The sequence below is a fragment of the Myxine glutinosa genome, unplaced genomic scaffold (genome assembly GCF_964187855.1).
Source record: "Myxine glutinosa unplaced genomic scaffold, kmMyxGlut1.1 SCAFFOLD_1034, whole genome shotgun sequence".
Classification (NCBI taxonomy): domain Eukaryota; kingdom Metazoa; phylum Chordata; class Myxini; order Myxiniformes; family Myxinidae; genus Myxine; species Myxine glutinosa.
The window spans coordinates 1-72089 of NW_027617129.1; the positions used below are offsets into that span (position 1 = coordinate 1).

Here is a 72089-nt window from a genome sequence, read left to right on the forward strand (position 1 = left end):
TATTTTCGGTGTTCGGGGTATTTTCGGTGTTTGGGGTATTTTCAGAGTTCGGGGTATTTTCGATGTTCGATGTCTTTTCGGTGTTCGGGGTCTTTTCGGTGTTCGGGTCTTTTCGGTGTTTGGGGTATTTTGGGTCTTCTGGGTCTTTTTGTGTTTGGGGCATTTTTGGTGTTTGGGATATTCACGGTCTTTTCAGTCTTTTGGGGTATTTTGTGTCTTCAGAGTCATTGGGGTCTTCTGGGTCCTTCTGGGTCCTCTTTGTCATTTGGGTCCTTGGGGTTGTTTGGGTGTTTTGGTTCCTCGGGGTTTTTGGATCCTCGAGGTCTTTTGGATCCTCCGGGTCTTTTGAATCCCCGGGTCTTTTGGATCCTCAGGGTCTTTTGGATCCTTGGGGTCTTTTGGGTCTTTTGGGTCCATTGTGTCTTCAGTGTCTTTTCAGTCTTTTGGGTGTTTAACAGCCTCTCGGGTATTTTGGGTCTTCAGGTATTTTGGGTCTTCAGGTATTTTGGGTGTTTGGGTCATTTTGGTCTTCCCAAAATTTTGGGTCTTAGGGTATTTGGGGTCTTTGGGGTCCATTGGCTCTTTAGGGTCTTTTCAGTCTTTTGGGTCTTTGGGGTATTTTGGATCTTCAGAGGCCTTGGGGGGTCTTCTGAGTCCTTGGGGGTATTTTGGGTCCTCTTTGTCATTTGGGTCCTTGGGGTTGTTTGGGTATTGGAGTCCTTGGGGTCTTTTGGGTCTTCATGATCCTTTGTGTCTTTAACAGACTACAGGGTATTTTGGGTATTTTGGGTCTTCTGGGTCCTTGGGGTCTTTTGGGTTCTCAGTCTTTTAGTTATTTTAACCGGTTGACACAGTCGTGTTTAAAGATTTCCCATTTAACCCCCCCCCCCCCCCCGGCGCCCTTCAAAGCCCTCCAAAAGCACTAATCAAAGCCTTTAAAGCCGACCCTTATGAAGGGACACACACACACACACACACACACACACACACACACACACACACACACACACACACACACACACACACACATACACACATACACATTGTGTTTTACATGGTAGCTTATCATATTGAAGAGCAACGAGTTTCCAAAGTTCCAGACAACCACGGGCGGCTGGGTTCGAATCCCGAACCGGGTGTAAACTGCCGTCCAGGTGCTTCGCAGGCACGTGATTCATCAATGTGTTCTCCTTCGTCCCTCGGATGGACGTAAAGCCGGACGTCCTGTGTGCTAGCATTAGTTGGTGAACGTTAAAGATCCCACGGTGTCCTTAACGAAGAGTCGGCAAGCTATCGCCGGCATCCTGAACAAATTACACATCCCTGCTGAAACCCACGAGGCACTCCTGTAAATAAGGTAAAGGTACGACGAGCATTTGTTAGATTAATGGGAACACGTGACACCAGGACAGTTCTGCCGATGGATTACGTCAGCGTACACAAACCAACATGATAAAACGTTTAATAATAAACGAAGGATGAAGATGTGATTGAAAACCCGATCCACACCAGGTAATCCGGCTTATAACGCGTGTCCCATCATTTCTGAGTCGATTCCTCGAGCGAAGTGAATCACGTTCAAAGACCATTGTTGGATAAACGTGTACACCGGTTTTAACGTGTATACCGGACAATGGCTGAAGTGTACCTGGAGTCCCGATTCCCTGTCCTTGTACAACTCCATGTTCGATCGAACCAACTCGATAACAATCGGTAAACGTGATCTTGTCTCCCAGGAGGAATGTCTTGGGGGTTGTCGGTGGAATTTTTAACTCATTACAATTTACCTGGACCTTGATACAGTATTCGCTCGTTTATAAAGAACAACCGTTCGATTTGAACACCTGGAAGTACCTTTACAGGTAAGAAAGGGGATTGGTGTGAGGGAGAGCAATGGGAATGTCATGTACTTCACCTGGACATTTACCCTCATGGCTAAAATGATCCTTCTTCACCGACGATCTTGAACATGTCCGGGTTCGAATCCTGACCCAGGTATAAACTGCCGTCCAGGTGTTTCACGGTGTGGGAATAATTTATGTTCTCCTAAAATGAATTGCGAATAATTGCGAAACAGGTAAACAAAACCGAATACCTGCATCGATTATTATGAATGTTTAATTGTCCTGGAGAGATGATTTTACCTTCAAGTGAAATTACCTTTAGTACAAGAACTCCATGTTTTTAATAACCAAAAATACCTGTTCAGAGATTGCACTAAAGAAGGTATTTTATCCCTCCTGAGGGAATGTGCTCATTCTGGGTTATGATTACCTGGACTCCGCTTGGACCATTAATCGAATTCCTTATCCTAAAAATCTGAAATTGTATCTGAAATTGTATACACATGATCTATGACCCATTTGTATTGAAATATTACATTTACGACATCATAGGTCACATGGTTTGGCAGCCATATTGGATTGAAGGAAAATATTAAATAATTATATCTTTGAAACTACTTACCCCATCAATGCGAAATTTTACAAACATCCAACACCAATGTTGCATATAGTTTGAAAATGATAACATTGTAGGTCATGTGGTTTGACGGCCATACTGGATAGAAAAATGAACCTTGTCCGATCAACACAAAACTTCACAAACGTGAGCCCCGACCCATACATATACAGGTTGTACATTTTTCTGGTGATATGTCATGTGGTGCAGCAGCCATATTAGCTTGAAAGCGATATTTAAAATAAAAAAAATTGATTTTAATTAAAATTAAATTTATTAAAAAATTAAATTATAAATTTAATCCTAAAAATTTTTCTGGTGGGGGGTGGGGGGAGATGCTAGACATCGCCTTACCCTCCTCTTGGGGTGAGGGAGATACTAGATATCGCCTTATCCTCCTCTTGGGTGGGAGATGCTCGAGGTCGCCTTACCCTCCTCTTAGGGTGGGGGTAGGGGATGCTAGAGATTGCCTTACCCTTCTCTTGGGGTGGGGGAGATGCTAGAGTTCGCCTTACCCTCCTCTTGGGGTGGGGGAGATGCTAGATATCGCCTTACCCTTCTCGTCGGGTGGGGGGAGGGAGGGTGTGGGAGATGCTAGAGTTCGCCTTACCCTCCTAGTGGGGTGGGGGGGGGAGGGTGGGGGAGATGCTAGAGATTGCCTTACACTCCTCTTAGGGCGTGGGGGGGGGGGGAGGGGAAGGGTAGGAAGATGCCAGATATTGCCTTGCACTCCTCTTAGGGAGGGTGGGGGAGATGCTAGAGATCGCCTTCCCCTACTCTTGGGGTGGGGGAGGGAGGGGTGGGGGTGGGGGGGGGGGGGATGCTAGAGATCGCCTTTCCCTACTCTTGGGGTGGGGGATAGGAGGGGGTGGGGGGAAGGGGAGGGGATGCTAGAGATCTCCTTCCCCTACTTGTGGGGTCGGGGGGAGGTAGATGATGGTGACCACCTTGCGCTCCTCTTAGTGTAGTGGGGGTTAGGGGTAATTATAAAGATGTCTTTGTCCTTTTGGGCAGAGGGGGAGGGGGAGGGACATGCTGATGTTACAATGGTCTCTATTGAACATGCGATGTTGTACAAATTGCTGTCCTCACCTGTAATCCTTCCCAGGGAAACTCTCATTTCCAGCACTGCATTAATGTATTATTTATTGCAAATAATCCATCGGACATAATCCATAACTGTATTTATTGTAATCCTCTGTGTTGTTTATTTTTGTGCACCCGTCATTTTGACAGACTTTCCCCCTAACTGGTGTCGTAAAGGAGAAAAAAAAAAAAAAGTGCTGTTAGTGTCATGTCGTAGATCTACCAGGATTTCGATTTCGGTGTTTCCAAGAACAGTCAGATCGAGGATTACAATTGAGGAGGAGCGGGACGGGATGGGACGGGGCGGGGCGGGACGGGACGGGACGAGACTGGGCGGGGCGGGTCGTGGAAGGGGAGGGGCGGGACGGCGTGAGAGGCGAGTGGCACTCCGAAGGGCGCGGGATCCTGGAAAAGGTTCTGATTTTCTCTCGTTCTCTATGAGGTCAATATAAGGGGTTCTGTGTAACTCCAAACTTCGTGCCAAGTCGACGATTGGAAAACAACTGAACTTAAAGTAATTTTTCTCATGCGCCATGAACGGGAGTGGTAAAATGGCCGATCTGTGGCTTCATTTCTTTATCTGATGCCTATTGGCCAATGAGCCATCAACGACCACATGGTGGAGATTCGTGCTTTCGAGGAGGAAGAAGAATGAATTGCGTCCACAGGAAGGATTCAATAACGACGAAAATTTCCGGGTGATCTTGTAAACCTTGAACTGCAACTGTGACGAAGATCCCCGTGATCGCATCGATCCGTGTCCTTTTTGGTTTCGTGTCTGCGTCCTTTTGTCCTCCGTGCTCCGCTCCGTATCCTTTTGTCCTCCATGCTCCGCTCCGTATCCTTTTGTCCTCCGTGCTCCGCTCCGTGTCCTTTTGTCCTGCGTGCTCCGCTCCGTGTCCTTTTGTCCTGCGTGCTCCGCTCCATGTCCTTTTGTCCTGCGTGCTCCGCTCCGTGTCCTTTTGTCCTGCGTGCTCCGCTCCGTGTCCTTTTGTCCTGCGTGCTCCGCTCCGTGTCCTTTTCCACAAGCGGCTGAAATGGTGATCGGGTCAGATCTTCTGAGGAAAAGGTTTGTTCCGAGTTTCTAATTTTATTATTAATACTGAGAAAGATATTCTGTAAAACGATCATTTGAAGTGATTCTTCGTAATATTAATAGAGAGATCGGGCGAACATTATGATTATCGGCCTACATAGCACAATATGACAGAGTTGTGGATGGATTATGACGAAACTGGGGGATGAGATGGTTTTTTGAGAAGAAGAGGCTGATTCGATTTAGGTTCAGGTCCGAATCCAGATCCGGTCTATCAGTGGATACAAAACGTAACCTGTTTATCCTGGTGGAGGTTTGTGCGATCCGAGTGTTGTTCTACTTCGTTACCTGTGAAACTAATCCTGGTGTTGGCTTCATGGTTAATGTGGCTTGTTTAAGATGTTAGGGTCACGCCGTTAAAATAACACCAGGTGGGTTGCCTCAGCTTGTCGTCCTTTTGAAGTCGGCAAAATGAGTACCAGGCTTCCGGAAACGGGGGGCACTGCATCAGCGGCGCGTGAAACTCGAAGTGGGTTGTTTTTGAGGGGAGTAGGTCTTGGGTCACGTGACATAAATCATTAATTTATATATATATTGGGGAAAATGCCAGGGGCATAGAAAAGGCTCCTTTATTTGGTATGTGCATATGAGATCGAGGGAGGGGGGGGGGGGGGTTGGGATGTCAATAACTTCCAAGTTCCAAGATTAAGAACCAAGTTCCATCGGAGGAACCAAGTAATGCTCCAGAAAGGTTCATATTGTTGTGGATATGAGAATGGTTTTTTTTTTTGTTGTTTTCGTGTAAATTGTTGTAAAGATCACCCTTTGTAAATGTCATGATCCTTGTAAATACCTCCGTTGTGTAAAGATAAAAAGGGCGTCTCGGTAGTTATTCCATAAACACCACATTGCAGGACCCGATAAAACCCTTGTTCAGTAGCTTATATCTTATTATGTGTCTTAGGGTAAGTCTGTGTCTCCCATTAATTTAAATACTCCATTGCACCAAGTGAAATAAGAGTAGATCCCCTTTCATTTAATTTCAATGGCCAACTGCATTTTGGGCGGTTTTCTTCAACCACCATTGGCCACGAGGCAGGGTTGGGGAAGAAAGGCGGGTCCCCACCTCGTCAGAGAGGGGAGGAGTGGCCCGGCCCCGAACAACCAACCAAGCACGAGGGGTTTGGTTTGAGAGGGCAGAGGAAGAGCGATCGGGGAGGTTCGCAAAGGTTCAAGGGTGGGGCTATATATAACCCATGAGAGACGCCCCCACGAGAGATGAGACAAGAGAGAGGAGTCCAAGAGATGAGCTGGAAGGCTGAGAGGAGCGCGTAGAGAGGTCCATGACAAGAGCTGAGTTGGTCGTCAGGGGTGGTCAGTGGTTGCGTTGAGTGGTTGCATTGGAGAAAGAGTGGTTGGACAAAAGAAAGAGAGAGGAGAGAACCCGTCATGCCAGACCCCCCACCAGCGCGTCGGCTCCACCAAGCAGCTCCGACCCGTGATCCCGCGCACACGACAGGCTCGGTGGCATCAGCGGCCGTCGAGGTCCAGCCCGACGTCCCGTGCGGGATCAAGCTCCAGCCAGCTCCGTGCCGTCCTCCCCCTCCAGCCACACACCTCCTTCCAGCCAATCCACTCAGCAATTCCCCGCGTGAGTCTGTGTCTTCGTTTGTTCTGTCCTGGGTAGTAATTAAGCCTGTTAGGTAAGCTAGTATTTTCCCTGTGTCTCTAAAAGCTTCTGTATATTATTTTATTATCTTTCCTTCTCCTTGGTTACTTTGAGCCTGTAAATAGTAATAAATAGTAATCGTATTTCAAACCTTTCTTTGCCTTCGTCTTCCTTTTCTTGCATTCGTCGTCTTAGTCTTTTCCCGATTGAATAGCGGTGGCGCGATACGGCCAACGTTTGGGTAAATCGGGTTTAGTCGGGGAACAACTGTTCGGCCGCGGTTATACCTCCGCTGGGTAAAAATAACATCCTAATCCGCGGACCGTAACAATATAAAGGGGCGCCCTCCATCTGGCAAATAAAATACATTTACTTCTTCATGCAGCTATATGAATCAAATTGGCATTTTTCCCAAGAAAGTTCCTTGTTTTCTCTAGCTTGCCACATGGCACATACCATATAAAGGGGCCTTTTCTATAGTTTGCCACATGGCACATACCATATAAAGGGGCCTTTTCTATAGTTTGTCACATGGCACATACCATATAAAGTGGGCGTTTCTATAGTTTGCCACATGGCACATACCATATAAAGGGGGCTTTTCTATAGTTGGCCACATGGCACATACCATATAAAGGGGCTTTTCTATAGTTTGCCACATGGCACGTACCATATAAAGGGGCCTTTTCTATACTTTGCCACATGGCACATACCATATAAAGGGGCCTTTTCTATAGTTTGCCACATGGCACATACCATATAAAGGGGCCTTTTCTATAGTTTGCCACATGGCACATACCATATAAAGGGGGCTTTTCCATGCCCCCTGGCATTTTCCCCAAGAATGAATGCCAACAGACTGGACAGCCAGCTTAACGTGCATCCGTGGGCCCAGACTAGAAAGCTTAAAGGTGAGTGTGCATACCTGTAGACAATACAACAAGCCCTTCCCACATTGGACTAAATAAATAAATAAATAAACTTCTCTCGTTCTTAAAATACACAGTTTTGTAGAAAAAAATGCAAAAGTGTGACTTTTTAAGAAAAAGGGGATTTTGGTGTGTGTGTGGGTGTGTGTGTGTGTGTGTGTGTGTGTGTGTGTGTGTGTGTGTGTTTGTGTGTGTGTGTGTGTGTCTATGTCTGTGTGTGTGTGCTGTCATCATCTATGCTTTTCCATTCCACATTGTCTGAATGCCTTTCTTGGACATCAATATTCCTAAAAAGCTATTTTATGGTACGGATGCAGGTGAAATAATTAGGACTGTGAGAGCAACCACATACAGCTCTGAGCTCATCAATAGATTACAACAACTACTATTCAGACGTATGTTAGCACAGGGAGCTATAGTTGGTAGATTATAAACAAGTTTTCTTTAATATCAAAAAACGACACCAAATCGAATTAGTAAAATACAATACGAATAGTAAAAATATTATTCATGAGATCTTTATGTAAATACAGCACAATATAAGAATTAAATATACTACAAATCAATGTTGCTAGGAATCAGTGGTTGCAAGGATACAGCAGCATGCCAAAAACCGTTATAGGTGACAGTTTCAACATTCGAAATACAGTTTGATCCAGAGGTAGGTGGTGTGCTCGTGCTGGTTGGTAGATATGGTGTATTTAAGGTAAGATGTGCATGATTTTATGATATCATATTATGGAGTGTGTAAGGAAAGTTATAAATATATTGTTGCAGTTTTGAGATTTGTACAGTAACTCAATAAATGCTAAAGGTTTGCCCCTCATAGTCACACGAGCAACATATAGGCCCATTTGTAGTATAGTTATGTCATAGTATGTGTAAGAATAGGCCATTTCCTCTCTTAGTACCTGCGTTGTGTAAAGACAGGAGAATAGGCCCTACAATCATTTTCCTCCGACCTCCATTCTACCTCTGTGGGCACAATCCATCCCGCGTCCCATTTGGTTGTTCATTAGTCAAATTAACACGAGGTAGGCTGAGAAGGAGGGGAGCGGCATCAGAGTGAGCGATGTCAGGAGCTGACGGTAAGAATGAACCAGCCAATCAGAGCTCGAGCGGCATGGCGTGAGAGGGCGTGGTGAAGAGAGTCTGGTGAAGAGAGTCTGGTGAGTTCCAGAGGGTTCGAGGGGTGTGGCAGATATAACCCGATGCAAAAAGCCCTCGATAGGACTTGCACCAGTGGCGCGATAGGACTTGCGATAGGACTTACAACCAGGAATTGCACCAGAGGCACTTGAAAGGACTGGCAGAGAAGCCCCCACGAGAGTGATTGGAGAAAGGTGCGCTGGAGTGAGTTCTGAGTACGGAGAAAGGAGACGCGCTTGAAGAGGATCACTTGCACTGTATGAACTGGGTTATGAGAAATATGTGGGCGCAGCCAGGGCGTTGATAACTTATGCGGTTCAGCCAAAGCGAGTGAACGTGCTGAATAACCGCCAGCCACGCTAAGTCCGCCCTCTACCGTTCGGCCCGAGATAACCTGTTGATTCGAGCGACACGATACGAGGTCCTGCCTTCGCCGAACACCATCTTCACGGGACGTGCCGGGGATCGTGGAGAGCCGGACGGGGACGATCCTGGATGACCAAGCTGGCGCGTTTGGCCGGAACATCATCCTGCCCATCTACAATCCCCGTGTGAGTGTGTCAGACCGGCCCGTTGTCTTTGGGTATTAAGTATAAGACTGTCTAAGCTGCTCTGTGTCCCTTCGTCCTGAACTGTACATACGTGCAATAATCATTAAATCTATTTGTTCTTTCTTTCTTCCTAATTCGATCGCTCCCGTGATTTCTCCATTGACTAAGCGTGGCACGAATAAGATCGCTCCAATCGGGTTCCACTATCTATAACGGCGTGGATCACGTGTACGCAAACCGCTCGGCGTATCATCATCACACGTGGTTCGTGCAAGGCTTATTTCCTCGCTTCCAGGGCAGCGCTAGTACTTAGGTAGGAGCGAATCTGGTCCCGAAACCCTATTTGGCGCTGTCCGGAAGGGACGTTATAGGTCTTGGGTCACGCCAGGTCAGTACAGACAAGGGGACTAATCCCCCCTTGGTAGTGGGGAAGAAGGCCGGCGACAGATCCGCAACAATATGATAATACATTAAATTCTATTGCGAGTGAAGTTGGAATAAATGATGTTTCATTAATGAGTTGACTGACTGCCTGGACGAAACTGAGGTTGTGGATCTACTGATGTAGCATCTATTGATGTGGATCCATGATTGAGGTTGTGGATCTTCTGATGTACCATCTATTGATGTGGATCCATGATCGAGGTTGTGCATCTACTGTTGTGGATCCATGATCGAGGTTGTGGAACTACTGATGTACCATCTATTGATGTGGATCCATCATAGAGGTTGTGGATCCGTTGTTTGGAGAGGTCCTGGACTGAAAGGATTGAAACCTCGAGGAAGAACGGTGCCCAGCTGATGATCTGTGCAGTCGGGAAACTAGTCAATTTCTTACAGGTTAAGATTCATGGTTTAGGTAAGGGAACTATGTTTTGAGGTTTAGAATTTAAATAAAGTTGAATATGGGATGTTGTGAAATTAACATCATTTACAGCAATTCTTTAAATTATTTATATTTAAGTTTAGGAACAACCAATACTGTACAATTAATTAAATGCATTTTTAAATAAGAATTGGATAACAGAAATAAGAATTGAAAATCATAAGAGATAGAATTGTGAGAAACAAAAATAAAAAACAAGGTGTGTGTGTGTGTGTGTGTGTGTGTGTGTGTGTGTGTGTGTGTGTGTGTGTGTGTGTGTGTGTGTGTGTGTGTGTGTGTGTGTGTGTGTGTGTGTGTATGTGTGTGTGTGTGTGTGTGTTTGTTAAAATTGGCATATCATTTATTTATCATGATAAAAGGTACATATTTGATTTTATCGCTCATTTTGGGAACAAATGGTTAGTGTCATGTTCAAATTTGATGTGATGGCAGATAAGATCTGGTGATGATGTCACGACCAACACATTTTTGCGTGCCTCCGGTACCTCAAAATTTGGCACAATACTACTGTGGACATTACTCGTAATGATGCTGAAAATCAGGTTTAAGAATGAATACGTTTTAAATACGAACAAATTGCATTTTGTTGATCGTGCAAGACTTTATTCACGACCATATAAAAGATTTGAAAAGAAAGAATAAAAAAATTATTCAACCCAGATGGGACTTGAACCCACAATCCCCAGCTTGGAAGTCTGATGCCTCATCCATGAGGCCAATGAAGGGGCGCCATTAAATTCTCCACCACATATTTCCATAGAAGATGTCACCAAAAAGATTCTGCCATGGCCTGCTTCCATGTGAAATCCCCATTCACATTTAAATTACCAAACACATCACAATAATAACTCAATCACAGTTCATTTCCAACCTCATGACCACACAAAACACAATACCTTTACACAAAAAGTATTAATGTATTTTATTTGGCCGATGTAGGGCACCCCTTTATATGAACTTTTATAGAGCATTCCTTGGTTCCACCTAAGAACACTAGGGTAGTCCAGCATGTACACTCATTTTTTGGAATGTCCCTTATTTTCTGTTTGGCATTTTCTACATGCTATGGAATGTCCCTTCTTTTTCTATACTTTGCCACATGGCACATACCATATATAGGGGCCTTTTCTATGCCGATGGCATTTTCCCCAAGAATGCCCCTTCTTGTAACATGCATTAGAAAGGAGGCGGTTATGATTGGATATGATAGATGTTTAAGATAATAATGCCTAAAGACAAAAGTGCAGAATAATTATTCATTAGAGATAGTCACAGGACCCGGGGCCGTAGCCTAGTAAAGAAAATAAGAGTTAATGCGATGGTGAGGTAATATACAGGCAGCTCAGCAAATGGATGTGGATGTTCTGGACAAAAGCGCTAAATTTTCCCCACGTGCTACTCCTAGCTTTAGCTTTCCAATTTGGTAGGAACCACTTCCTCTGAATACATAAAAAAAATTTGTAGTATTTTCAGTGACTATGGCACATTAACAGTATTCCGTTTTAATTTTTTTTTCAAGTTTGATGTTCAGTTTCTTTTTTGTGTTATTAAAAATCGTCTGTTGCTTTTCTAAATGGTATAGTTGTATTCCTTGGCTCAGAAAATGAATGTTTAGACATCAAGATTGTGATCCGAAGTGGTTTAGAAGCTGAGATATTGGTAGATATAGGTTTTTACCTGTCAGCTATCTTGGAAATCCAAGATGGCCTCCATATTGTATTCGGAGGAAGTGGTTCCTATCAAAAATGGAAAGCTAAGATAACTGGTAACAAGTGGGAAAAATTGGCGCTTTTGTCCGGAACGTCCATTTCCATCTCAAATCCGGTCCGAATCTGCCTGACTATAAGGCTCTTTCACTCATAGAGTAGTTGATGCATGGTATGGTCTCCGAGAAAGGCAGTGACAACAGAATCAATAGATAAGTTTAAATTAGGATTACATAAATACCTGGAAGCTTTCGAGATAGAAGAGTATCGGGATATTGGCAAGACGTTTGTGACTTGAGTATGGATTTGGTGATTGTGTGCATCTGAGTGAAGTGGATTGTTGTTTCTGCAGGGGTTCTCGTCAAGGGGTAGTGTGTGGTTGATGCTGTGTGTTTGTCATCCAAGAACTGCCATCGCCCAAACGTATCCCCTCACCCACCACACCCACCTCATAAAAATAACACAAAAGATTGCTTTTTTCTCATTTTTAAATTTTAACAATTAAAATAATTGTGCGTCCCCATTTGTATTTGACGCACTTGGGATATCCCTGGTTGTGCCACATTGTCTCATCCACAATTCCTCCCCTCATTCCCCAAATGAAATTGTATCGTTATGGCGGATAAACTTTGTCTGGTGTTGATGTGGCGGAGCATAATGGGCCAAATGGTCTCCTCGAGTTTACTCTGGGTTTATTTTTGTCTCTGTATGTAATAACTCACATTCATTAGATGCTGATTGATAAGCAAACTTACAAAATGGGACACAGCGGTGAACAAACTGGATGCAAAAGCCCGCATTTATTGGATAATAATTTATTGGATTGTCAATGGAAATAACTCACAAAAATTGCAAACAGAGTAAACAAAATAACATGTATAACTTTTCTGTGATTAACATAAGCATTGTATCCACAGGTCATCAGTGAAATGGAGAGCTTCTTGGAATGGCTCAAGTTCCAAGGCCTGAGAGCAGAAACAGCCCAAGCAGTGATTGATAAGCTCGGAATTGAGAATCAGAAGGTTATTCGAGCTTGCACTGATTCGGATCCATTGCGGACCAAGCTCCTCTCTCTCTCCAAAGAGAAATTACAATTTGCAATGTATGCTGACTACTGTAAATTTATGAATTCTTTTTCAAAGCCGCAAGATGTCCAGATTGCGGATTCTTCTCTTTTGGGAAGTATTTTCGTCAACTTGGAGAATGTTATTCGAGAACTTTCCAGTTTCTGTGAAAAGATTTTCAGATCCCAAAATGTGCAGCTGGAAAATGTTCCTAGTTTCTCTGGAATCAGGTTCAGTGATGTCTGCAGCCTCCGCTCTCAGGATGATGGATCAAGACCCACATATGGTATGTGACTTTTTTTAACACAACATCGCATGTCAACAAATATCTTTATCTTTTGCCATTGTTTTTTTTTTTGTATTCTGTTAACTTGGATAATCTCTTTTGGTGCAGTTTTGTATTGTCTAATATGAATGGGTTTTTGATGTGGTGTACAAGGTAAATCTCAGCTCACCTGGAACATATTTCTGGGGAGCTTATAGGATTGTGCTCGTCAGTCCGTCCGAAGACACTTGCAACTTCTTCTCCAAAACTGCTAATGCGATTGTGACCAAACTTGGCTAAGATTATATTTTGTTTGTTTGAACTCAAATTTGTTCACTGCAATAATAAACATCGAGGTCTCAGGGGGCCCACCAGGGGTCAAAATGGGTCTGGGTTTGACCCACTCCAGCCCTCCAAATTAAAAATACACAAACGATTTCGATTAATTTGGAAATTGCATTGAATTTATAGGTGTTCCCTGTTAATCGGAGCATTTAAGTTATCTGCATGCAGGAAGTAGTTTATTACCTCTCTTTACCCACGGACAGGCTTAACATTATTATTGATCTTGTTGTATAGACCTGGATAGTTCTCTTGAACAAGCCCGCTGCACGGAGTCAGCCGATCAAGCTCCCACAGGAGTGACCCAGAGATCCCCCACATCCAATATGATGTACCCCCACCTTCTCTTATCCTTGTTTAAACAGTGATTTCATATTAAACAGTAATTAAACATCGTATAATTCTTTATATCTTGTTAATATTTGGTTGAACAATGTGAACATAAACCCCGCCCACCCCCCCCCCCCCCCCAAAAAAAACTTTCCTTCCAAAACAAACTCCAACCCTCTGGTCGATAAAACAAACCAAATGTGGAAATTGCTTTTTTCCATCAACAATTTGGTCTTTCTTCTAAAGTAAAGAATTATTTAATTCTGACTTGTTTATTTAAACCTAAATCAAGGTTTGAGTTGTAATCTATCTATAATTCCAGTAATCTCTGTGTGATGTGTGTGTGTATGTGTGTGTGTATGTGTGTATGTATGTGTGTATGTGTGTCTGTAACCGCTGTTTCTCGACAACCACGGGTCCGATATACTTGAAACTTGCCAGGTATATTGCTGGGGACCTGAGGATGTACCTTTTCAAGGTTTCATATTAATCGGACAAGTAGTTACCGAGCTATGGCGATTTAGCCGTTCGCCGTTCGCTTTGGCTTTGCGAATGGACCAAACCATTTCATGTAAATAGAGGGGGGGGGGGGGGGGGTTCTGTGGTCGTTGCGAATGGACCAAACCATTTCATGTAAATAGAGGGGGGGGATTGTCACCGTACTCGCAAGCCGTTCGCTTTGGCTTTGCGAATGGACCAAACCATTTCATGTAAATAGAGGGGGGGATATAATTTTAGATATATATATAGTACGGGCATGCCCTAGTTAACTAAATTTCATTAACTGCAGTTTGGACATCGACCAGTTTCATTAACTGCAGTTTGGACATTAAATAAATTTCATTAACTGCAGTACAGTATTGGGTAAAATCTGTTATCTTCTCTTATCCACCATCTCTTATCTTCCCTTATCCATCATCTCTTAACTTCTCTTAGCCATCATCTCTTGTCTTTTCTTATACACCATCTCTTGTCTTATCTTATCCACCATCTCTTATCTTCTCTTCTCCACCATCTCTTGTCTTATCTTATCCACCATCTCTTATCTTCTCTTATCCACCATCTCTTATCTTCTCTTATCCACCATCTCTTATCTTCTCTTATCCACCATCTCTCATCCTCTCTTATCCACCATCTCTTATCCTCTCTTATCCACCATCTCTTATCTTTTCTTATCCACCATCTCTTATCTTCTCTTATCCACCATCTCTTATCCACCATCTCTTATCTTCTCTTATCCACCATCTCTTATCTTCTCTTATCCACCATCTCTTATATTCTCTTATCCCCCATCTCTTATCTTCTCTTATCCCCAATCTCTTATCTTCTCTTATCCACCATCTCTTATCTTCTCTTATCCACAATCTCTCATCTTCTCTTATCCACAACCTCTTATCTTCTCTTATCCACCATCTCTTATCTTCTCTTATCCACAATCTCTTATCTTCTCTTATCCACCATCTCTTGTCTTCTCTTATCCAACATCTCTTATCTTCCCCCATGCAAAACCATGATCTTTTCTACCACCGTTAATACAACCCAAATCCACCTTTTTCAAATTACATTTTTCTTTCCTGAAAGTCCAAGTAGTGTCCATTTGTTTTATACTGTTTCCCACCCCTCTCCCTTCCGCAGATCTACTACTGTACTTCTTCTCTACTGTTGTTGTGTTTCCCTCTCGCCCCCCTCTTTTCTCCCACTCCCTTTATTGCATGTTTTACTTGTTTTCCGTTTGTCTTAATGTGTTGCTCTTACTCGTAAGAAGTAGCCTCCTCCTACGTTTTGGAGATAGTTGTCCATTTAGCAATGTCTTGTTTTGATACATGTGCTGGGAGGAGGTTGCAGTAAAGACATGGACCAAATGTCCTGTAACGGTGCAGTGTTCTGTTGATATTTAGATAATCCTTTGCCTCGACTGAATAAATGTCTTATTGACCCGATTTATATTTGGAAGATTTAAACTTTGTGTCCTGCAAAAGACTGACACTGAATTGTTTGCAGGTGATGTCTGTCCTGTGAAAGTGGAATGCACACAAAACAACAACGATTCTTCTGTTTCAGAAGCTTTGAGATATGCATCTGTAAAGGAAGAGTCAGATGTTCCTTTGACAAACGGCAGTGCTGCCTGTTCTACAACTGGTGAGTAGAAACCTACAAAATTACCATTCAGTACAGGGCTGAATTTCCGAACGGCACTTGGTGAGCATTTTGTTAACACACGCGTAAACCTTAAATGTTGTCAAAAATATTGTTGTGTGCGCACAGCTAATCCACCTTTCCAGATCGCAATTTGTGAAAGGATATAAACAGCCAATTAGTTGTACGTGTTGAAACATCTGATTAGCCTGTGATATCTCGAACATATAATTTAAATGATACACTTGCACAGAATTGCAGCGTCACAGACAATTGTTGAAGGGGACTCAGCACATGGATCCTCATCGTAGGTTGATCCAGGTGATCTTACACAAGATTAAGCAGCGATCAAAATGATTCCTTTGAGAGTCTAACTCTGGACAAATTAAATATTGCCATATTTCTTCAGAGGATTGCATCTATCCTCGAAGATTCTCAATGCACGTCAGTGAACTGCTCTATTACTATCCTCTCTTCCTCCTCTTGAGCTAATTCAAGCACTCCTAATGCATCTATATGCTATTCACCATCCCATGTTAACTCCCAATTACAAGTCCTGCAATGCTCTCTTCAAGGCCTTAAACGCACTCGATCGTTGCACATGAACGTTTCTACACGCGTCTAATTCTTTAACACCTTTCGGAAATTCAACCCATAATCTTTTGAATTCAGAATACCGTATATTCTAGCGTACATGTCGAGGTGGATTGCAAGTCAAATTGGATAGTTTCCCCATTTTTCTTTCCTTCATTCATAGACACATCGATTAGGAGTATAAGATGAAGCAAGATGAACCACAGTTGTTACCAAAACTGTCAGTCAATCAGAACCATACAGGTGCTAATTCCTCCGTGACACTGTCACAACTCCTTTGTCACAATTCTTCAACCCATCACTACCTAGCCTATTGTTCTTCTTCTCCTCATCCTGCCCTCCCTCCTTGCTCTTATGCAATCTGACACACTGTCAACGGCTCCCCCTACCTCCCCCTCTCTTGTACCTATTGTTCCCTCTTCTTTAATGGTATGGACCTCAAACATCTGCGGCATTTGCTCAGACTTGAATGATTTCTCCATACAGGTTGCTTCTAACAAACCAAACTTGATCTGCTTAACAGAAACCTTCCTCCTTCAAGATGTCTCTGACTCCTTAGTATCTCTCCCTGATTACTCCCTCCTCTGGTATGATAGACCTGAGCCTTGTCCTGGTGGCAGAGTTGCTCTCTATATGAGAACTCTATTCCTCGCTCTTCCTGCACAAACCCTCTCTACGCCACACCCCAGGAGTTTCCCCCTCCTCCAAATCCTTGTGGCGTCTGGTCAAATCCGTTTCCGGAGATTGTTCTCCTTCCATCCCTTCCCTTACCTCAAACGGCCACACACCTGACGCTGCACGAGAAAAAGCTGAATGCCTCAACTCTGTGCTGCCTCAAAATATTGTGTCCCAAACCCATCTCTCTTTCTGTACCCACCTTACCCAGTCATACCAGGTTGCTCCTGGACTCTGTATCCTTCTCTCACTACAAGGTGAAGATTCTGTCAAGCCATGACTCTGTTTCTGCAAATGGACAAGACGGCATCAGCCCACGGGTCCTAAAATCCTGCTTTACTGTGCTATCATGCCCTCTCTCTGTTCTCTTCACCCTCTCTTTTGCTCAAGGTCATCTGCCATCAGCTTGGAAATCAGCCAACATTACCACTTTACACAAAAAGGTGCAAAAACAGATCCTTGCAACTGCAGACCAACCAGCCTGCTCCAAATGATCAGCAAGATAATGGAATCCATCATTGCATCTGATATTAAATCCTTCCACTTCTGCAATGGCTTGATCTCTGATAATCAATTTGGATCCAGACCAGGCCACTCCACAATGGACATGCTGCTTCTGCTGTCTCAACAATAGGTGGAGGTTCTCAATGCCAAATACGAAATCAGCGCCGTCTCCCTTGACATATCTCCTGATTTTGACATGGTTTGGCACCCCGCCCTACTCACCAAACTCTCTTCTTATGGTATTGATGGAAATCTCCATGCATGGCTTGCGGACTTCCTCTCCTGTCGTCGTCAATATGTAGTCCTCAATGGAATTCTCTCATCTCCTTTTCCTGTCCAGGCTGAAGTTCCTCAGGGCAGTGTTCCGAGCCCTGTGATTTTCTCTTCTTCGTCAATGATCTCTCTGACTCTCTTGAAAATCCTCTTTATGTCTTTGCTGATGACTTCACTGTCTGCCGCTCCATATCTCATCCCTCAGATCGGCAGGCAGAAGCGTCTTCACTCTTTGCATACCTGCACAAAATCGCCAACTGGTCAAACAAGTTGGACATGTCATTCAATCCTGGAAAAACTCACACTCTCACCTTGTCTCTCTGAAAAGACAGTCTGGAAAACCCTCTGTCACTCAAGCTTTTTGGCCTCATTATCCTTCTTGGGGGAAAAAAACATTTCCAACTTGTCTCCAAACGCAGTCGCTGACTGGGAATCTCCATCATGAGAAGTCCTTTCTTGGCATGACTGAGCCTCTCACCACATACAAAGTTTTCATCCACAGCTGGATGTAGCACTTTTTTTTTTCTTTTTTCTTTTGTAGATGTAGTACTTGGATGTAGCACTGGGATGGCTTGCCTTCTTTTCTTGCCGATGTTCACTGGAACTCAATCCTTTGTCACAACCCATCTGAAGCTGCTCTCCCCTCTGGGCTGGTGCTTCTGACTTACACCCAGCTCAGCTTCATCCTGGAGAAAACAAAACTTTTAGATTCATTGGTATCTCCCACTATGAAGCTGATCCTTTCACACTCACCACAGGCAGGTTGGTGGTCTTTCTTTCTTCTACCGACTCCTCTCCAGCAGAGCTCCCGCTGCTCTGTCTGTGCTCTGTCCCCCATATATTCCATCAGGACAGAGAAGATCTGCCATGAACCCTCTTCTGGTGAAACTGCCTAAATCAAGACTCTCTTCTCACCTTCACTCTTTTATTCCTCTTTTCTCTTGCCTTTGGAACAAACTCCCACACTCTCTTCAATCCCACTCCTCCCTCCAGATCTTTAAAACGGCTGTTCACCACCATCTCTTATCTTCCCCCATCCAAAACCTTGCTTTAAACAGCTTTAAAACAGCTGTCCATTTATCTCTGCTCACCTGCACTCCTTCATTCCTCTCTTCTCCCGCCTCTGGAACAAACTCCCTCACTCTCTTCAATCCCACTCCACCCTCGAGGTCTTTAAAACTGCTGTTCACCACCATCTCTTATCTTCCCTCATCCAAAACCTTGATCTTTTCTATCCCCACGAATTTCACCCCAATTCCACTTTTTTTAAATACCAACTTCTGTCCTGGAAGTCCTTGGTGTCCTTGTGTTTTATACTTCTGCCTCCACCCCCCCCCCCCTTCCCACTCCTCCTCCCCCCAAGCCCTCTCCCTTCCACACATCTCCCTGCTTTCAAATGTTGTATTTGTGTGCTTCCCCTTCTATCCCCATCTTGTTTTCCACTCCCTCTTTTTGTGTGTTTTGTTTGTCTGGTTGATTTGTTTGTGAAGTAAATGTTAGCTCTTTCACGAGCCTCGATTCAGTATACAAAAAAATAAAAATAAAAAATTTTTAAAAAATCTCTGATCTTTTCCCATCCAAGACCTTGATATTTTCTATCCCCGTTAATTCACCCGAGATCTACCTTTTTAAAATTCCGACTTCTCTCCTGAAAGTCCAAATGGTGTCCATTTATTTTATGGCCCACCACCTCCCCCCCCCCCCCCCACCCATCCCCTCTCCTTTCCACAGATCTCCCTATATCCCTGCTCCTCTTTTACTTGTGTGCTTCCCTCTCTCCGCCCCCCTCTTGTCTCCAGCTCCCTTTATTATATGTTTTATGTGTCTCTGTTTATGTTTTTGTGCCTTATGTGTGGGCTTTTACATGAGCCTTGAATTTGTATACAATAAAATAAAATATTGTCCACCCTCTTGGAAATTCTGATCATGTCACCATTGAAGTTCAGGTTTCTTTTTCTTCACGATCAACTATTGTTCATCATGTTCATTGGACAGTCTTTCAATATAGCAAGGCTGACTGGGATGGCTTGCCTTCTTTTCTTGCCGATGTTCACTGGAACTCAATCCTTTGTCACAACCCATCTGAAGCTGCTTTGGAAGTTACTGAGTGGATCCGTGTTGGTCTGGACCTCTTTCTCCCTTATCGGACCGACCAAGTGAAACAACACTCTCAGCCATGGTTCACTTCAGCTTGTTCTGCTGCTATCACTCATCGCAATCGCCTTTTCAAACAGTATCACTGTGTTGGCTTGAGTGAGGCACATCGTTTGTTTCGCCTTGCGAGCAAACACTGTACACGAGTATTGGAGAATGCCAATCGATGATATGCAGAATCTATTTCTAATTCTATCTCAAGTAAACAGCTCGGTTCTCAAGATTTTTGGGGAATTGCTAATAGAGTTCTCAACCGTAATCAATGATCAATTCCTGCCCTCTTCAATTTCCCTGAAGTGCTTACTTCTCCAATTGATAAAATCAACCTCTTTGCTGAGCATATTGCTGCAAACTCCACACTTGAAGACCACGGACAAACGTTGCCTGTTTGTCCTTCTCGTCTTGACACCAAGCTTTCCACTATCATCGGCACACCCAGGAAAGTTGCTAAGATTATTCAAAGGCCTGACATTTGAAAATCTACTGCACCAAATATAATCCCCACAATTTCTTTGAAGATGTGTTCATTTGAACTGTCTTCTGTTCTCTCAAAACTGTATTGCTTGTGTATGTCATAGTCTGTGTTTCCACTTAGCTGGAAGCAGGTTTCTGTCGTCCCTGTCTTTAAAGGCTCCGTTCAGTTATCAGATCCTTCTAACTATCGGCCTGCTGGCTTCTACCTGTTATCAGCAAATGTTTGAATCCTTGATAGAACAACTCATGACTCATCTGGAAACCCACAACCTCCTAACTGATGTTCAGTATGGACATAGACAGTCATGCTCTGCTGGTGATGTTCTACCCGAATCATTGAACATGTGAATGGGGCTTTGGATCATCGTGGAGAAGCTAGGGTTGTTGGTTTCGACATCTCGAAGGCTGAAATAATCTGGCATTTCTGGAAAATTGCTTGATACAATCACTGACTTCCTTGCAAATCGTCAAATCTCTGTGGTACATGAGGGCCAGTAATCCCCTGTCCATAATGCGAATGTGAGTCCTCAGGGGTATGTCTGTGTTGGGTCCAATATTGTTCATGTTATATATCAATGATCTGCCTGATTGTATTCTTTCTCAATTAAGCATTGACGCAGATGACTCAACACGATATACTACCTACCCAGGAACCTTGTCTCCTCTTACCCGTGACCAGAGGCGTCAGGAGCCAGCACGGGCCCCAAGGCAAATAACCTCGGGGCCCCCACCCTCACCATTTCTCTCTTTTATAACTTTTTAAGGAACTTTCTTTGATGAAAACCAAAAAAACTTTTTAAAAACAAATGGTCACTTTTATTCAGCTTTTTGATCGAAAATATAGGAGAAAGCGAGACGTTTCGAGGCAATTCGCAGCCTCGACTAAAACCTTCGACTGTCAAACCTTGACTCGACTCGACTCGACTTCGACCTCGACTGTCAAACACTATTTCTCCCTAAGATTGAAAAAAAATACGTGAGAAGATGGTTCATAATTTTTTTTGGACAAAGAGGATACAAACCGATTTCTTTGTAATGCAAATTTCTGGTTTATAACTATTTTCTGCAAAGTTTGAAACTGTAGCATTAACAGCGGAAAATGTCTTGTTTCCGGCAAGAAAAAGCAAAATTATCTTCAGGGTTTAAATGTAATGATGAGAAAATGAGGATCAGCCGATGAGGGGTTTCACTGTACTGTTTAAAAAATAATTACAGGAGAAGCTCGGTCCCCAAGGCAGTGACCTCCCTCCTCCCCACCCCCTGAAACCCCCATCTTGACACCCCTACCTGTGACAATGTGAGTACCACTCTCTGTCAGGACTTGGAGAGTGTGATGTAATTGGGGAAAAAACTGGCTTGTTGCTTCAAACCAAAAAAGATCCACATGTTATCTGTTTCTAGTTCAAGATCACCTTGTTTTCCGACCGTGTCTATGGATTCTTCACCTTAGCAGGAACTCCCTGTTACCTGTCTGCTTGGATTGGATATCAGCTCAAACCTCAGCTGGGAAAAGTACATCTCTGGTAGAACTAAAAGCACATCACAGCACCTTCGCAGCTTATTTTGTGCTCGGCGATACCTTTCTCAAGCTGCTATTCTCCATCTACACAAGGCCACTGTATGTCCTGTCATGGAATTTCATTGCCATATTTTGGCTGGTGCTCTGGCCTGTCACTTTTCTCTTCTTGACAGAATCCAGCACTGTGCTGCCATTCTAGTGGGACAGGAGTTGGCATCATCCCTGGAACCTCTCTCAATCTGCTGCTTTGTTGCATTTCCAACAATTTCCAACAAAACAGATATTTCCATGGAATGTGCTCTGAGCGTCGATCAGGTTGTTCCACCTGAGCATTCTTTCAGTCGCTCAACACATGTGGTAGTTTCTTCCCATCCATACACTATATCTGTCCCAAGGAGTAAGACTATAATGTATTCTTCTGTTTATTTTTCCCCACAAGGCATTACTCTGGAACAACTTACCTTCATCCTGCTTTCCCCTCTATCTCAACCTGCCATGATTCAAGAGAAATGTCAATAGACTCCTCCTCTCTGTTTGATGTCTAATATCTATACTGTAGCGACCCATGGGTCCCCCAAAGCTCGAGACCAGCAACAGAATCTCCTTGCCCAAGCCGGTGACGTAACCGGTGGCCAAACCGCGGCGCCGAGGTTATAATCCTTTGCACCTGTCGGTCACTTGACCACCAAAGCGTGCCTCGCCTGAGAGGCGTGGCTTTGGTTCTGATGTATGCTTTTTGGTGGATTATATAAATGCGAACCCAATAAACGGGCTAGCAGAGTTCCCGAGATGATTATACAATAAACATCTTCTCGGACGAGTTTGTGTCTTGTCCGTCACTTCGTCCGTCTCAAGCAGGAGCGCTGCTCCTTCAATACTTGCCTTTGTGCAGGCCCCACCTCGTGTGGCCTTAAAGTCTTTATAGCAGGCGATATCTCAAATAAATAAATATGGATGTGCATTGAGAGTACGTACCCCAATTGGCCCCGCCAAACCGTTTTGGCATCCAAAAGGAAACTCGTTTTAAAAGAGTGAAAACCCTGCGTCTGGAACAATTGACGTCAGGAGTGAGAATGGAATCTGTGGCAATGTCAGCGGCACCCCAAAAATTGTAAGGAGTGTAGGGTGAAATTGTACTTAAAATAATTATGTAGCAACGTAAAGCCAAGGTGAGCAGGACCTGTTGGAATAAATTTGCAAGGATATGGAGGAGCTAATGACCCAGGAAGCTCTATATGAATATAACATTGTGGGGGAAGGACCAGGAGGGGCAGTAGTTGAGGTGCCGATGGCGACCAAGGACCCAACTCCCTCCTCACCCCCTTCTTTCTCTAACCTCCCACCCTCCCATCCTGGAAAAGGCAGCACTGATGGCACGGAATAGTGGGTTGCCGTTGCAATCGCTGTCCGGCAGTGACCAGGCGATGACGTTGGTTTGGTCAACTAATGGCACGCACATAATGACGATGACGATGACGATGATGACGATGAAAATGAAAATGGAGGAGGGACAAGGTGGCTGGCATAAGGCATGACATGCATGTGGGGCAGGCAGAGGTGAAGACTGATGTGAACGAAATGCTTAATGCTGTATCGGGAGAGGTGAGTGAGCGTGTAGATGGTGTCAAGAATGAGATGGGGGCAGATGAGGCTAGAATGATGGAGATAAATGGGATAAAAGAGGGACGGGGTAACCGTTACCTTGACTGAGGGTAGGGCTGAGCCTCCCGAGCGGGAAATATTTTAAATGCGAGTATGTTCTGTTACTGTGCGCGGGAGATTAAAAAGAACAGCTTTGTAATCCGTACCTGTCCAAGGGAGGTTACATTTCACAGCACTTCATGTCACAGTGTTTTTACGGTCCATGTCGGTCATAACGCCCGTATGCGGATGATTGAAAAATAATTTTCCAAGGAATGGTGTGTGGGTGGGTGAGGGTGGGGAGCACAAATGGCAAATTCAGCTGCGGGATCTCCGCGGAAAGGCTCATGTAAAGTAGTGTGTAAACTATCATGGAGTGACCCATGTGTGTGAATGGAGTTGGATTGTCTGTGGAGTGGATCGTGTGATTAAATGGTGTGTGAGAGATCATGAGACGGCCGGTGGTGGTGTGTGTAAGTTGTGTGCGCTGGTCTGTGTGGCGATTTGGAGATGTACCAGTACGAGAGTGGGCGTGGTGAAGGTTATGGGGCGGCGCGTATGTGTATGATGTCTGCATGGGTTCCGCAGCATGAACAGTGGATGTGGAGAACACGTCTGGGTTCCCGTGGGAAATCCGCCGAATGTCAGTGCGAACATTTAAATGAATTGGCAGGTTACGGATGTGCCGCCGAACTTTCTCACAGAGAAGGAATTACATAGGATAGAATATTTAGTGCGGAAGCGGCATAAAAGCTGGAACACCAGAGAAAATGCTGCTGTTTGAACAATCTGGATACCTGAGGAGAAGCTGCCTACCTCTTCATGCCGTGGAAGGATCACCTGCCAAGATCAATTGTGTTGCTAGGTTTGGCGGTCTCAATCGGTGTCAGTGGTTGCTTTACATCCCGTCGGGCCACAAACCTATCCAGGGCATGGGGACCTGCAGGTCCAGAGGTCGGGGAGAGTCCGAGAAGTCCCACTCGTGACGCACCCAAAACCCCAAACCCCACGTCTGCAACAATATTTTCACTCTGTCTGCGACTTCGGAGTCAAATAAAATTGAAAATCATTCCAAAAGAGACAATTACTGTGTGTAATGACATCATAAAGGAGACAAACAACAGGCACAAATAACTAATGTAGCGTGTTGGATAACGTGTAATACGTGTAATACGTTACGTGTAATTAGATGTAATAGAAACTGTGCAACGTCAATAAATTCCATTGTTTAAAAATGAATTTTACAATCTTTATTTTATGTAAATTGATTAAAAAAATTAAATACTGTAGAACACAAATCGTCTTCTTGTTACTTCCACTAACCTCCAGTTTAGCAGTACTTGGACATGTTAACTCAGGTGGTGTATAAGGATAATGGAGAAGAATGCTTCAATAGTGCTTAACATCTGGAAGCTTTCTTTTTAACAATCTTTAACTTCATTATTAGTTCACCTGGAACGAAGTTCTGGGGAGCTTATGCGGTGGTGCGTTGTCAGTCCATCCATCCGTCGTAAACACCTCTCCGCAACCGCTGATGGGATTGTGACGAAACTTGGCACAAATTATATCTGTTGTGCTGTGACTTAAGTTTGTTCACGGCATTAAAATAAGTCGGTGTCTAAGGGGTCTTTCGGGATTCAAAGTGGATCCACATTTGACCCCCCCCCCCCCCCCCCCCCAAAATAGGAATTTGTTCTTTCCCTCTGAAATTACACACAATATTTCGACGAAACTTCACCACAGCCTTCATCACCTGTGATGTACCAGTGTTTGTTCATGGCACTAAGAAAATGGAAGTCTAAGGGGCTCAACAAGAGGGGGGGGGGCATGTGGGTCCTGGTTTGACCCCCAAAATAGATATATGCTTTCTTCTCTGAAACTACACACACGATTTTGATAAAACTTGACCACAGTCTTCACCATCCATGCTGGACCAAAGTTTGTTCACGGCATTAAAAAAAAATCTGCCCTTTTGTGGTTGACGGGGTGGGGGGTGGGGGGGGGGGTGGGGGGGAGGAGGGCAGCGGTTGCCCTCCAAAATAGGTATGTGCTTTCCTCTCAGAAACTACACATACAATTCCAATTAAACCTGACCACAACATTCCGTTCATGACCCATGAGGTACCAACGTTTGTTCATGGCATTGGGAAAAATTGGGGTCTAAGGTAATCAATGGTGGAGGGGGTGGGGGGGTTAGGGGGATAGGTTGCCCCCCTCCCAACAAATAGTTTTTTGTTTGTTCAAAGTCCTATGATTACGTCAGTATGATTGTATCTGTTGCCCTGTCTTCTAGCATCCATTGAAATTGGTTAAAAATGCCATGATACAGTTTAAAATACCTTTAGTCAGTGTACTATTCTGCATTATGCTACCAGGTGAGTGCCCAAGGGTTTTGCCGCAATGTTTATATTGTTACGGATCTCGGTTTACGGCGCTCCCCTTACTGAGGGGGGGTTCATCCCCTCGTCTATTACACTGGCCGTCCAAGTCCTAGAAGGTATCGCGCTCCTTTGCGGGGGTTGAGGTTGACCAGGGTGACTGGTCAATGGGGTCCCAGATACCTTCGCCAACCTCGCCGCAAAGCAGGGTGCTACTTCTGCCCAAGCCACGGACAAGATGGAATTTTGCCGAGCGGTTTAGCAATCCGAGGCTCGAGCCGTTAGCAATAAAACTAACCCGATTCTGAGCGGTTTTAATCGTGCCACAGGTATTCAATTGGGAAAAGACTAAAGCGACCGGATGAGAGGAACCAAAGAATAAGAAGGGTGAAGGAAGAACAAATATGATTTATTAACTACACCAAAAGAGGAAACGAAAGAAGGGAATATACAAGAAGAAGGAAATAAAAGGACATAGGGCAAGCTTATCTAAACAGTGTTAACTTATCATGACCCCAGGACGAAGAGAAAGACTCACACGGATTGGTAGCTGGTAGGGGAGGAAGGTCCAAGCAGATGGTTCCAGGCGATGGGATCCATCCAGGCTCCGGGTCCGCGGGCGAAGAACGGCAGGCAGCTTCACGTCTCGTTGGCGCGCGACCGGACCTTACATATGCAAGGGGCTGGAATGCTGCTTACGTCTAGCGTGCCGAACGCTCTCAAAACCACACGGCAGTTCGTATCACACGATCGTCCCAAGCGATCCTCCGTGCAATGTTCTTATCATTCACCTCCTCTGCGCTGTTCTCTCAAGTTTGCCGATCATCTGCCCATCTTCTCTCCTCTCTCTTGAAGCAGTTCGCGGTGGTGCTTTTATTACCTGCCTTGCGAATCAAGCCGCGTCCACTTCGCTCTGCCTACTGGTGAGCATGCCTCGGCCCGGATTGGTCGTGAGGGTTCATTTTTTTTTTTTTTTTTTTTGTATACTGAATCGAGGCTCGTGAAAGAGCTAAGAGGGGAGCAGAAGTACCCGGCATTGCCGGGCGGGGGAGGGGAGGGGAACGGGGGGAGAGCGAGCCCCTTGGTAAAGCGAGTGATTTTTTTTTTCATAGCGTCATAGCGTTCATAGCGTTCATTTCGTTCATAGCGTTTCATAGCGTCCTAGCGATTTTTTTTTTCATAGCGTCATATCGTTCATAGCGTTCATAGCGTTTCATAGCGTCATAGTGTCATGTCATATCGTTCATCGCGTTCATAGCGTTTCATAGCGATTTTTTTTTTCATAGCGTCATAGCGTCATATCGTTCGTAGCGTACCTCCCCTCGTGACGCGTTGATGGGGACTATGTTCCTGGCCGCTCCTCCCTTCTTCTCCCACTCTGCCACGTGGCTTATGGCAGCTTTGGGCGAGCTTCAGCTCAAAGGCAGCGAACGCTGCTGGCAAAGGCGCGCCATACAATTTGGAGAGGGTAAAGCCGCAAAATGAATTTGATGGGAATTTGAGTAGGGGGCTAGGTTATTTGATTAATACAACGCAGATTCAACTATTGGAAACAGATCCTTACCTGAAACACATACTAATGAAATAACTAAAGAAGAAGCCTATGATGTGCTACGTGTTGCTCGTGGCCTAACTAGGGTGCGACCTTTGACCTTTACACCAAAAATGGGAATATTTACAGGGGATTATTTATAAGGGAATATTACAGATATTTACAAGGTGGAGGGTTCTAAAAACCACAACACTGCACCCTCATTACCCCCAGGGCCGTCCCGGCCCGAAATAACTTTAACTTAGTGTGGCACTCAGGTGTGGTAACCCTCAACTATTAACTTCACCCTGAGTGCGACATTTTTAAAACAACTAAGTATTTCCCGCCTGCTGCGTTGCATTCTATCTAAGAGAATCACGCCCAGAGGATAACTGAATCACGGATTTACTTTCAAAACTGCACATTGATGGTGGGGAGCATTATTTACAAAGACACTACTTGGTATTTACACGTGAACCCAGGACCTGTCTTTTGGGAAACAAAAGAAGATGGTTTGAAAAGAGGAAAGGCATACACTGCACTGCACCGATACCACCAGCACCAAAAGCACCAAAAGCACCAAAACACCAAAATGCACAGACAGCACCATCCAGTGCACAGTCATCACATTTCAATTATTATTAAACAACGATGCTCAGCAGATGACGTCTTCTCTTCTCTGCTGATGTTTCTGGGTGACTACTTGCTTGCTGCCTAGTTGGTAATAAAAGGGCACAAAACGCATCCACTTTTTAATTATGGCCAGCAGGGGCCAACTAAGGGTGGTCCACCTGCATGGCTTAGGTGCCACCGTGACCGTGGTCCGCAAGCAAGATTCCCAGCAGCGATGCCAGGCCCCAAAATGTGGGGTCCATAAGTGTGGTACTCGGCCACAGACCTGTGGTCCATATGGTGGTGCTCGGACACAACAATGTGCGGTCCATAAGTGTGGTACCAGTCCAGGCAGGCAGCAGCGAGGGTGCGGGCACACAACTGTGGGCACATGCACACTTTCCCCTCAGCACACAAAGACCATGGTCCATGAGTGGGGAAGGAAGACAAAGCAGGGTTAGCAGGGTGCAAGGGCGCAAGTGTACACATCAACACAAGGTAATGCAGAGGTGAGGTGCGCAGGAGAGCGAGCGGAGAAAGCTCATCCCTACCGTGCGCCCCCCCCCCCCCCCCGTCACCTAATCTACCCTTGCCCTTACTTACCCCATATTTACACAATTTACAAATTCGTCGCTACGTCTTGTCTTCCCCATATCTCCCCTAATTCCAAATTCATCAACAATCCCTCTAACCAAACTTGCCATAAAGCCCAATTTATCATCAATCCCTCCTAAGGATGAAGAGATGGAACATAACAAGCACAATGTCACACCCACGTCATGATGCATCTTACATACCAGACACTTGCAAAAAATCACATGGTGTGGAGTCTTGCCACCCTGGTGAGTGGATGAAGATGGTGCGAAGAGATTCCAATCCTAACGATACTCTAAATGACTTTAACACACTTACTCTACCCAGGGTCTTTCCCTGCAAAACCATTGGCCATCTTACACTATGTGGTTCTATGAACCGAAATCCCATTGACCGAACTGTGGTGCTCACCAATTTGGGGTCTCACTCCCCTGATTCTACTCCCTGTGCCCTCGCACAATTTCCGGGGTGGGTCGTGTGGTGCTCCCAGCAGGTCCGCTCACCTGCACACCTCTGCCACTGCAGTTGTCTCTGAGCTTACCTGCTCCTTACCCTAACCTACCTGGGGAAGGCCCTCTGGCGCTCTCACCCCCTACCGCCCTCTCTGGCGTCGGGCTACCCGGGTCCGTCCTCCGGATCCTCGGGCCCCACCGAACAACTCTACTGGCTCCCAGAGCCTACCAGTGGCCTCACCTGGCCGACATACTAACAGAGGCGGAGTGCCCATTTAATCTTTCTCACTAACAGGCCACACGCCCAGCCAATTGACTCCACTAATGCACCCAACACAACACTCCTGTGCAACTACCCGCACCACAGATGCCAATATCCAACCACAATTTACCTACTCCCTCTACCTACTTTTAAACTACCCTGCCCGGGTACTCGTGAAGGGGTCCATCTTCCCCATCCACTCCTTTTGCACCAACCACTCCACTCCATGTATTCCACACTACTCACTCCACACCATCCATTCCATACTCCATATATTCCAGACCATTCATTCCAGACCATCTATTTCATGCAACCATTCTCATTCACCTGTACCTTCACTTGCACACCTTGTGCCCACACACCTGGTGGCACTTGCACACCTGGTGGCACCTGCACACCTGGTGGCACTTGCACCCTCCTTCCCTCCAGGCGCATTCACTCAATACCATTCACCCACACTAACAATACTCTGCTCAATACTCATTCTACACACACACACACACACACACACACACACACAGCATCATCTGATCTAACTACTCCCTTCTGAAACTCACGCTCCCTGTCTTCCCTTATACTAAGCGCTCCCACATCGTTATAATCCAACTCTCCTACTCTAGTACTCTACATCCCCTACTACAGGTATGATGTCGCTACTTAAATCTACAGTTACCTATGTTACCTACAGTTCCCTGGCTTGGTTTTCACCGCCATACCCCATAAAACTATAGCTCATTTGCCCCCAGATGTGATGTGAGGGATGGTAAATGTACCATCCCTCTACACCATATACCATTTGCCATCAATTCCCAATCACACTATCACTATCGCCATTAGTCCACTTCACTCAGAGCCTCCTCGGTGCGTCATCACATCATTAAAGCTCGGCTTCGCAAAGCCGAGCAATGAATGCGGGTGGTTTGTCTACTGCAGGTTGGGTCCGTCCGGCATTCGATTCAGGGGAGGAGGTTTGCTCGGGCCAAGGCTCAGGGCACCATCCCTGCACGGGGCCTTGCGCTCCCAAGCGCGATGGCCCAGCCTTGCCCGGGTGGAACGCCGCCACCACAAGGGGGCGCCGTTCTGACCCCTCCTCCTCCCTCTCGAACCGGGCGGCCCGCTTTGCCTGGCAAAGCGCGGACTCGACCGTGCAGGGCGGGGCCCGTCCCAAATCGTGCACGGCACTCCGAAGAGGAGCGACATGACACCGATCCCTGCCGGCTCCCACAGCACACACCGCCCGGCACAGACTGGGAGCTCGCGTCATCTAAACGTCTTTCTGAACGCTGTCCCGGTTAACGTCGATGCTCCCCGTACATTCTCACACCACTCGTTCCATTCTTTACTCATACATCCCATCCACTCCGTCAATTCCACCACCTGACTCTCTGTTGCACACCACTCGCTGTTCGCACAATCCATAACACACCTTGGTGCACACTCGTCGTTCACACACTTCTCACGTGCACTCTCCCCCATTACGTACTCCGTAACCACCATGGGCGTGCACTCTGCCGTTACATCCCCTGTAACACTCCCCATCACGTGCTCCACCACCAACTCAGGTGTTCCTCCTCGCACACGCTCAACCATTCAAAGTGTGCATCCTCGCACCCGCTCCTCATCCTTCTCTCTCCCCATATCACTCATCGTTCCACTTCCACACTCCGATGTGCATTCACTCTTGCACTCGGTATCACTCCCATACTCTGTCGTGCACTCTCTCTCGCACTCGGTAACACTCTCGCGCTCTGGCGCCATTCGCACATGCGCGCCGTTCACCGTCACACACCTTTTCCTCACACGCGCGCCATTGCCATTCACACAGCGCACCACGGACCTTTTACGAGCGCCCGGGTGCCGTCTCGATCCCAAGCGCGTGAAAATTCTTTTCACGGCAAACACTCTCCTGCAAAATCTCCCCGCACAATATACAGCCCGACTCACCTGGGCGCTTCTTCCTCCTCACTCCAACACCACCTGCAAATCTTTATTCGGGTTAACAAGCACAGCATCACGATGCGAGCACGGACTTTGTACATTATCCATTTCTCCCTGCCGCGAGTGCTTTCCCAAGTCCGGCATCTCTTCCATTCCAATTTCCACTACTATTTGTTCGGTTAGATTTTTTTCCTTTATTTTCAATGTCTTTTCCCTCGGCGACCGCTGCCTCTAATAACATTTCCATTTCTACTTCGGCTTTCGCCGGGCTTGCCCATACCCCGGGTCGCGATCTCTATACCTGTCCAGTTACCTGCGCCTTGCTCCAACTCGCTTCTCCCGCACTCCTCGAGTCGCGCTACCTCGTCGTGCACAAATGGGCTTTCCCCGCCCGACCTGTGGTTAACCTCCCTTTCACACTCCCTCGCTTCATACCGGGCTTTGTCCCTCGCTAGCCCCTCATTAATTTATTGGGCTTGGCCATTTATGCCCTCCAATTGGCTTCCTAGACCCTCAAATTTACTGTCGAATCGCTCCCCCATTCTACTTTCCATTCCCTCACTATCGGCCCTCATTTCTCCCATCTCTTTCCTTAATCCCCCAATTTGGTTTCCCACTCGTTCCAATTGTTCTCCCACCTTGTCCATACTGTCGTTCTTTTTCTGCATTTCTGCCATGAATTGGGCCATGAAGGCTTGCATTTCACCCACCCCCATTGGTGCAGCTTTTGCGGCCCTCGTCGCCGCCATGTGCGATGCGCCGCCATCTTGTGCTGCCGCGACCACGTGTGAGGTGCCGCCATCTTGTGCGCCTGCAACCCCCTCTGCCGCACCTTCTTCAACCTCCTCCTCTATCTCCCCCATTTCCTCCCTGGGGTCCTGGGTTGACACTAACCCCTCTTCTATCTCCCTCACCGGCATCCGATCGCCTTGATCATCCATGGCATGATTATAATTTGGATATTATAATAAAATTTCGGCCACTCGTAATTTTGACCAATTTTTTTTCGACGGATTAAAATTTGGTTCAGGCATCAAATCCCACTCCCTGACACCAATTGTTACGGCCAATAGCACAATTGGTGTCCAAAATTTGGTCTAAATAAATTTAGTCCCAGGTTCCAGATCCCCCTCCTGATACCAATTGTTACGGATCTCGGTTTACGGCACTCCCCTTACCGAGGGGGGTTTAATCCCCTCGTCTATTACACTGGCCGTCCGAGTCCTAGAAGGTATCGCGCTCCTTTGTGGGGTTGAGGTTGACCAGGGTGACTGGTCAATGGGGTCCCAGATACCTTCGCCAACCTCGCCGCAAAGCAGGGTGCTACTTCTGCCCGAGCCATGGACAAGATGGAATTTTGCCGAGTGGTTTAGCAATCCGAGGCTCGGAGCCGTTAGCAATAATACTAACCCGATTCTGAGCGGTTATAATCGTGCCACAGGTACTCAATTGGGAAAAGACTAAAGCGACCGGATGAGAGGAACCAAAGAATAAGAAGGGTGAAGGAAGAACAAATATGATTTATTAACTACACTAAAAGAGGAAATGAAAGAAGGGAATATACAAGAAGAAGGAAATAAAAGGACATAGGGCAAGCTTATCTAAACAGTCTTAACTTATCACGATCCCAGGACGAACAGACAGACTCACATGGAATGGTAGCTGGTAGGGGAGGAAGGTCCAAGCAGATGGTTCCAGGCGATGGGATCCGTCCAGGCTCCGGGTCCGTGGGCGAAGAACGGCAGGCAGCTTTGCGTCTCGTTGGCGCGCGACCGGACCTTACATATGTGAGGGGCTGGAATGCTGCTTCTGGCTGGCGTGCCGAACGCTCTTAAAACCACACGGCAGTTCGTATCACACGATCGTCCCAAGCGATCCTCCGCGCAATGTTCTTATCATTCGCCGCCTCTGCACTGTTCTCTCAAGTTTGCCGATCATCTGCCGATTTTCTCTCCTCCCTCTTGAAGTAGTTTGCGGCGGCGCTTTTATGACCTGCCTCGCATATCAAGCCGCGTCTGCTTCACTCCGCTTACCGGTGAACACGTCTCGGCCCCGATTGGTCGCGAGGGTTCATTGGTACCTCCCATCATGACGCGTTGATGGGGCCATGCCTATGTTCCTGGCCGCTCCTCCCTTCTTCTCCCACTCTGCCACGTGGCTTATGGCGGCTTGGGGCGAGCTTCAGCTCAAAGGCAGCGAACGCTGCTGCCAAAAGCGCGCCATACAATTTGGAGAGGGTAAAGCCGCAAAATGAATATGATGGGAATTTGAGAAGGGGGCTAGGTTATTTGATTAATACAACACAGATTCAACTATTGGAAACAGATCCTTACCTGAAACACATACTAATGAAATAACTAAAGAAGAAGCCTATGATGTGCTACGTGTTGCTCATGGCCTAACTAGGGTGCGACCTTTGACCTTTACACCAAAAATGGGAATATTTACAGGGGATTATTTATAAGGGAATATTACAGATATTTACAAGGTGGAGGGTTCTAAAAACCACAACAATATTTTAATTTGAGAATACATTCCATGACAACATGTTCAATGAACTCTCAAGATGGTTCTCAATCCCATTTCCCTGCAAACGACTGATGCTGATTTGTCCACAGGTGATGTCCATGCTGTACATGTGGAAGGCAAACAACACAACAACGATTCATCTGTCACAGAAGATTCAAAATGTGCTTCTGCAAGGGAAGGTTCAGATGATATTCACATGACAAACAGGAGTGCTTCTTGTTTTGCAACTGGTGAGTGGAAATGTAAAAAATTATCATACGTCCAATTTTTTGTGTTGCGAAAATATTTAATTTTCGGAAAAGTGTGAAATATTTTGCATTTTGATTTTGACCAAAAAAAATAAAATGTTGTATTTTTTTGTTTCTGCAGAACAATCCAGAAGTAAGATGGGAAAAAGACGGTCCAGTTGCAGCTTGACAGTGAAGAAGAAGACTTTTTTGAAGGAGGAATCACGACCTCAAGACTCACTTCCTATAAAATTCAAGTGCATGTCTGGGCCTCGCAACACCAAGATTAATATTAAATTAAACAAACACAAAAAGGTTGTAGAAAGGGGAATACGTTATAAGTGTAATGTGTGCAGAATGGATTTTGCTTCAACAAGTAGCATCAAAACACACATGAGGATCCACACTGGCAAACAACACCACAAGTGCTCTGTCTGTGATAAAGGTTTCTCTAGTAACAGCAATTTGAAAAGACATATGAAGATCCATACAGGAGGGCGTCCCCACAAATGCTCGATATGTGATAAAGGTTTCTCTCATCACAACAGTTTGAAATTACATGTGAGGATCCATACAGGAGAGAGACCCCACAAATGCTCAATATGTGATAAAGGTTTCTCTCAAAAAGGCCATTTGAAATCACATATGAGGATCCATACAGGAGAGCGACCTTACAAATGCTTCACATGTGATAAAGGTTTCTCTCATAGCAGCAGTTTGCATTCGCATATGAGGATCCACACAGGTGAGCGACCTTACAAATGCTCGATATGTGATAAAGGTTTCTCTTGCAGCAACAGTTTGAAATTACATATGAGGATCCACACAGGAGAGCGACCTTACAAATGCTCGATATGTGATAAAGGTTTCTCTCATAGCAACCATTTGAAATCACATATGAGGATCCATACAGGAGAGCAACCTTACAAATGCTTGATATGTGATAAAGGTTTCTCTCATAGCAACAGTTTGAAATTACATATGAGGATCCACACAGGAGAGCGACCTTACAAATGCTCGATATGTGATAAAGGTTTCTCTTGCAGCAACAGTTTGAAATTACATATGAGGATCCACACAGGAGAGCGACCTTACAAATGCTCGATATGTGATAAAGGTTTCTCTCATAGCAACCATTTGAAATCACATATGAGGATCCATACAGGAGAGCAACCTTACAAATGCTTGATATGTGATAAAGGTTTCTCTCATAGCAACAGTTTGAAATTACATATAAGGATCCATGCAGCAGAGCAACCTTACAAATGCTTGATATGTGATAAAGGTTTCTCTCGTAGCAACAGTTTGAAATTACATATGAGGATCCACACTGGAGAGCGACCTTACAAATGCTTGATATGTGATAAAGGTTTCCCTCATAGCAACCGTTTGAAATCACATATGAGGATCCATACAGGAAAGCAACCCCATAAATTCTCAATATGTGATAAAGGTTTCTCTCAAAATGGCAGTTTGAAAATGCATATGAAGATCCATGCAGGAGAACTGAATCTGAAATACCAAACAAGTATTGTTGGAAAAGGTTTGCTGAAAAAGGTTTGTTAAATTCACATAGGGTACATACCCCATACTGGGTTGTACGTGTCCCCCTTGTAAGCGATCCTCAGCAGTAGGCAAGGTATTCAGTGAACCAGTATGGAGAAAGCTTTCGTGACACAACTTCACAGAGTACCATCTGTTACCCCTGATAACCATGCACCATCCCGAACCCCTTGATTAAAGCCGTAATGACTGGTTGACACCAGAATGTCCACAACAATGACTGCAAACTGGTGTCAGAGGACAACAAGAATCTCAAAATTCTAACCCCATCTATGTCCTCTCATGAAGTTTGAATAAAATAAAAAATAATGTGCAATTTCTTAATTTGGTTCTTCATATCCTCAAAATGGAGAATTGTTGAAAAATTGAAACCAAAAACTCAAATTGCAACATAACTTAATCTCTCAATCTGATCTTGCATCTCATCGTGCTTCTTTCAGTGTCTTCCTTCGGTTGCCAGTTTGTAATTCTTATCTCTGTCCCTGAATTGCATCCAGCCATGTTCCATTTTAGTTTTTTTGATTGTGACCAGTGTTTAGGAATTTTGTTTTCCTTCTGGCTTCGTTGTTTTTCTTGTCCCTTTTTGGTTTATGCTCGGATGGAATTTTTCCGTGGCAGTTTGAACATCAATATTTACTCAATATTTGCTGTCGTCCATGTTTCATTGCCATGTGTGATATGGGGAGAACACCTTTGTTGTAAAATTGTTTATCAGAAGAGGACTCCTGCCTATGTTTTTCATGAAACTTGAATTTGTGAAGGGTTTCGCAATAAAGAGAGGTCCTCAAAGTACAAATGCATTGTCGGTGTTGTTGTGAATATGTAATGGCACATTATGATCAATTATCTGTCTGGGGAGTTTGGAGCTGTCCATATCCCCATAAGTAATCCCGATCAAACCGAGAGTTGTTCACCAAACCAGTTGAAATCCTTGCATAGCATTTACCATTGTGGCATGACTGCACTGCATGCCATCACTGATTGCTTCCAAGTAGCTGAGTTGCACAGGTCCCAACGTGGAAGTCCACACAGCTGGTTTCTACCGCATTTTTCTCAACAACAATTGTTGTGAAAAACCAATCGGGTCCACAACTTTAGACCATCTGTTGGTTTAATTCCATTAAGACCATGACATCATTCTGTAAATACAGGAAATGCAATAGGAATAAGGTTTGGCATCACATGGGTCCATTCATAACATTCAATGCAAGCAATGTTAATATTCTATGCAGGCGTACCGTTAGCGAGTCCACTAGATGTAACATGTCACAGGAGAAGGCCCCTGAGCACCGACCACAGTGGGTCTTATAGCCGCGCCCCTAGCGGTGTCAGCGAGCAACGATCATCACCTGGGTTCAGCATTAGTTCGAATACGATTTCACTACATTCTCCCCACTGTTAGAATTACACTGCAGAGCGGCTAGAATCGAGCGAGCGTCAGCATTAACAGGGTGTGGAACATGGTATCAGTCGACCCAACCGTACCGGCCCGGGCGGCGAATTTCTCTGCCTGCACGCGTCCGAAATTCCCTGGGTACGGCATCACGTATCCCAGAGACCCTGGCGTCGGAGGAGCTACCGGAGTCAGGTGACGAAGGGGGTACCGCCAAGCCTTCGGGCACAGGTAGATGCGGCGAAGGGAGGGTCGGCAGACTTTCAGCGATGGAAGCGTCGGAAGAGTCCATAGTCTTATAGATTGGTTCGATCAGTTCGTCCAATTCCCTACAAGGGTCGGCGATCCCACATGGGGCAAGATGACGTACGGAGACAGTGGTCTCACGTCCATCAGCCGTCATCACACGAGCATGCTCAGGATTAGCCTGGAGTATCTGCACTTTGTCCACTAAGGGGTCGTACTTGCTCGTGCGAAACCGCCCATTTGAGGTAGGCTGGCCCGGGCTCAGCGAGCCAACTGGGTAAAGACCGTATACACCCCGTGCTCCTGGGGTGGTGGAAAAGTCTCTCATGGGGAGTCTGGTTGGTGGCCGTACACAGTAGAGCCCTGATCGAGTTCAACACCGCAGGTAGTGACGAAGCCCATTTATCGAGGCCTCGGCCGAGGGTACGGAGGTTGAGCATGACGGCCCTCCATATAATCCCGTTGAAGCGTTCGATCTGCCCATTTGCCTGGGGTCTGTACGGCGTGGTGTAACTAGAAGCGATGTTATTTTGGAGCAGATAGCCTCGCACTTCCTGAGACAAGAAGACCGCACCCCGATCAGTATGCACATAGGCCGGGTACCCGAACATAGAGAACAAATTCTGTAAGCATCGCATTACCGTGGCAGCAGTCATGTCCACGCACGTATAAGCGAAGTGAAATCGCAAGTACTCATCTACGATAGTGAGCAGAGCGAGAGTTACTCGACACCGGCAATAGGCCCTTGAAATCCATCGCCAAGCATTCCCACGGCCTCGTAGCCCTAACCAGAGTCCCCATGGGTGGGTTATAGAAACGCGGTTTGATTTCCACGCATATAGCGCAGTCACGACAGATATGGCGGATATCGTCATTCGAGTATGGCAGATTGCCACGCCGCACAAAATGAGCGAAACGCGTTACGCCCGGATGCCCCGCAGTGGCATGCAGCACGCGTAGGCCCTCCAAAGTGGCGATACCCGCGCACGTAGCCGGTCTCGATAAGGCATCGGCGGCCTGGTTATCCTTCCCCAGGCGGTATTTGATAGTGTAGCAGAAGTGGCAAGCTCTATAAGCCAGCGAGTGATTTTCTCATTCTTAATGCGCTGGGCGTGTAATGTGTCGCACATGAACGCAACACTTTGCTGGTCCGTGATGATTTGGAAACATCACCCGAGTAAGTACGGGCGCCATTGCCGAATAGACTCGACGATCGCATACACTTCCTTTTCGACAGACGAATGTCTCCGCTCAGCGGAGGTAAGAGTCCGTGAAAAGAAAGCCACCGGACGCCCTCCTTGGGAGAGGGTCGCCGCGATGGCCTGATCCGAGGCATCACTTTCGAGGACGAAAGATCCGCTCTCGTCGATCATCGCCACAGCGGCACTGGCGATGTCGGCCTTAAGGCCTCCAAAGGCCGCCAATGCGGCCGGACGCAGAGGGAATGTGTCGCAGACCATAAGGGGGCGAAGTTTCACGGAGAAATTTTGGACCCATTTTGAGTAATGGGCGAATAGCCCGAGGTCGCGCTTCAGGGACGCCCGATCGCAGGGAGGGGCCATGTCGAGCAAAGGTCGCAGACGCTCATTATCTGGAGCGACAGAGCCATGGGTCACGGTGTACCCCAGAAGATCTATCTTGCATAGAGAGTATTGACACTTATCCTCGTTCATGGTTAAGTGATACCTCTGCGCGACCTCGAGGAAGCGCTTCAGATTAGCATCATGGTGCCCTTGGTCATACCCACAAACCGTAAGATTGTCTCGGTAGACGAAAACATCGGTTAAGTTCTCCCTTGCAATGAGGTCATCCATGGCCCTCTGGAAACAGGCGACCCTGTTCGTTACCCCAAAAGGCAATCGTGTAAACTGGTACAACCATTGCCCCGACTCAAATGCGGTATAGATACGATCTGCCCTAGAGATGGGGATCTGATGGTATGCACTACGGAGTTCGAGAGTGCTGTAGACCGAGTACTGGGCCACCTGTCGCACCAGCGCGTCCATCCCCGGAAGGGGGTAGGCACCCAGCTGTGTAAAGCGGTTAATCGTTTGGGAATAGTCGATTACCATGCGTCTGCGGCATGCATCGCTTCGCACCACCAAGACCTGGGCTCGCCACGGCGACCGGCTAGGTTCTCTGATACCGTCTTTCAAGAGCTGAGCCGTTTCGTCCGCAATGAATTGCATGTCTGCTCGAGAGTAGCGCCGTGATTTTACCGCTACAGGGGTACAGTCGGAGGTTAGATTGGGGAACACCGAAAGCGGCTGGATTTCCATTTTCGCTAGGGCACACACAGCAAGCGCGTCAGCCCCCACAACAAGCGTGTCAGGCCCACCAAACTCCATTTCCAGACGTCCATGTCGCTAAAGAAAATCGTGTCCTAACAGAATATCAGCACATAAAGCAGTGTTACGGATTTATGTGAATTACTATTCAGGTCATTGCTTATTAATGTTTATTCGATTAAAGGTTGTTGTGATTAAAGGGTCAAGAGCCTTTCTGGGGAAAAGGAGACAGGAAACGGAAGAAGAAAAGACACGAGGTCCGGGAGAAGCGGCGATCTTCTTCCTCTTCCTCGCCGAACTCCGACGTGAGTGGTATCAAAATTGAGCAGCGTGGGGGATGCTGCGTTTGAAAGCCCATCTGGCGAAAGGAGTTACCTGCGCGGGGTAATTACCCATTTACACGTCAAGTCGCCGTGGGTTCGTGCACGGAACCAAGCGTCCGGCACAGTTCACCTCACCGTCTACAAGGACGGGTACGGGTCGCACCTTGGGCCTCGCGCGCGTTGCAAGCCGCGCTTGGTTTTGCCCCGTTGCTTGGCAAGGAGGTGTGCGCTGCAGCAGCTGTCCCCGGTACGCGACGTGCACGTTTGGAGCACGTCCGACCGGGGTTCGTTCAACCGCCCGTGTGCGGAGAAGCCGACCTTCACCTTGGTCTGGAGGGGCCCAGAGATATTGTGAGGGACAGTGACCCAAGGGGTTGTGAGTGGGGAAAGGGGGGACACATATATAAGATGGCCATCTTAGTAATATTGGTGATTGATTGTTGATTGTTGATGGTTGTTGATTGCTTGGGGGAATATATTATTGATTATTCCGGATCCTTGGTGTGGGGTTTCTTATTGACTGGAATTCATATTGATTGCGTTACGAAAGTGTATAAATCATAGACCTTTCTGGCGGAGTTCCTCTCACGGTCCGGGGGTCACCGAGACCAGGTAGTCACCGGGAGGACCACGTAACAGAAATTGGGGGCTCGTCCGAATTACAATTTGCGGATTCGCAATTGGGTCTACGTCCGGGATATAAAATTGTATAACATAATAAAATAATAATTTATTAATTAAAATTTATTAATTAATTCTTAATTGGTAAATTTTTTGAGAAATTGTGGTAAAGTCTTGGGTGAAGGTTAACAGGTGTTAACGATAGTCACCATGGCGTTTGTTGCACAGAACTTTGCGGTAACACCTAGTGAGGCACAGTTCCGAGCGTTACTAAAAGTGGACCTCTTGAAATTGGCCAATCATTTTAACTTGGAGGTCCGAACTAATTTGAGGAAGGCAGAGTTGCAGACCACGGTGATACAATCTATGGTGGGATTAGGAACATGGTAAGAGTTCGCCTGGGAGTGGCTACCCGAAGAACCAGAAGACGTTGAGCTCCGGAAACTGGAGTTGCAATTACGGAGCCAGGAACGGATAAAAGAAGAAGAAAGGAAAGCAGAAAAGGAAAGAGCAGAAGAAGAAAGGAAAGCAGAAAAGGAAAGAGCAGAAGAAGAAAGGAAAGCAGAAAAGGAAAGAGCAGAAGAAGAAAGGAAAGCAGAAAAGGAAAGAGCAGAAGAAGAAAGGAAAGCAGAAGAGAGGAGAGAAGAGAAACAAGCAGAGGAAAGGAGAGTGGAACGAGAACTCCAGGAAAGGTTAGCAGGGAGAAAAGCAGAGGAGAGGAGAGCTGCCAGGGAACTCGAAGCAGAGGAGAGAAAAGCCGAAAGGGAGTTGAAGGAACGTGATCTGGCGCTTCAGCAAGAAATTAAATTCAAGGGGCTGGATTTAATGAGAGAACGGGGAGAGGTACCACCCTTGCTGACGGGGTCGACACCTAGCCAGAACACCTGGGAGGTGGGCAGACATGTGAGGCTGGTTCCACCCTTCAGTGAAAAGGAGTGTCACTCAATTTTTTCCACACTTTGAGAAAGTGGCTCGACAGTTAAACTGGCCGGAGGAGGCCTGGACCATATTAGTGCAAAGTGTGCTGGTGGGTAAAGCTCAAGAGATTTATTCGGCGCTACCAATAGACCAATGTGCAGATTATGAGGTATTGAAGAAGCACACCCTCAAAGCCTATGAGTTTGTTCCTGAAGCTTACCGGCAAAAATTCAGGAATGCCAGGAAGAGGGAGAGTGAGACCCATGTGGAGTTTGCCAGAGTGAAAGAAAACATGTTTGATCGGTGGTGTGAGTCGAAAGGAGTCGGGAACGACTTCGAAGCATTGCGTGACCTGATGCTGGTGGAGGTATTTCAACAGTGTGCCCACGAGGACATCAAAGTGTTCCTGCAGGAAAAGAAAGTACCAAAGTTGTGGGACGCAGCCACCATGGCAGATGATTATGCCTTAACACACCGGATAGGGGTCCACACACCTAGCTCCTCACCTAGACTTCAGCAGGGGAGTTATGGAACACCTGGTGCGGAGAACGACAATACATGGCAGCGGCCTCGAGAGGATTATGGGGACAACGCGGATACCCCACCTGTTCGAAATCAGAGGGCTACGGGCCCAAGACAAACTTATTTCCCGGGGGGCCCGAGGCAGACCACGAGTTTTTCCTCTGGGCCGACTTGCGCCTTTTGCAAAAAACCTGGACACTTGATGTCCAGTTGTTACCTCATGAAAAGGGAAAACCCAGAGCGGAGTCCGACTATTACCACTCCGAATGCGATGGCAAGCGTAAGAAATCGCCCACAGAAGAGTTACCAACCATTTATTTACGAGGGGTTGGTCTCACTCAAGGGAGACTTGACCAACCCAAGACCGGTTAGGGTTTTGAGGGACACAGGAGCCCATCAATCCTTAATGCTGGAAGGCATTTTGCCATTGTCAAAGAGTACCGCAACTGGTGATAGTGTTCGGTTACAAGGGATCGGTCGCTGTGTTAGTGCCCCACTTCATGTCATCCATTTGGAATCCGATTTGGTGTCAGGACCGGTCACCGTCGGTTTACAAGCCACGCTTCCTGTAGAGGGAGTATCTGTGATTATCGGGAATGATTTGGCCGGGGGGCAAATTTATGGTAACCCGAGGGTGGGTAAAGAGCCCCGCAGGGGAAATAACACCACCCCCGCTCGGGATGGCGACAAAAGTTCCAAGTTATTTGTAGGGGGACTGAACTTCAACACAGAGGAAGAAGTTCTGACCTCTGTCTTCAACAGATATGGGCCGCTGGTGGAATTGCGGGTGGTAAAAGACAGGGAAACGCAACAGTCAAGAGGGTTCGGCTTTGTCACGTTTGCAAGCACAAGACACGCCAAAGAGGCAGAGAAGAATTGAAATGGTAAGGATTTGGAGGGTCGGACCATAACAGTAGGGAAGGCATTTCGTAGGTGTCGAGAGGTCTACAGAAGAGGACAACTTGGCAGTAGTTTTGGGGTTGGCAGCAGCCGACATTAGTATGGAGGCTCCCAGAGTTATGGCACCTCCCAAAAGAATGAATGTCAGAGCACTGGCCGAGAAGGAGACCGCCAGTCAGGTAACGGCTGGGACAAGGGGTCCCACCGTAACTGTTAGGAGTCTGGCGAAGTTGAAGCACTATATACGGGGGAGCCACCGAGCCGGGGCTCCTACACGGACTAACCGGGAACGCCACATTCTTAAAGGCGTCCAGGTAGTGAACTTTCCTGCACGGACTAACCGTGAACTCCACGTTCTTAAAGGCGTCCATGTAATGAACTTTCCTCCCCAGACTAACCGTGAACTCCACATTCCTTAAGGCGTCCATGTAGGGAATACTCAGCTGGGCCTCCCGAAAAAGTGCTATCGAGAGGTTTAACTTTGGGGGCTTTGGTCACCACCTCTTAACCGTCATTCAAGAGAAACTAGAAGTGGTTGACGCTTGGTCCAGAGGGAATTAATCTGGGGGATGGTGTGAAATTTTGTTGCTTTATTTTTAAGTGATAACTGTGCCCGGGGGGAACTGATGATTTGGGGGGTGTGAGTTATCTGATTTGTTTATCAAAGTTGGCCGGCAAAGAAAGTTTTCGCTGGGTTCAAACTTTCTTTCTTGAAGGGGGGGAGTGTTACAGATTTATGTGAATTACTATTCAGGTCATTGCTTATTTATGTTTATGCGATTAAAGGTTGTTGTGATTAAAGGGTCAAGAGCCCTTCTGGGGAAAAGGAGACTGGAAACGGAAGAAGAAAAGACACGAGGTCCGGGAGAAGCGGCGATCTTCTTCCTCTTCCTCGCCGAGCTCCGACGCGAGCGGTATCGATATTGAGCAGTGTGGGGGACGCTGCGTTTGAAAGCCCGTCTGGCGAAAGGAGTTACCTGCGCAGGGTAATTACCCATTTACACGTCAAGTCGCCGTGGGTTCGTGCACGGAACCAAGCGTCCGGCACAGTTCGCCTCACAGTCTACAAGGACGCGTATGGGTCGCACCTTGGGCCTCGCGTGCATTGCAAGCCGTGCTTGGTTTTGCCCCGTTGCTTGGCAAGGAGGTGTGCGCTGCAGCAGCTGTCCCCGGTACGCGACGTGCACGTTTGGAGCACGTCCGCCCGGGGTTCGTTCAACCGCCCGTGTGCGGAGAAGCCGACCTTCACCTTGGTCTGGAGGGGCCCAGAGACATTGTGAGGGACAGTGACCCAAGGGGTCGTGAGCGGGGAAAGGGGGGACACATATATAAGATGGCCATCTTAGTAATATTGGTGATTGATTGTTGATTGTTGATGGTTGTTGATTGCTTGGGTGAATATATTATTGATTATTCCGGATCCTTGGTGTGGGGTTTCTTATTGACTGGAATTCATATTGATTGTGTTACGAAAGCGTATAAATCATAGATCTTTCTGGCGGAGTTCCTCTCACGGTCCGGGGGTCACCGAGACCAGGTAGTCACCGGGAGGACCACGTAACAGCAGGTAAGACCATAAGGTGTACATCTGGGAAAACCCGTCCCTTTATCACGAGTTTCAATCGGCATTCCCCCTTCGTGCTGAGTCGAAGTCCCTGGGAAGCCATGAAGATCCGTCTCGTAGACCTCAAGACCTGCCAACCATGCCTGTGCACTAATCGCTGGTCGATAAAACTATCCGTAGAACCTGTATCCACCAAGGCACGCACACAATGGCCCTCAACCATGAGGGGAATAAGGGCTTGAGCCAGGCCGGACGAGGCTGCTGGGAGTGGGACCGAACCTCCTGAGTGGGTCGGCCTCGCCTCGCAGGCGGATCCTATGCCAGCGGCAGTTTTCCGGGCATCAGAGGGTGCCCGTGGAGTCTCGTATAAGTTGTCAGGGTGCGTTCCCATGCAATCTGCAGTTTTGCGGTCATTGCCGGAGTATTCGTTGTTCATGGGGAATCCGTTAAAGCCGTCAGAGAGCTTTCCCATGCATTCTGCAGTTTTGCGATTCAAAATAGCCGTTTGATGAGTATGGGCCTCCGTAGTATTCGAAATCGCCGTTTGACGATTCAAAATCGCCGTTTGACGAGTATGGGCCTCCGTTGTATTCGAAATCGCCGTTTGACGATTCAAAATCGCCGTTTGACGATTCAAAATCGCCGTTTGACGAGTATGGGCCTCCGTTGTATTCGAAATCACCGTTTGACGATTCAAAATCGCCGTTTGACGATTCAAAATCGCCGTTTGACGAGTATGGGCCTCCGTAGTATTTGAAATCACCGTTTGACGAGTGAGGGCCTCCGTAGTATTTTAAATCGCCGTTTGACGAGTGAGGGCCACCGTAGTTGGTACCGAACTCGTGTCGCCGCCAGTGGACGCTGTACGCTTGTGAGAGATACGACGAGAACGTACCGCTGGGGCTTGGCGGGGCTCCAAAGCCCCTCGCATGGCCCGGAGTCTGGTCAAGGACGCATGTGCCATGCTCGATTGAGGATGAGACTGTTGTGGCTGTTCGGCGACTCTCGCCAAGGTCGATTGAGCGACCAGGGGCCCGCGAGGAGAGACCCTGGAGTTCAAAGCCGGGTAAGGCGCCGTGTTCCGAGCTCGGCTCGTAGGCTCCGCAGTGAGCCCATTCAAGGTCGCGCGCGGCCGCGAGCCACGTGCGGTTTTCCGGCACACTTTTGCGTAGTGCCCCTTTTGCGAGCACAAATGGCATATGGCGTCCCGAGCCGGACACACTGTCCGGAGATGTCGTTGTCCCCCACAGAAGTAGCAAGTGGCGCCGCGTAAGGCATTGGGTCTGGTCGTAGCGGCAGCCATCAGGACCGGATCCTCCTCCGGAGCATGCTGGAGTTCCGCGAGCAGTTCTTCTCCCTCGGCGGTAGCATTCTCCGGCCGTGCGTGTAGTGAGGTTCCCGCCAAGAGGCGCGTGCGATCATAGGCGTTCGACTGCAACCACGCTTCAGTGTGTACCTTTCCTTGCTCAAGTGCCGCCATGAAGGTCAGGTCAGTCTTCTCCAGGAGTTTGAGCCTTAGGTCCTGAGAGGAGACCCCGGCGATGAAGGCGTCTAGGAGAAGGTCATCCTGAGCCTGCTCGTGAGTCCGTGGCTCCCGGGTGCTGTCCAGCAGGAGTTGCCGGAGCTCCTGGGCATAGTGATCCATCGGCTCGTTGGGTTGCTGGCGTCGCGTTAATAGCAAATGCCGAGCATACACCGGGCTCTTTTCCTTTATGTACAATCGTTTGAGCTCCGCAATAGCGAGGTCGTATGTCGCACATTGTGCAATACTGTTGTACACCTTGTAGTCGACTTTGGAATGCAGTGTTGCTAGCTTCGTGACAGCCGTCGGCTCGGTCTCAGGCTCAGCGAAAGGGTTCTCCAACGTTTTCAGCCAGTGCTTCAGTTGCAATCCACCATCCGAGGCTTGCGGGTCAGCGCAGAATTGTGTGACCAACAGCGTCTTGTTGCCCGCCATGTCCGTAGATCATTAATGGAATTAAGTGTTGTGAAAAACCAATCGGGTCCACAACTTTAGTCCATCTGTTGGTTTAATTCCATTAAGACCATGACATCATTCTTTAAATACAGGAAATGCAATAGGAATAAGGTTTGGCATCACATGGGTCCATTCATAACATTCAATGCAAGCAAGCTTAATATTCTATGCAGACGTACCGTTAGCGAGTCCACTCGATGTAACATGTCACAGGAGAAGTCCCCCTGAGCACCGACCGCAGCGGGTCTTATAGCCACGCACCTAGCAGTGTCAGCGAGCAATGATCATCACCTGGGTTCAGCATTAGTACGAATACGATTTCACTACAACAATGACAATGCATTGTTAATGGAAGGAATACATTTGAACACAGAGGGGAACTCACCCCCTCCCTCCTCTCATCTCTCTCACCTCTCTCATTAATTCTCTCATCTCCTCTTCCTGACCAGGCTGGAGTTCCTCAAGGCAGTGTTCTGGGACCTGTGCTTTTTCTAATCTTCATATGTGATCTTTCTGACTCTCTGGAAAATCTTTATCTTTTTGCTAATGACTTCAACCTCTGCTGGTCAAGCTTTGATCCCTCAGGTCGACAGTTCTGGGCAAAAAGCAGCCTCCTAACTCTCTGCAGACTTGGATAAAATTACAAGCTGGTCAAACATGGAACAAGTCTTTCAATCCTGTTAAATCTCACACTCTCACCTTGTCTCTCCGAAAAGACCATCTGGAAGACCCTCATATCTAGTTTCTCAACAATCCTCTTTGAAGAAGTTCGGTCACTGAAGCTTTTTGGTTTCACTATCTGCCGTGATCTTCCTGGGAAAGCCACATGTCTAAGCTGAACTCCAAAGCCAGTCGCCAACTGGGCATCCTCCATTCTACAAAATCCTACCTTGGCACTGCTGAGCTGCTCACCCCTGCAAAGCTTTCATCTGCAGTTTGAGGAAGTGCTGCTCTCCCCTCTGGGCTGATGCTACTGCCTCATTACTATTGCGGCTTCATGCTGTAGAAACCAAATATTTTATGATTATTGGTACCTCCCATGATGAATCTGATTATAAGGGCCTTTCACTCTCTCACAACAGGCAGGTTGGTGGTCGTTCTATCTTCTATTGACACCTCTTCTGCTTTGCACCCCCTGCTCCAGAGGGGGGAGAAAAGAGGAATGAAAGAGTGAAGGTGAGCAGAAAGTTTTGATTTTGGCAGTTTCACCAGAAGAGGATTGCTGGCAGATCCTGTGTGTCCTGCAGGAATATTTTTGGGGACAGAGCACAGACAGAGCAGGGGATGCAAGGATGGAGAGGAGTCGATAGAACACAGAACGACCCTGCCTGTTGTGAGAGAGTGAAAGGCCCTCATAATCGGATTCATTATGGAAGGTACGAACAATCCTAAAAGCTTTGGTTTCTATAGCGTGAAGCCGCACTAGGTATGAGACAGGAACACCAGCCCAAAGGGGAGAGCAATACTCAAATCAAAGTGCAGATGAAATCTTTGTCGGTCGTGATGAGCATCTCAGCAGTGCAAAGGAAGGACTTTGCACAATGGAGGATGCCCGGTTGGCGACTGGCTTCGGAGGCCAGCTTGGACATGTGGCTTTCCCAGGAAAGACCACGGCAGATAATGAGATAAAAAAGCTTGAGTGACACGACTTCTTCAAAGAGGGTTGTTGAGAAACGAGAGGAGGATTTTCCAGACGATCTTTTTGTTGAAACAAGGCGAGTGTGTGAGATTTAACAGGATTGAAAGACATGTTCCATGTGTTTGAGCAGGTAGTAATTTTATCCAAGTCTGCAGACTTAAGAGGCTGCTTTTTGCCCAGAACTGTCGACCTGAGGCATCAAAGCTGGACCAGCAGAGGGTGGAGTCATCAGCATAAAAATAAAGATTTTCGATAGAGTCAGAAAGATCACTGATGAAGATTAGAAAAAGTACAGGGCCCAGAACACTGCATTGAGGAACTCCTCAAGAGTGGTCTTTCTAGCTTCTTCCGCCTCCTCTCCGGCCTTGCACCCTGTGTTCTGTCTCCCAAATATTCCCGCAGGGTGCACAAGGTCTGCCTGTAGTAAGCCTCTTCTGGTGAAACTACCACAATCAAGACTCCCTGCTCACCTTCACCCTTTCATTCCTTTTTTTCCGCCTGTGGAACAAACTTCCACACTCCACACTCTCTTCAATCCCACTCCTCCCTCTAGGTCTTTAAAACAGGTGTTCAGCACCATCTCATATTTTTCTACATACAAAACCTTGATTTTTTCTTCCCCCGTTAATCTATCTTAAATCCACCTCCTTCGAATTCCAATTTCTTTCCTGAATAAAACATCCCTGTCATGTCCATCTTGTTTACCCCACAAAGCCTATCCAGCCTTCTCTCTTCCACAGATTTCCCCGATGTCCTTGTTCCTTGCTGTTGTTGTACTTCCCTCGCTCTTCTCCTGTTATCTCCCACTCCCCTTATTATATGCTCCATATGTTAGCTCTCATCGGGGCCGAGACTAAATATACAAAAACGGTTTCACTGTCTCCCCTTCTGACCAGCACTGTTCTTGGTCAGTTTCTCACAGTGTGGGTGTTTTCACATGCAAGTGGATGAGACTTGGCCTTGTTCTGAACCATCAACTCTGAAATTACGTTGAAGCCAATTATTGGATCTGTTTTTAAACCGTTTTTAAGCTGAAACTCTGCTTCAAACCATCCTTCAAATGAATGGGGCTTCCATTTGCAGCCTTTAATCACAATCCATCCTCTCGGATTTCTTCCACTGGTGTTAAAACGGTGTCTGACAGGTTATCTTGTGGCCAGTCTCTGCTTGCTTTGCTTACCTGGGAACCAGTATTCCAAAGGGCTTGAACCTCAATGCCATTCGGTTTACAGTGTGTTATGAGTTAACCGTAGTCGTACACTGAGGAGCATCGACATTGTTTAATCCAAACAATGGACGAGTTGGTTAAATCGTGCATCAGTTCAACATTAAAGTGAATTATCGTAGAAATAAAAACGAGACTGTGGGTTTTGAAGCTTCCTGGATCAGGAGCAACCTCCCCTTCGGTTGGTTTTGTGTTGGGGAAAACCCCCCCCTCAATATTCGCCCCCAGTGGCGCAGATTTTGATGCTGTGAATCAATCCACCTTTATTAGGGATCAGGTGTGCAGCTTGTGGTCAGGTTGGTCAAAATCGTGTGTTTGGTTCAAGCAATAATGATTGAAGTGCTTGTGGACTCACTCACTCACTCACTGACTCAACTCACTCACTCACTGACTCAACTCACTCACTGACTCACTCACTGAATCAACTCACTCACTCACTCACTGACTCAACTCACTCACTGACTCACTGACTCAACTCACTCACTCACTCACTCACTGACTCAACTCACTCACTCACTGACTCAGCTCACTCTCTCACTGACTCACTCACTCACTCACTCACTGACTCAACTCACTGACTCAACTCACTCACTCACTCAACTCACTCACTCACTCACTGACTCAACTCACTCACTCACTGACTCAACTTACTCACTGACTCAACTCACTCACTGACTCAACTCACTCACTCACTCACTGACTCAACTCATTCACTCACTCACTGACTCAACTCACTCACTCACTCACTCACTGACTCAACTCACTCACCAACTCAACTCACTCACTCACTCACTCACCAACTCACTCACTCACTCACCAACTCACTCACTCACTCACCAACTCAACTCACTCACTCACTCACTGACAACTCACTCACTGACTCAATTCACTCACTCACTCACTCACTCACTCCTTCACTTACTTGCCGACAGACACTGCTCTATCGATAAGTTTACCAGACTAAAGCCCAGGTGAGTTACAAACGAGTTTGTTACCTGTTAAAAAGTCAGGAAAGTTTGAGGAATTCTTTTTAACATCACACGAATGTAAGTACACGTGGGCATCGTGGGGAGTGACACGTTTATTTTATATTAATAAATTATAAAAAACGAGGAATATCAATTAAATATTTTAATGAAAAAGGGGGAAATATCAATTAATTATTTTAATGACAAAGGGGGAAATATCAATTAATTATTTTAATTATAAAAGGGGAAAATATCAGTTAAATATTTCATCATTTCTACCTCAAATTGAGTTCGACGTCACATAATGTCGGATATGATTTTACATTGATCATTTCACAGGGAATCACAGGATTATTGGATTCAATGAAACCTGTTATAATGCAAATATACAATGTATTCTGCAAATGTACAATGCAAGAATACCTGATGCATGCATGCACGTCACGGGATGTTGTTACAGGTGTGAACTTGTGCATAACACATACACCGCCTAATGGGTGATTATGGCCTGCATGGTAATACGGTGGGGATGCACTTCTGGGATTACTTCCGGCTGCACGTGGAACATGACTTGCTTGAACTGACATCAGCTCCGTGTGTTTACACAAGCGGCTGAAACAGGTGGCGCCTCGTCCCGTGATCCCGGATCAATTTTTTTTCAATGTCCTCGAGAAGCCATTTTACAATAAATAATTCCGCATCTTTTGTGAAGTAGCTCTTCGGTGCTATTTGTCTCAATTCCAACAAAGTGAGTGGTTGTGAATTTGGAATTGGCGTCATTTCTGCATACTCCCAACAATCCGGAAGTTTCTCTTGTTCAAATGATGCATTTAAAACATCAGTCAATGGAAAACTTAATTCATAAGCAAATTCACTGATTACACACACAGGTAGATCTCCAGAAATGCTTGCTTTTTATAATTCATGTTTACATAATTGATTATAGGCCTACACCTGTTGGGGTTGGACACCAGGAGATCTTAACAGGGAGGGTGGGTATGCAGGTAGTTTTGTTCTATCAATTCTGGGTAAATGATCTGCTCAAGCAATAAAATGTTCGTTGATGATGTTACCTGTGTTTTTGTATTGTTGTGGATCATCAGAATCAATACCTGGTATCGATATAGATACTGGGGCCTGTGGACCTTAAATAAATATTTAAATCTGTATATACAAACCTGCAGGGTTATCTTAAATTTTAGGTTGTGAACCTGGTATCATGATAACCGTTCTTACCTTGAGAAATAGATCTCATGGTCTTATTTATTAGGTAACACCAAAGAGCTGTGTTACCTTGATACCATGAATACTGTCTTTGTTTTATGATAAACTTAACTTGTGAAGTTATCCATGGTTTATCAATCTTAGGAAAACGGATAACTTGTGTTGGTAAATGCTGATCAAGTTGTTCTTTGACTATTTCACATAAAATATCACATTTTGTACCTGGATCAATTGATTTAAATACCTGCTCCCACGTGAATTGTGTTATCCATCTACCAAAACTTCCCAAACCACTGTCTTTAAGGTGACTTTTTTTTTTTTTACCACATTACTATGCCGGGCCCAGTCTAAGGGTATCCAAAGAACACAATTGTGATCACTCATTCCCATGGGGGTAGAATCTGGATATTAGAATATAAATGGGGGTAATTTGGGACAATTTTATCCAGGATATTAATCCCTCTCGTAGGTTGTGCAACTACTTGTTTAAAACGGTCGTTTACAAGAAGAAGTGTAAAGTCCAGATCATTAAAATCCCGACTATGGAAACTCCAGCTACTGGATATTGTATCAGTAACAAATCAATTGTTGAAATCAAATAATTTATACAGTTATCAGTGTTACCACCTGCAGGAGTGTAATACAACACACACATAATAATATAAGGTACTTCTCGAGGTAACCTTGGTGGTCGCATGATAACCCATAACGCTTCGATGTTAATGTTACCAGGTGTATTTACCGGCAAAACACGTGGTTTTAAGTGGTATCTTGCCTACAGTGCCATACCTGCACCAGGTGTTCCAACCCGAGGTTCAGAAAATATATATAAAAACAATGGAGAGTAAACAGTTCTCCAGGTGTATTTTCCTCAAACCAAGTTTGTGTGAGAGGTAACATGTCCACCTTGAGGTTCTGAGCTACAATGGGCACTTCATCAAATTTGTTATTGATGGATCTTATATTCGAGATGAGAAAAGGAGGAATGTTATAAGATCGTTCGTTGTGTTTGATGCTTTTATTTTACACTCATCACTTTCAAAATGTCGAACTGTCCTGAAATCCATTACCTGAGATCGTCGGTGTCCTGGTCTTATGATCACCTGTATCTGCTTGTTTAAATGAGTCATGGCAGACGTAACCGTAATAGGGACGAAACTCCCAAACTCAGGGGTACTAAAGACGTTCAATGAAGCACAACAAGCCAAGTCGACACTCCGTCTCCGCAGGCCCCGATCGACACCCCGTGTCCGTATACTAATTGAATTGGAGACAAACTTCAATCCGGGGAGAAATGTGATTTTTGAACGTTACGTGTTTGGCAGGTGTAAGGAAGAAGAAGAAGAAGAATCAATTGATTATTTTGTTTCTCGCCAAAGAGAGAAAACAGCATCTTGTGAATATGGATTATTGAAAGAGCTGAAGAGAGCCAAAATCGTTCTCGTCGTTGCCAATGAGAGTACACGGCGTAACTTCCTGAGGTAACGTGATTTACCTGTAAACGCGTCCATTGAGACGTGTCGGGTGGAGAAGCTCATGGACAGGTGGATGAGAACAATGGAGGAGGAAAGGTCGTTGATCGACAGTGTTAATTTCACAATGAGACAACCGTACAACACGTGGACGGACAACCGTGACACACGTAAATACTGTGGTAATGCACAAAGACGAGGAAGAGAACACTGTCCGACCTATGGTAAAACATGCAGAGCATTTGGTAGAGCGAATCAATTTACCATAGCACATGCTTTAAGAGCATGAGAAGGCCCACATCAGGGCAGCTACACAGGGAGTAAAATACTGAACCTGATGAGGAATACGATAACAGCGGCAATTTCATTTACACAAACGAGAGCGTCAGGTGCTGTGACGTCGAGAGAGGGAAATACTTTGTCACGTGACAACTGCATAATAAGGTCACGTGACAACTGCGTCTTTATTTCCAGCAATGGCAGCGCGATTCGGGGGAAACATGTGATGTCATGTGCCACAATGACAGATAACTCGTGCACCTGATGGCCGACGCTTACCAAGTGATACGAGACTGAAGTTGTATTCAGGCAAGCTGATGACGTCACTGGCACTTTTCAAAACAAGGTGTGTAATACGTGCACGAGCACACAAGGTTGAATTTGAAATTGTGGAGGCCAATCAGAAACTCCTATTATCAGGCTCCACATGTGAGTGCTTGGGACTGATGCACTTCACTGTCCGTGCTGAACGGAACAAAATGGAGCACTGTAGCGTGGTGCTACGCACGCAACTTGTTTGCTAATGAAGGTAAGCCACAACGCATAAGGTCAAAAGAGTCTTTATTCATAAGCTCAAACTGTAGCACTGAAGTGCTCGGGGCTGTGTGCCCCGTGTATATCCCGAGGCCACGCCTACCCCTCGGGCGTGGCCGACACCCTCTTGGTGCGCGGAATGATGTCATAGCGCCAGCGAGCCATCGTTTCCGCCACACGCGCCCCCCCAGAATTCCCGCGCACCTGAAGGGTCAGTTTGCGGGGCAAACGGATAACCCGGCCGAAGCGCCCTCTGGCGTCTGGCGGCGTCTGGGATGCTGGGATGCCACCGGCTGCACCTGGGATGGATGCAGGACCGGGGGGTGGTGCAGCCCCCACCACCGGGGGGTGGCGGGGGCTGATCCACTGGCGGGGGGTGGTCCACGTTGAGGTGGGCCGGTTTGAGGCAGTCCACGGAAACGCGGTCAGGAGTACCACCGATGTCCAGGGTAAAGTGCTTCGCCCCGGTCTCCAGCACGCGGAAGGGCCCGTCGTACGGGGGCCGCAGCGGTGTCCGGTGGGCGTCGTGTTGGACGAACACGTACTCCGCCGTGCGAAGCTCCGGGGCGACGTGCGTTGGTGGGCACCCGTGGTGCACTGTCGGCACCGGGGCGAACCACTGGGCAGTCTCCTGCAGTGCTGAGCGCTGCTGCGCCGCGGACCATGGTGCCGTGGATTCGGGGAGGAACTCGCCCGGCACCCGCAGCAGTTCTCCGAAGACCAACTCTGCCGCGGATGTGCGCAGGTCGTCCTTGGGCACCGTTCGGAGGCCCAGCAGGACCCAGAGGAGCCTGTTGACCCAGCCGCCGTCACGGAGGGTGGCCCGGAGCGCGCCTTCAAGGAGCGGTGGAAACGCTCGCACAGGCCGTTGGCCTGGGGGTGATAGGCCGTGGTACAGTGCAGCTGGACACCGAGCCCCCGCGCGACCGCCCCCCAGAGCTCTGAGGTGAACTGGGGGCCGCGGTCGGACGAGATGTCCGAGGAGGCGTCGAACCGGGAAACCCAGGTGGCGATGAATGCCTGCGCGACATTCGCCGCCGTTGTCGCCGCCAAAGGCACGGCCTCCGGCCACCAGGTGGTGCGGTCCACCATGGTGAGGACGTGGGTGAAACCCCGCGAGGGGGGCAGAGGTCCCACCAAGTCCACGTGAACGTGGTCGAACCGACGTTCGGGCACCGTGAACGGGGCCAAAGGGGCCTGGGTGTGGCGGTGCACCTTCGCGCGCTGGCACGCGAGGCATGACCTGGTCCAATCGCGGACGACCTTCTGGAGGCCATGCCAGACGAACTTGTCGGCGACCAGCCTCTGGGAGGCCTTCGTGCCCAGGTGGGACAGGCCGTGGATGGCGTCAAAAACCCGGCGCTGCCAGCCCTCGGGCACGATGGGGCGAGGCCGCCGAGGGAGAGGCCTGGACGTCGGGGTCGGCGGTCTGCTCCGCCGCCATCCGGGCATAGTCGATGCCGAGGTGGACTGCATTGGCGACGGACCGGGAAAGGCAATCTGCCACAACGTTGTCCTTCCCCGTGACGTGCCAGATGTTCGTCGTGTACTCGGACACGGCCGAGAGGTGATGCTGCTGCCGGGCCGACCACGGCTCGGCGACCTTGGCCATCGCGAAGACCAGGGGCTTGTGGTCGACGAAGGCCGTGAACGAACGGCCCTCGAGCAGATCGCAGAAGTGCCGGACTGCCAGGTAAAGCCCGAGCAACTCGCGGTCAAAGGTACTGTACCGGCGTTCGTGCGGTCAAAGCTGCCGGCTGAAAAACGCCAGCGGTTGCCAAGCTCCACGCACCCATTGCTCATGCACCGCGCCCACCGCATAGTCCGACGCGTCAGTGGTGAGGGCGATCAGTGAATCGGGCGCCGGGTGCACGATAGGGTGCATCAAACGCCCCATGATTTTCAAAAAGTTGTTGTATTTTAATGTCTATTCCCTCAAATGTTACACTTGTTGGTAGAAGTATGTATGCAAAAAATAGATGAAATCAGAGGTGGTCCTGGGTGGCCACCGGCCACTTTTATATATTTAGGGCCATTTAGGGCCACAGCTAAACTACTTTACAAGATAATGTAAAATTAACTACAAGATAATGTAAAATTAACCATTATACCTACTAGGGCATTGCCCGTACGTGGGTGCCCGTTCCTTGCCAATGCCCGTACTATATATATATCTAAAATTATATCCCCCCCCCCCCCCCCCTCTATTTACATGAAATGGTTTGGTCCAAAGCGAACGGCTTGCGAGTACGGTGACAATCCCCCCCCTCTATTTACATGAAATGGTTTGGTCCAAAGCGAACGGCTTGCGAGTACGGTGACAATCCCCCCCCCTCTATTTACATGCAATGGTTTGGTCCAAAGCGAACGGCTTGCGAGTCCGGTGACAATCCCCCCCCTCTATTTACATGCAATGGTTTGGTCCAAAGCGAACGGCTTGCGAGTCCGGTGACAATCCCCCCCCTCTATTTACATGCAATGGTTTGGTCCAAAGCGAACGGCTTGCGGAGTTTGGTAAAGAAATCGCCATAGCGCGGTAACTACTCCTCCGATTAATATGAAACCTTGAAAAGGCACGTAATGGCGCACACGCTCGCTCTGACATCGGCCACGCCTACGCAACAAAGCGTTCTGTGATTGGCTGCCGGAAGTGAAGTCTTCACTGGGCATTGCCCGTACGTGGGTGCCCGTTCCTTGCCAAAAAAAAAAAAAAACGCTACCCGTACGCTCTACCCCGCCCGTACGCCCGTAAACAAAAAAAACAACGCTCTTCGCTTCCGCCCTTCGCTCTGACTGAATTGGGAGAAATAATGCGCATAAGAAATCGAATTACGTACCGTAATGGCGGTCAGCTCGTAACGCGCTCAGCTCCGCTCGTCTCACATCGGCCACGCCTACGCAACAAAGCGTTCTGTGATTGGCTGCCGGAAGTGAAGTCGTCACTGTCCGGAAGTTCGCAAATCGCAGTTACGATGAATCGTTTTAATTTAATCGCAGTTTGAATTCGTTTTAAAACATAGTTTAACGGCAACATAGTTTTCCAACGTGAAATAAATGAATACGCTGTCAAATGTGCCGTCCGAGGCAGAGTCTGATCGCCACGTTCGGCACACGTGATAGCTCGCTGCTCTCTGATTGGTTGAAGCGTTTTTTGGACATAGCTCGGTAAGTACTTGTCCGATTAATTTAAAACCTTGAAAAGGCACATCCTCGGGTCCCCAGCAATATACCTGGCAAGTTTAAAGTATATCGGACCCGTGGTTGTCGAGAAACAGCGGTCACAGACACACAGACACACAGACACACAGACACACAGACACACAGAGATTGCTGGAATTATAGATAGATATACAAAAGTAAAGTCCTACTTTTACTAAATGCCTAATATCAAACAGTTAAAACAACCTTACATGTCAATGTAAAATTAACCAAAATCGTTCTTCATATTACAAAGTTGTAGTACAGTGTTGTAGTATTGTACTTTCATTGATTAAAAGTTTGAAAATGTATTAAGCACAACGCCAATGTCACTACTCCAACTTTGCTCGTTTCCGCAAATTTGGCCTCGCTTTGCGGTCACATTCAACCACTTGAAGATTTTGGAAGTGGTCTTCTCTTCTTGCAGTTGAGACAAAATCAGTTGCGAGCTTTACTGCTCTCTCCGCAGGGTCATTCACAACATTAAGCCCATCCACAATGGACTTGGCTGCCTTGAAGTGCTCATTGTTCTGCCAAGTGTCAACATCCTCTGTTAGGAAGGTCATATCTAGGTGAAGAAGGTTTACTGTAAACCACGAGTCCTCGTTCACAAGATCAGCCAGGGTTGTCGCTTCTGTAATTTTTGGAAATGACGGTTTGCCATATCCAGAACCGTAGCGGTGTTTTGGAGTGCTTGGCATTTCATCTGGTTGTATGGCCAGTAACACATCTGCAAGGGCACGACGATCCTTTTGAGGAATTGCATTGCTGAACAGTGCCAAAACAACCAGTTCTGGGGTTAAATACCACAAATGTCTATCAAAGGCTTTCACAGCGCTGACTGAAATGGTTGAGTTGACAGCTTTATAGTTGAGCAGAGTCTTGTAAAAGCACAAATCAAACCATGGGGCATTTGAAGCAGACTGACATATGAGCCACCAATCACAATAAATATAAACAACAAAAACAACAAACTCCTTCAGTTTTTTCTGTTGATGTTGTGTTGTTACAGTTCCTCGAGGTAGTAGAGAAATTTGCTCTTCAAGTAGGCATATTTTGATGGAATAAAGAATCTTTGACATCCACCTTGCTTTATGCATGGCCCCTGGTCTGTGGAGTGTTCCTTGTTTTGTGACATCATCATCGAGGACTACCTGGCAGAGTTGTGCCATTTCCTTGTAGTCTTCCCTACAGTATGAAGCGCTTGTGCGGATTGTGCTTAAAACCTTGTTTTTGCAGGATAAAAGCAGCTGTTGTGCATAGTCATTGTACATGGAAATGTCAATTTTGGTTAAACTTTCATTCTTTGCATGCGATATGCGTTCCCAATTCTTCTGGAATTTTTGGAACAAAGATACTTCTGGAGACTTTGATGCCTCAATTTTGAGAACGTCAAACACATGATCCAGGATTACCTCTCCAACATGATGGCGACATGCACACCACAGAAGAGCACGGTCCAGTTTTGATTGAATGGTAACACAGGCAGCTGTAACGTGTCCAGTGTTTGATGCTGTTGTGTCAAAACATAAGTTGACAACTGATTGTTTGCACTTCCATGAATGTAGATACGTGTAAGTGTGCTCGGCAATGATGTCACCTGATGACCTATCACTTCCAGGAGGATATCTAGCCACCCCCAGTAGCTTTACATCAGTGGCATTCCCAACCAACACTGGCAATCTTTCTTCCTTGACATTCTTGTTTGTGAGCGTTGGTATCTGCTTGCCATCCCAGTGAAGTGTTGCAGCTGTTGGGGCGATCCAATTTTCTTGAATATCTTTGGCGATAGCACTTGTTATTGATCGTCGAGCCTTATCAGCAGTTGAGTACGACTTGGCCACACGACGTGGATCACCTCCTGCCTCTTGAATTACAGCTTTGGTGAGCGCAACCTGTTGAACAGGAGTTATGTTTAGTCGAGTAGCAACAGACACAACTGAATGTCTTTTCAGAATATCATGAGGAATAAAGGCAGATGTACCTGCATATGTTGATCTGTGGTGACTACGCTTCCTTTGAAACTCTGGAATCGCCTCTTCTTCAGTTTCTTCCAAGCTATCTGCAGAGTCACTATCATCAGAGCATACAGAACTAATTGTCATCTCTTGTACACTGGATGATTCATGACGTTCTCGTCTTGAAGCTTCCGCTAAGAGGCGTTTTTCTTTTCTATGAACTTTATCAACTTTCTTCTTGTCAACACCACCAAATGAGGCTACTCTGTCAGATTTCATTGACTCTAAAAATACTCTATCTTCCTCATTCTTAATGTTTGTCATTGCATCTTTTGTCCATACACCAAAGGTCTTATCAAGACGTTCATTCATGGTTTGCAACTTAGCCAAAGTGCTTGGAGATTCTCGGCGAGAAACAGGTATTTGACGCAATTTGTTATTGTCATTAAGAAGGTCAAGTATTAGTTTGCAGCATTGATGGTCTGAAAGCATAGGAATATTTGCTTTAGTGTAGAATTTTTTCAGCTGGATAAGGACGATGCTGGCAGATTTCCATTTCAGTGGCTGAGTTTGTTTGCCTTCACATATTTCTTTCTGGATGTACCACATCACGCATCGAAGAACCTGCCGGCAAGTTGGGAGGCGGACTCCTGTCAATGTACCATCTGCTTCTGTAAAAGCATTGCCAAGACCAAAAATGGCACTTGCTAATCTGGTCTTCTTATCTGCCATCTGAAAGAAAATAAAGGATATTATTAGACTACTAGTATGGGACCCACGATTAGACCTCCGATTTCATTCATGTAAAAATACAAACTAATTATCAAACCATCGTTTTTTGCATAAAATTGTTATATTTGTATTCCTCTCATCAAGACCTTCAATTTGATACCAAACATGACTAGGTTTGGGTGTAAAATAACAAAATCAAACATTTTTACATAGTGCGGCCCCGAAAATGGCCCTAAATATATAAAAGTGGCCGGTGGCCACCCAGGACCACCTCTGATTTCATTTATTTTTTGCATACATACTTCTACCAACAAGTGTAACATTTGAGAGAATAGACATTAAAATCCAAGAACCTAAGGGCGTTTGATGCACCCTAGTGCACGAGCATGGTGGCATTAGCCAAGGCGAGCTTGGCGCCCACGAACGCCGCCTCCATCTGCTCGGTCCAAGCAACGTCACCTTTGCCCGGCTTCCCCCGAAGGGCCTCGTGCAGGGGGCGCAGGAGCTGGGCGACGCGGGGCAGGAAACGGTGGTAAAAGTTCACCATGCCCAGGAACTCCTGGAGCCCCCTGATCGTGTGGGGGCGCGGAAACCCCTTGATCGCCTCCACCTTTGCTGGTAAGGGGTTGGCCCCGTGCCTGGTGACGCGGTGCCCCAAAAAGTCGATCTCGGCGATGCCGAACCGGCACTTGGCAGGGTTCACGATCAGGCCATGCTGGCCCAGGCGTTCGAAGAGCGTGCAGAGATGGCGGAGGTGCTCTTCACGGGACACGCTTGCGACGAGGATGTCATCCAGGTAGACATAGACGAAATCCAGGTCGCGCAAGACGCTGTCCATCAGCCGTTGGAACGCCTGAGCCGCATTCTTCAAACCGAAGGGCATCCGAAGAAACTCGATGAGGCCGAATGGCGTAATGACGGCCATCTTTGGGATATCCTCTGGCCTGACGGGGACCTGGTGGTAGCCGCATATGAGGTCCACCTTGGAAAAAAAGGACATTTTCGCCAACCGGGCGGAAAAGTCATGAATGTGAGGGGCCGGGTAGCGGTCGGGGTGGTGGCATCATTGAGGTGGCGGTAGTCTCCGCACGGCCGCCATCCCCCGCCAGGCTTCGGCACGATGTGTAGAGGTGATGCCCAAGCACTCTTGGAGCGTCACACGATGCCCAGCCGCTCCTGCGTAGCGAACTCCGCTCTCGCCACCGCGAGCTTCGTCGGTTCGAGGCGGCATGCCCGGGCGTAGACCGGTGGCCTGACGGTGGGTATGTGATGTTCCACACCATGCTTTATGGCCACCGCCAAGAAGGTGGGCCGCGTGAGGGCCGGGAAGCTGGCGAGGAGGCGGGTGAACTCGTCCGCTGCCGGAAGTGTCCAGACCAACCTCGCCGGTACCGAACCGCTCAGCAAGCCGCTTGGCGAGCCGCTCGGTGAGCCGCTCAGTGAGCCGCTCAACGAGCTGCTCAGTGCGCAAGCAAGCGAGCTGAACGTTTTAGCCTGGACGAGCTGTCTGTGCTTTACGTCCACCAACAACCCGTTTGCACATAGGAAGTCCGCACCGAGCAATGCCATGGGCACACTGGCGGCTACGAACGTCCATTGAAAGCGTTGCCCTCTGAACTGCAGGGAGAGGCAGTGCTTCCTGAATGTGCGGATGGGTGTTCCGTTGGCTGCAAGCAACGCGGGGCCCCGGCCTGCGGTTCGCTTGTCGGACGTAGAGGCAGGGATAACGCTCACCTGTGCACCTGTGTCGCATAGGAAGCGGCGCCCAGACAAGGTGTCCGTTATAAAAAGAAGGCTGCCGAAAAGGCCGACGCTCAAAGCCGCTAGCGAGCATCGGCCCGGGTGTTTCCCGACTTGCCAAACGAGCACGGCGGGCAACACTTCTTTGCCTTGTGGCCGAACCTGGCGTGGAAATGGCACCAGGCTTGTGGCGGGTGAGGTGGAGGCTGCGGCTTTCGTGGTGGTGGTGGGCGGAGCATGGCGGCAGCCACGAGGTGTGCATCGGCATCAGCCTCGGGATCCACGAGGTGTGCAGCAGCATCAGCCCTGGGATCCGCGACGGCCGTACCGAAACTCGCCCGCATGTCACACGCCGCAAAAAACTTGTCGGCCTTGACGGCCAGCGCGCGGGGTTCCTTTATTTTGGAACTGGCCAATGCGAGGCGTACCTGTGCCGGTAGCTGGCGTCGAAAGAGCGCCCGGAATAAAAAATCCGGTGCTTTGTCACCCAACAGCGACAGCGTGTAGTCCATCCGGACCGATGGTCGCGTGTCGCCGAGTTCGGGAAGGTCCAGGAGGCGGTCGGCCCATTCGTCCTCTGTGAAGCCGAACGTTGCGATGAGGCAACGCTTGAGCACCTCGCACCTGTGGTCGGCCGGTGGGTTCCACAGGACGGACATGACTCGGGTGGCTGTGCCGGGCCCGAGGGTGGCGATGATGTGGTAATAGCGCGTCTCATCCGCCGTTATGCCTCGAAGCATGAACTCTGCCTCGGCCTGGACGAACCATACCTCGGCCTGAGCTTCCCAAAGCTCAGGGAGCTTTACCGCTACCACGTTGTTGTGGGCCATGGCACGTTCTGTGGTCAGCGATGGCTGAACCAGTCGGAGGTCACCAATGTAGCGTGGTGCTACGCACGCAACTTGTTTGCCAATGAAGGTAAGCCACAACGCGTAAGGTCAAAAGAGTCTTTATTCATAAGCTCAAACTGCAGCACTGAAGTGCTCGGGGCTGTGTGCCCCGTGTATATCCCGAGGCCACGCCTACCCCTCGGGCGTGGCCGACACCCTCTTGGTGCTGCGGAATGATGTCATTGTGCCAGCGAGCCATCGTGTCCACCACAGCACCATCTGACTCGGCCTTTGACCAAACAACATCTGATAATCAGGTATAACGATGTTTTCAATGGGACAATAGAGTCAGTTCCAGGAGAAGTACATTAAGTACATTTTGACCTGGATGCCAGTATCCGTCCAGTACAGTGCGCACCATCAATGTACCTGTAGCCATGAAGTCCGCCGTGAAGACACAGCTGGACAGACATGAGGCAGATGGTCACATTGTCCCTGTGTCCGAACCCACAGACTGGATAAGTCACCTGTTCATCGTGAAAAAGCCTGAGAAGATGAGAATTTGCAGAGATCCAAAGTTTTTGAACCAATCACAGCCAAGATCTCAGAACATCAGGCCAACACTCGAAAATGTCTTGGCCAAACTAACAAAGGCTCGAGTATTCACATTTGTAGATGCCCGGACACCTTTTTGCAATGTAAGCGAGATGAGGAGAGCAGTTACATGACAACATTCTTGATCAACTGGGGCAGGTAAAGGTGGCTCAAACTGCCTTTTGGAGTCTCTGTAGCACCAGAGGTGTACCAACTCAAGGTGTACCAACGCAAGCAGCATGAGCTATTGGTGGACTTGGTGGAGTAGAGCCTGTTGTAGATGACATCCCCATTGTTGGCTGTGGAGACACAGATGTTGAGGCAAACAGCGACCATGACTCAAAGTTACTGGTGTTGATGGACCGCTGCAGGTAGGTTAAACTAAGTCTTGCCCTGAAGAAGCTGCAGTACAAAGTGACAAAGGTCCGTTTCCATGGACACATACTGTCTTCAAATGGCCTGGAAGCTGGTCCTGAAAAGGTGAGGGACATCCTGGAAATGTCAAACCCAACAGATGTGAAGTACCGAAACACGATGCTGCCATGCAGGAAATAAAGCGCTTGGTTACCTCTGTACCTGTATCAAGGTACTATGACATCTCAAATCCAGTCACCATACAAGGTGGCTCGAGCCTAAATGGACTTGGGGCCTGTCTCATGCAAGAGGGACAGCCAGATGCATTTGCATCAAGGGCACCAACACTGATGGAACAAAACTATACACAAGTCGAAAAAGAATGTCTGATCATTGTGTTTACCTGTCACCGCTTCCACAACTACCTGTATGTCCAGGAAGTCATCACCGCAGAGGCTGATCACAAGCCGCTCATTGCCATTTTCAGCAATCCCATCGTAAACGCACCTAAGCTCCGGGACATGCTGCTCACATTCCAGAACTACAGCCTCAGGGTTGTGTAAAAGCTCGGGCCTATAATGTACATCAGCGACACGCTCAGCAGGGCAACAGCAGCGTTTACCCAGATGTAAACTGCCGTCCTGGTGTTTCGCAAGCAGGTAATTCATCAATGTGTTCAACTTCGTCCCTCGGATGGACGTAAAGCCGGCCGTCCTGTGTGCTAGCATTCGTCGGTGAACGTTAAAGATTCCATGGTGTCCTTCACGAAGAGCAGGTAACCCACCTGGTGTGTCATGGGTAGATCTCGCCCTGAGGGCACCACCTGTTTGTTCACGGTTTTGGCTCCCGCCAGGTAACAGGTAAGTATTATTTGTTCATCACAGGACATGATGCGACACATTCTCAGGATTCCGTCCTCACGTGATGACGTGACCATTAACTTTGTGACGTCAACATGCCCATTGTTGAATCGTGATTTTATCGCTCGATTGTTCCGTCATCACAAGAATCTCTTTAAAGTGATTCGTTTGCACAGGTGACATCAATCTACCACCAGGTGTACGTCCTGACGTGTATAGAGAAATCTCCTCCGGTAAGTTTGTTGTGAAACGGACAGTTTTGTTTAATTTATGATTTGTGCAGAAACAAGAGCGACCAAGGTGATTGTAGATCTCAGTTATACGAAGCTGAGAGAAAGAAAGTCTTTGGAAACTGTTGTTCAGAAGAGTCACGTGACTTGGAATTCCTTCCATGAACTGCTGATGGAGGATGAAAAACCCTCTTGGTTCTTGTATAAAACAGAGGAAGAAGAGGCTGAAAATAAATGTTTGTTTTTTTCAAACACATCTGCTGCAGGTGGTTGTAGTTCTGCGACAGAACGCAGACCATCGCTGGGTTCATCCCATCAATCATCATCGCCCTTCGTGCAGCTATAGAGGATCATTCAGATTCCATAGGGAAAACGTTATTGATAGACCTGACCAAGGATATCGCGGTTCCTGTTTTAGTTTTATTCACGGTTCCTGAAGACGAATCCAGGTGATTATCCCAATGTGACTCGGCTTGTGGCTGTCGATATCACCGTTCCAGTCACCTCTGTTGATGGTGAACGTGGTGTTCTGAAGTACAATACAATAAAGACAGACAAAAGGAATCCCTTGAGAGTTGAGAATGTTGATTGGTTGATAACTTTGAACTCCGCAACCTTTCACTTCCAAGACTTTGACTCTGAGACGGCCTTCCTCGAATGGTGCTCCATGAAAGAAAGTCTGGCGTTTGACTTCAGGATATTAAGAAGTACGAGACTTCTGAAGCTCTCTCAGTGACGGTGCAGGACCTGGAGGATCCGGACGTGGATGTCTGACAAGAACACCCTCTCGATCTGATCAAGGACTATGAATGAAAAAGGGGTTCATCCTGTCAGTTTGGAGTTATTGACATTTTGTAATTTCCTTGCATGTGCTGAATTCCACTTCATGTGTTGGTGGTGGAATTTAAAACTGAACACGACATTCATTTTGAAACGTGACATTACAGGTCGTATTATGATTACCTGTTTTATTGTTCATCGTGTTCCTTTATTTCTATACGGTTATGTTATATTTTGTTTGACTGTGACGCTCAAACGAATCTGTAGCCTGATTACTTTTACATAAAATAACTCAACACTAAATCTGTGATTAGTTGATGTTATTGAGATTACAAACAACATAAAATAGAGACTTCCAATGTGGTCGAGTTTACCATGAAATAAATGTTATTTTCTCCACTGTCTTTTATGTCTTTTCTTTTTTAATGACACAAATATATTTCATCAAAACTGCATACATTTATTATTTTATTTTATGCCAATATGCAAAAATGAGTTTCGTTAAAAGTGTCTCAATTTGATTAAAAGGGGGTTTGCAAAGAGGTGGTGGGTTCTACGGACGGGATCCCATCTGCTCTCGGCATCCACGGAGTGGTCCCACATGGACGGGATCCCCATTTTCTCTGGGGTTTTCAGAGATCCTGGGGCATCCACGGAGAGCTCCCACGTGGACGGGATCCCGTCTAGTCCGGGGTCCTCAGAGATCCCCGGGCATCCACAGAGATCTCCCACGTGGATGGATCCCATCTAGTCCAGGGTCATCAGAGATCCCCGGGCATCCACATAGAGGTCCCATGTGGATGGGATCCCCATTTCCTCTGGGGTCCTCAGAGATCCTGGAGCATCCACAGAGAGCTCCCACGTGGACGGGATCCTGTCCAGTCCGGGGTCCTCAGAGATCCCCGGGCATCCACAGTTTATAATTAAAATATCAATCTCCCACGTGGATGGATCCCATCTATTCAAGGGTCATCAGAGATCCCCAGTTATCCCCATAGAGGTCCCACGTGGACGGGGTCCCATCTATTCCAGGGTACTCATAGATCCTGGAACTTTTCTAGTTTTAGCCAAATCTTTTTTACCTCACACGTTTAAAGCAAAAAGCGGGATTATTCAATCAGTTCACTTTGTCTGTCTGTCAACAAACGTCATTTTATGATCAAGGAACAACTTAATTTCAATTGAATGTTTGATGTTCAACATGAATCGGCAGTTGAGCAGAACCTTGGCTTTGAATTTGTCCTGATCGCGCAATCGCAGAGAGGAGAGAGGTTTTTTTTACTGTCTAGCAGTCAAGGAAAACTTTAAATCATTCCAAACAAGAAACTTACTGTTTTCAAGGATGCCATGAAGGACACAAACAACAGGCACACAAAAAAACGAATGTAAACTGTTAAATATGGTGGGGTAAATTGTAAAAAACGTTGCATCAACAGCGGTAAAATTCTACATCTTTAAAATCTTTATTTTATTTCAATTGAATTATATATGTGAACACAAAGAACACAAATAGCTGCTGAAAGTACAGTTCAGGTATGGCAGCACTTTGAGGTGGGCCTAAACATGGAGAATGAGTTAGGCCAGTCTATACAAATTAAAGATTTTTCGCCTGCACCACTGAAAGTAGCAGACTCGACCATTCTGCTATAGGGAGTACGATCCTCTGTAAATTAAAATATCAATCTGCTTTTTTACTGCACAAACACACCAATGACAAGAAGTACGTTTTTGTTTCAAATGTGTAAGCAACTCCAAAAAAAAATTGGCATGAAGATGTGAAAAAAAAACTTTTTAAATGCCCCTACCCCACAATTTAATTCTTACAGCTGCATGAAGAAGTAAATGTATTGTCCTGTGGCTGGCTCTCAGGTCACACCGAGAGTACGCCATGGATGGAAACGAGCGTTAATGAGGCGGTCACTTCAATCAATGGCGGATGATACGCGAGCAGGAAGAAGAAGAATACCGACTCACCTGTACGGGCCCCACGCAGGTGTCTTTCACCCTGCAAACAGTAACTCAAACCGAGGCAGATTTTATGTACAAAAATAACACGGCTTTATTGCCAGACCCCGAGAACACGAACGCGACGATAAAGCTAAATCCCCTCGTGAGCACTCCTACTCACAGACTTGCACACGGACGAGGGAAGATATAAGGTAACAGAAACCGTGATGTTCTGTGGTGTGGCTTAGCTCTGTCTGGCAGTGTCAGGGATTGTCTGGCTTGAGCGCCGTTGTCCGACGCGGCTCCGGTTGGTGGGAAGAAAGGCCTCGATGCGCTCCCGTTCACCAGGCCTCGACAAGGCCTCTCGCGCCAAGCGAGCGAGTGGGCGTGCAACTTGCTTCCTCAGCCATGCAATGTCCCCCCAATTTGGCATGAAGCTGCGATGAACCCAACGTTCGGGTCAGAAAGGGGAGAAGGTCAAGGCGAAGGAAGGCGTGACGGCAAGAGGTCGGGACAGAAGAATTGTGAGGGCAAGAACGAGCGAGGTCCAGGCACCAACGTCTATCTCAACGAGCAGGGACGAGAGAGAGTCGGTCGGTCTCTTCCGCTTTTTGTCAATCCTTCTTGATGTCATCTCTCGCTCTCTCTGCCAATCCCTCTTGGCCAACATTACAGGCTCAACCCTCCACCAATGGCCGCGTCACTTCTCTCTCATGCCATTCGTTCAATGGCTAATCAGTCTGTTCAATGGTTCAATTGTTCAATGTTCAATGGCCCTTGCTCTTGCTTCACCACTCAGTGAGCTGCTTCTTGCTTTTGCCCTGACCAATTTCTGCCCTTCAGGGCATGTCCATTGCCTGCCTGCTCGATGTGTGTTGCCATGCCAGTTGGTGATTTGGCTGGCTGTGGCTGCATCAGCCGTGCCCCGAACTGGCTTTCGGTGAGTTTTATAATAAGGGGGGAATTAATTAATGTGTGCGCGAATGGGGATGGATTCCTAGCTAGCGTCTAAGTGCGTTGTCATACTGGACACATGGATGCTCACAGGTTTGACATACTGGTGAATTAGCATAAAACCTATTATATCTAACACAAAGCCATCCTCGCATGATCACAAGTATACAATTAATCCAAAAAACCACCTAAACAGAACTTATTACAGGTGAGGTTCCTTATCACAACAATTGAAGCACCTACCTATGTAGATCTACCTGGATCTATATATCCCCCGACCCCAAAATTCATAAAAGCATTTTATTTACCAGATAAGAGCGCCCCTTTAAATGAACCTTTTGAGAGTATTTATTGGTTCTTTTTCTAGAGCATTCCTTGGTTTCTCCTAAGAACACAAGGGTAGACCAGCATGCACAAGAGATTTTTATGCCTCTGTTGACGAAGTTGCCATCCGCATTATGTTTTTAGGTTGTCCATCCGTCCGTCCGCATTATGTTTTCAGGTTGTCCGTCCGGCTGTCAGTTCTTTGTCAAACTTTGTGCAGGTATGTATAATGAGGTAAAGATGAAATGATTAGATTTTGGGGTCACGAGATCAAAGGCTAAAGGTCAGAAGTCATGTTAGGTAAAAATCCTGTTGTCGCGATAACTTCTGAACCAGTGATGGGATTCTGACCAAATTTGGCACACTTATGTAGAACGATGTAAAGCTGAAGTGTTTAGATTTTGTTGTCAAGAGGTCAAAGTCTGTAATACGTCTATAACTTGAGAAAGGCAGAAGTGATCTAATTCAAACTTGGTGCAGGTATGTAAAAGGATGTAAAGATAAATTGATTAAATTTTGAGGGCAAGAGGTCAAAGGTCAAAGTCTGTAATAGGGCTATAACATGAGCACGGCTAAAGGAATCTAATTGAAACTTATTACAGATATGTATAATGATGAAAAGATAAACGGATTCGATTTTGGGGTCCTGAGGTCAAAGGTCAGATTTCATGTCAGGTAAAAATGTGATAACTTGTGAACAGCTGAAGGGATTTAAATTAAAACTTGCTACAGGTACGTATAATGATGTAAACATGAACTGATTACATTTTGGGGTGAAGAGGTAAAATTTCAGAGGTCATGTCAGGTAAAAATGTGATAACTTGAGAACAGCTGAATGGATTTAAAGCAAACTTGGTCCAAGTATTCTAATTATGTAATAATGTGGGCAGAGGCATATCGGTCGACATTGTGACGTCGAAGAGTGTCGTTCTAGTTTTGAATGTCCTGCTTTTGTATAGTTTGCCACATAGCACATGCCCTATAAAGTGTCCTTTTTGTGCCCCTGGCATTTTTCCCAATTAAATTAATAGATCGCTAGATCTCAACTTTTTAGCATTCGAAACGTCGCCGAATTATTTTTTGATAAGTTTCACCAACTTAATAGGATTATTAGGACACAACGGTTAGGGCCCATCGGAGGCCGATACTATCGCCAATAATTTGTCTTGGGGATCTTCAAGGGAACGGGGAGCCCTGCGCTTGTCTCCTGAGGGGGGATCGATGAATACATGTACTCGGAATAGGACGAGCTGATTAGTAATGAACACACCCTAGAACTTTCATTGCTGTGTTCATTAGCAGCTTTTTAGTTCTTGCCAAATCGAAGATTTTTCAACTATTTTGGTTGATGTTGTGCGTTATTGTGAAAGAAATGAAGAAATGTTTTAATTTTGTTGAAGATCTGGATTCGGATCTGGATCTGAGCATTTTAAAGAGATTCTTCACCATTGAGAGATCGGACAAAAACCGATATATTGCACGAGATGTGAAAAACTTGTGGACGGATTATAACAAAACTTGGTTCATGAGTTGCAGCAGAGACAAGAACAAGCGATTCGGTTTTGGTTCAAGTGGGATCCAGATCGGAGCTATTCGTGTCCGATCTAACAAAACAGAAACTGTTCACCTGGTGCAGGTGTGCTCTCTTCCGAGTGCTGTTCTCGTTGGGCTACGTTTCGCTTTTCATCACCTTTTGGGAAGTTTGGTTGCATCATCATCGCTCGGGAAGTTTGGTTGCATCAGCATCCTCGGTAGTTTGGTTGCATCATCATCGCTTGGGAAATTTGGTTGCATCAGCATCCTCGGGTAGTTTGGTTGCATCAGCATCCTCGGATAGTTTGGTTGCATCAGCATCCTCGGGTAGTTTGGTTGCATCATCATCGCTCGGGTAGTTTGGTTCCATCATCATCGCTCGGGTAGTTTGGTTGCATCATCATCCTCAGGACAGGAGTTCTAATTTTAAAAACCGCAACGTTGCGCCAAACTCACGGGTTATTCCATTTACTAATGAACCTTCCTTTGTTATTGTACAACATATTGAAATGTGCATTTGATAAACAATATCGATATGTATTAACAATAGCAATTATAGAATTTTAATGTGATTATTGTTGCATTTGTATACATTCAATGAGTTATTCATTATGAACAGTGGTGTGGCTTTTGTTTAAATTCTACAAATACTGTTTATTCTACGTACCAGGAGAGAGTAGATCGACTCCTGACGAACTCTTCCTATATAAACGTGCGGCTCCGAAGTAACATGGCAGCGTGTGCAAAGCGACTGAGAAACAGGTGTAGTGGCCGCTTCCGTGTTACAGATTCGGCGCGCACTCTTCACACATGAACGTGCGAGTGAAAAAGACGTGTGGTGGCCGCTTCCGTTTTGCAGAATTCAATCTTTTTTTAAATGGGCGCCATATACTGTTTAGATTTGGATGATTTGCATGTGATTTGATTCAACGGATGTTTATATGAATTGTTAAAAATAAAATAAAAAGCCTTCAATTTCTGATATTTTGCCTTTTCAATTGGGCCTCCCAATTGAAGCCCCGCCTGGGTACCGTTGCTGGAATATTAAGTTTCCATTTACAGTGGCAGGGGATTCAGTCAGAGTGGGCAATCAAGTTCCTGTTACCTTTCACCACCACATACCTGTGTGAGTCAGGGTTTTCACTTGTGACTGGCACAAAATCAAAGACCAGGAATAAACTGAAAGCAACTTTGAATGGTACTCTGCGAGTCGGCCTCTCACCCATCCCACCTCGGATTGATCTGATTGGTTCTCAGAAGCAAACCCAAGTATCCCACTGACGTCAATAGCACTCTGTAGCGACCCATGGGTCCCCCAAAGCTCGAGACCAGCAACAGAATCTTCTGGCCCAAGCCGGTGACGTAACCGGCGGCCAAACCGTGGCGCCGAGGTTATAATCCTTTGCACCTGTCGGTCACATGACCACCAAAGCGTGCCTCGCCTGAGAGGCGGGGCTTTGGTTCTGATGTATGCTTTTTGGTTTGGATATATATATGCGTATCCGATAAACGGGCTTTCAGAGTTCCCGAGATGATTATACAATAAACATCTTCTCGGACGAGTTTGTGTCTTGTCCGTCACTTCGTCCGTCTCAAGCAGGAGCGCTGCTCCTTCACTGGTGACCCCGAGTTTACGACACGCGATGGACATGGCAGTGTCCCTCAAACTGCCCACTTTCTGGGAAGCACATGCCGCCGTCTGGTTCGCTCAGGCGGACTCCCAGTTCGCCCTGCATGGCATTACGGAGGACACCACGAAATACCATTACGTGGTCGCTGCGCTCTGCTCCGTGACCGCCGCCCGCTGCCTGAGCCTCCTCCAGAGCCCGCCCACTGACGGCAAGTACGACGCCATCAAGGCACTTCTTCTGGGTGCTTTCGCCCTCTCCCCGGCTGAAAGTGCACGACGCCTGCTCGACCTTCCTGAGCTCGGCGATACGCGCACGTCCGAATGTATGGACTACATGCTCGCGTTGCTCGGCGAGCATCCCTCAGATTTCCTTTTCCAAGAGCTTTTTCTCCGCCAGCTCCCGGCCCAGGTCCGGGTCGCCCTGGCAAGCACGACCATCACGAACCCCCGCGACCTCGCCAGGGAGGCCGACAAGACCGATTCGGCAAGCCAGCTCGTCGGAGCGGCGAGCCAGCTCATCGTGGTGGCTGCCGGGAGCCCGCCCGCCGCCCAGTCGGCACCCATGGCGCAGTTTCCGCCCACCCGCCCAACGCCCGTGACACAGCTTCCTTCCCGGAGGCCGCTGGGCCAGCGCAACTGGCAGCGGCGATGCCGCGTCACCCGGTCCCGGACCGGAGCCCCCGCCAGACCCGGCCTGGTGTTATTTCCACGCCAGGTTCGGGCGGCAGGCCCGATCATGTAGACCCCCGTGCACGTTCGGCAAGTCGGGAAACGGTCGGGCCGGTGCTCACTACCAGCCATG

At 47.0% G+C, this 72089-nt stretch overlaps 1 protein-coding gene across 1 annotated transcript; it reads left to right on the forward strand.

Moving 5' to 3' along the window:
• Positions 1-8755: 8755 nt before the first annotated feature.
• LOC137419042 (uncharacterized) lies at positions 8756-36329 on the forward strand. The gene is made up of 5 exons (XM_068105219.1): positions 8756-8880; positions 12390-12822; positions 15475-15612; positions 33829-33969; positions 34109-36329. The coding sequence occupies exons 2-5, from the start codon at positions 12402-12404 to the stop codon at positions 35530-35532; spliced, it is 2124 nt and encodes a 707-aa protein (XP_067961320.1). The 5' UTR covers positions 8756-8880; positions 12390-12401; the 3' UTR covers positions 35533-36329.
• Positions 36330-72089: the final 35760 nt, after the last annotated feature.

What these genes read in the sequence shown, in the direction of transcription:
- LOC137419042 (XM_068105219.1), top strand. Translation starts at nt 12,402, where the DNA reads ATGGAGAGCTTCTTGGAATGGCTCAAGTTCCAAGGCCTGAGAGCAGAA. An exon ending in TGGATCAAGACCCACATATG is followed by an intron (nt 12,823 to 15,474) that starts GTATGTGACTTT and finishes AATTGTTTGCAG; the next exon opens with GTGATGTCTGTCCTGTGAAA. An exon ending in TGCTTCTTGTTTTGCAACTG is followed by an intron (nt 33,970 to 34,108) that starts GTGAGTGGAAAT and finishes TTGTTTCTGCAG; the next exon opens with AACAATCCAGAAGTAAGATG.